At 44.7% G+C, this 72,089-nt stretch overlaps 1 long non-coding RNA gene across 1 annotated transcript; it reads left to right on the forward strand.

Annotated features, from left to right (window-relative positions):
- Positions 1-16,000: 16,000 nt before the first annotated feature.
- LOC144584130 (uncharacterized) lies at positions 16,001-19,143 on the forward strand. Its single transcript, XR_013538205.1, has 2 exons — positions 16,001-16,124; positions 17,343-19,143. It is a non-coding gene; the product is annotated as an uncharacterized LOC144584130 (long non-coding RNA).
- The last annotated feature ends 52,946 nt before the right edge of the window (positions 19,144-72,089 follow it).

The raw sequence follows: 72,089 nt of genomic DNA on the forward strand, positions 1-72,089 counted from the left end.
GTGTGGAACTTGCAAAAGGCCCAACCTGAGGAGGGTCCGTCGGTGGTCACTAACAATTGTTATAGGAATGATCCCCAGCCTTGGGTCCCCAGATGTTCTTGGACTGCAACTCCCAGAAACTCTGGCCAACATAGCTGGTGGTGAAGGCTTCTGGGAACTGTGGTCCACAACCACCTGCATAACCCAAGGTTGGGAACCATTGCTTTAGAAGAAGTACCAAAAACTTTTAATGGTGGCCACCAAGAGTTGCTCAGAGGTCATGAATGGATGGCCGTTGTATCCACCCAGAGATAAACTTTGCATGATACCTAAGTGGAACTTCTGGAAACAGAGGGAGCATACCACTGAGGATCGGACAGGAGGGACACTCAACGGGGGACACCATCCCATCTATGCTTCCTCTTATGAGTTCCCCAGAAGGCATTAGGTTTGGAAATGGACTTTCGATTAAAGCACTTCTTTAGTCTGTGTCTTTTCAGTCTGGCCAGCCAGAATGGAAGGGACTTAATTTCTTCGCCAGTTGGAAAATAACTTGAAACTCTTTTAAACACATTTAAAGGGATTAGTTATCTCCAGACTCTCACTCTCTTGATATACCCACTGATAAGTTCTAATTCAAATACTCAATTGAGGCACTATCAGCTGTAGCTGTATTTCTATTATTCCTTTAGATAAAATATTACCGTTGAATACCTAAATTCCTACTCTGAATGGACTGTATTCTAAGTCCTTGTTAGGGATGGATAGGAATTACATTTCTATATTGTTCTTTGAGGCCCGGTTGCTCCACGTTTCTTTCCTCCCAGATTCATATTTCATGATGGAAACTTCTAAAATAAACCCCAGATGTGGCACACACACACAGCTTGCTGGGGTTCTCGGTTCTTTGAGTCCACTGGCTGGAATGCTTCTTAAAGTAGTATTTTGCCAACGCACATGGGTCATGTAGAGCTGGTATCTGTGGTATATGGTAGGCACACAATGCTCTGTGCATAGTTCAGGAACAACCCAGTGAAAACTGGGCTAGTAGCTCAGAAAGACTGTCTTTAGAAATTAAATGCAAGCTCAGCATCTTGTATCCCCTAAGAGCTGATAGTGTGGTTTGTCCTCTAATGGTGAGAAAATCACCAAGGCGAGGACTACGACACTTTACAAATTCAACCCATTTATCAGATGTGCAAACGAAGCCTGGGCTTACCTTCTCATAACTGACCGGAACACAAAGAAAGTTCATTGACAAAAGGCAGCCGAGGAGAAGGGCCTGTGACAAACCCAGACCTACTGGGATATGCCACACGTTAACTAAGCTGCCACCAACCATTCCCTGTAAGAAGTCACACAGACCAGGGATGGATTTTTAAACAAATAAAAGAATAAGGTTTATTTAAATACACACAGGGAAAAATAAAACGATCAGGTGAATAAGATAAAGTAACGTGGCTTATTCTCACTCATACATACACACAGTTTGGTTCACACAGAACCCTTAACTTGAAGCACAGACCCTGAACCTATCAGTTCTGGCTAACCAACAGACACCTGAACCTATCAGGTTGGTACTCTGACACACAGTAGTACCCTGTCTGACACACAGACTCCCACACCAGCTTCTTCTTCCCAGCTGCTGCTTCTTCACATCCCAGCGTCTCCCAACTTCTCCACACACGCTTCACCTATATATACAGTACAGCCCCTCCTCCTGATGTCCCGCCTTCCACTCCCCATAGGATGGAACTTTCCCTCCAAACCCATGACAGACAGGTAACATCAGTGCTGTATGTAACACCTCCCCTCTTTATAAGTTGTTTTGTAGGGGGAAAGCTAAGGTGCTTTTTCCCAAAAAACAACCTGGATAAAACACACAACAACAGTTATACATACCATATCATACTTACTTATACTTACATTCTAAGTTAACCATATCAATTAGGCATTTAAACATTTACTATATACATTACATCAATTTACCTTTATTCATACAAACCAAGTTCAAAAAACAGGTACATTTAACTTTTTGTCATCAATATATATACATAGTCCATGTTTCTTTCGCCGTCTTCATTCTTCAGGTCTTCTTGACAAGGCGTCAGCAACACAGTTCACTGACCCTCTGACCACCTTCACTTCAAAGTCATAGTCCTGTAGGTTTAAAGCCCACCTCATAAGTTTGCTATTGTGGGTTTTCATTGTCTTTAACCATTGCAGTGGTGAATGGTCAGTGCACAGAACAAAATGTCTTCCCCAGATGTAAGGCTTGGCCTTCTGGAACGCGTAGACTATGGCCAAACACTCCTTCTCCACGGTTGCCAAATGTCTCTCACCTTTTTGGAGTTTCCTACTCAGGTAGGACACTGGATGCTGGTCACCATTCTCATCCTCCTGGCACAGAACTGCTCCTACCCCGCTGTTAGACGCATCGGTGTAGATGATGAACTCCCGGTCGAAGTCTGGAGCACGCAGGACTGGATGGTGGACGAGCGCCTCCTTCAACCTCTGGAACGCCGCCTCACAGTCGCTGGTCCACGGGATGCGGTCATCAGCCTTCTTCCTCGTCAGATTGGTCAGCGGAGCCGCAATCTCGCTAAACCTCGGGATGAACTTTCTGTAGTAGCCCACCAACCCAAGAAATGATTTGACTTTTTTCTTGGTGTTGGGCCTGGGCCAATCACGAACAGCTTCTATTTTGGCCTCTAGGAGTTTTATCACTCCTCCCCCTACTATATGACCCAAGTCTTTTATTTCTGGGCTACCCAGCTGCAGTTTGTTCTCTTTGCAAGGCCTAGGCCAAAGCACTTCCTCCCCTGGGTTAAAGTGCCTCTCCCCGGCTCTCTGGACACACCAGGCTTTCTTTCTGACCTTTTGAGCTTGCAGGGTCTCTGTTGCTAGCTCTAGGTTTCTCTTTAGGTCCTTTCTGAAAGAGTCTATGTATGTCACAACGTCTTGTGGGTCATCCTGGGTGATCTGCTCCCAATTTTGTTTGATCAAATCAAGGGGCCCTTTCACCCTTCTCCCAAATAAAAGTTCAAATGGACTGAACCCGGTACTGGCTTGTGGCACTGATCGATAAGCAAACAAAAGGGATTGCAGCTTCTGGTCCCAATTGTTTGGATTCTCTGCCAAGTAAGCCCTAATCATGCGCATTAGAGTCCCATTGAACTTCTCAGTTAACCCATTACTTTCAGGATGATAGGCAGTAGTTTCCTTGTGCTTAATTCCACAGATTTGCCATAAGCGTTTCATGAGCTTTGATGTGAACGATGCGCCCAAATCTGTGATTATTTCTGAGGCAAATCCCATCCTGGACATATACCCCACCAAGGCATCTGCCACTGTGTTAGTTTCAATGTTAGTCAAGGGTATGGCTTCAGGGTACCTCGTGGCATGGTCCACAATGGTGAGAATGAACCTGTTCCCCCTCTTTGTGGCCTTGGGCAAAGGTCCCACAATATCCACCCCTATGCATTTGAACGGAGTGTCAATCACAGGCAAAGGGCACAACTTTGCTTTGGTCCTGTCGCGGCTATTCCCCTGCCTTTGACACACATCACATTGTTTACAGAACTCCCTGATCTGCTTCCCTATGTCAGGCCAGTAGAAATTCTGTGTGATTCTCTGCTGTGTTTTGTTCACCCCTAAGTGTGCAGCAAACATGTCAGAGTGCCCCCTTTGTAAGATCATGGGGCGATACTTTTCAGGTACCACCAGCTGACTTCTGATCCCATCTCCCCCTTTTGAGATATTCCTCAGGGTCTCTCTATATAAAATCCCCTTTTTCTCCAGAAATCTCACTGGGGTTTCAGGTGTTAGCTGGGCGTCAGTCACCTGTTCAAAACACTTTTGGAGAGTGGCGTCTGCCTTTTGCTCTTGTCCAAATCTGCTGTCTGTGGTTAAGGTTTCCACCACAGCTTCTGAACTCCCCCCACCTGCTTCCGTCTCTGGCTCATCATTACCCCCCTGAACTGTCCCCGTGGTGGCTTGTGAGCGTGTAATCACTAGCACCCGTTTCACATGTTCAGCCAGGTCATTTCCCACGAGCACGGCTGCTGGCAGAGTCGATGAAATCGCTAGCCGCCAAACTCCCCTCCAGCCTTGAAAGTTGACAGGTACCTCCGCGACTGGCAGCGAGATTATCTGCCCCTCAATCCCTGCCACCTTCATGCTCTCATTTGGGATTACATATTCCCTAGGAATAATATCTGGATGGCACAGGGTCACCTGAGAACAAGTGTCCCGCAGCCCCCGATACTGACGGTCAAGTATTCCTACGTCCACCCCTGCTGTCTCAAACAACTGGGAATCTGTCCTCACCAACAGGCAGCGCCTGACCTCTACAAGAGGACCATTTTCCTCAGCCTGATCAGCAAATGTAGCTGTTCCAGATTGAGTAGCCATGGCAACAGGCTCCCTCAGTGACAATGAGTCTTGCTCTTTCTGGACACAGAACACAGCTTTTGGCTTGGTTCCACTAGAATCCTGAGGCACCATTCCTTTTAGCTGCTTTAATTTCTCACACTCTGAGATTAGATGACCCTTTCCCTGACAGAAATAACATTTTCTGGTGTATTTTGATTCTCTCTCATCTTGTTTTAGTTTTCCCTCCAAAATCTGAGGTCTTAGTTTCATGTCTGAGGGCTTCCCTTCACCATGGGCCCCTCCCCCTTGCTGGCTTTTCCCTGGTCCCTGAGAGTACTTGCTGTAGGTTTCTTTGGGTTTTCCTACAGATTTCTCCTCACCTAAGGGCTTTCTTATCTGGTGAATAAAATCTGCAATCTCGGCGGCTTCTGCCACAGATTTTGGTTTCCTTTCCCTCACCTGGAATTTCAATTCCCCATGCAGGACTGAATAGAACTGTTCCAGCGCTATCAAATCTTTAAGCTGCTGAAAGGTCTCTGTCCCCTCCTGCGATAGCCATTTCTCAAGCAGCCTCACCAATTGGGCCCCCACTTGGGTAAAAGTCTGCTCTGGCTTTTTGGTGATTGACCTAAATCTTTGCCTCAGCTGTTCCGCATTTATCCCATGTCTTGCAAACACCAGTTTTTTAAACTCTGCAAAATCTTTCATCAGTTCCTCAGGCATCTCGGCATAGACCTCAGCCAGGCTACCACTGATTAAAGATCGCATGATGGTCATCTTCTCAGTTTCCCTCACTGAGAAGTCCACGAACGCTCTTTCCACTAGGGAAAAGAACACCTCAGGACAATCTCCCTTGTGGTACACAGGGAATTTCTTCAGGTCAGCCTTAGACAATTGGCCTCCCTCAGAATCCCTATTGTTATTATTGTTCTGGTTCATCAGTTCCAATTTTCTTAATTCAAACGCCATTTTCTCTCTCTGCAATTCCCTCTCCATTTCCATTCTCTCTCTCTCTAATCTTTCTTCTTTTTCCAATTGCCTCATCCTCAGTTCATGCTGTTGGGCTATGAGCAATTTTCTGAGCTCTGGGTTCTGCTCTCCCGTGCTGTCACCTTGCACTGAGCCAAATTCATCCTCAGAACCTTGGTCAACCTGGGGGTCTTTCACTTCACCCATTTCTGCCACTTGGCTTCGAGTCAAGGGCATAATCCCACCTCAGAACAGGCTGCTTTAAAAAGTCAAGCCTCAAAATAAAACGACCACTTTTTTCTCTTTTCCTTTTGCCTCAGAACCAGCTTTCTATAGATTGCTGCTGTTCTTCAGCACTTAACTTGCAACAGTTGCGAGCCAGAGACTACCCCCCTCTGCTGGGCCTCTCAGCAGGCAGGCTAGATCACTGTTACTATACAGTTTTGCCTCAGCTTTTTTCCCGCCAAAACCAGGCTGCCTCAGAGCACCCTAATCTAGTCTCCCCAGTTGGCACGTTCTTCTACTAGCGCACCTCCCCGTGAGGTACACCTAGAAGATTACCTACGCACCTCAGATTGTCCCTGACTAGACCCCCCTTGCTCTGGGCACACTTGCCAAGGCTTTGCTGGACCGCTGGACAACTGGACCAGTCGTATCCCACACGCTGGACACCAATCAATGTGACAAACCCAGACCTACTGGGATATGCCACACGTTAACTAAGCTGCCACCAACCATTCCCTGTAAGAAGTCACACAGACCAGGGATGGATTTTTAAACAAATAAAAGAATAAGGTTTATTTAAATACACACAGGGAAAAATAAAACGATCAGGTGAATAAGATAAAGTAACGTGGCTTATTCTCACTCATACATACACACAGTTTGGTTCACACAGAACCCTTAACTTGAAGCACAGACCCTGAACCTATCAGTTCTGGCTAACCAACAGACACCTGAACCTATCAGGTTGGTACTCTGACACACAGTAGTACCCTGTCTGACACACAGACTCCCACACCAGCTTCTTCTTCCCAGCTGCTGCTTCTTCACATCCCAGCGTCTCCCAACTTCTCCACACACGCTTCACCTATATATACAGTACAGCCCCTCCTCCTGATGTCCCGCCTTCCACTCCCCATAGGATGGAACTTTCCCTCCAAACCCATGACAGACAGGTAACATCAGTGCTGTATGTAACAGGGCCATCAGTGAGGGAAGACTGAGGTCTTTCTTTGCTTGGAGGAGTTCTTTGAAATACAGCACGGAGTCTCTCTCTTATGTAGTTTGACCCTAGAACGGTTTAAGGTGGAGAAGAGAGCTGGAGCCGAAGGCCCTTCATGCCGGAGCTGTGAAGACTAGTGGAAAGAGCAGCAGTCCGTGGTATGACAGAGCTGTTGAGTCCCCTCACTATTTCTCTGGGGCAAGTCAGACAGAAAGGGGGTCTGTAACATTCCCCTCCCTAATTTCTAACTTCTACGCATCTTCCTTTGCTCATGCTGTTGAGGGTCCACTTTTTCCATGCTACCAAAAGCCAGTCCAGACACACCGAAACCCACAGCCGGTTCACCCACAACTTATCTGAAGCTCTCTCCCCTTTCAGATTGCTTCCATTCCCCCCTCCCCGCCAAAAATCTGCTTACTCCAACTAAGAAAGCTTTTCATTTTAAGATTCATTTCCTTTGTTGTTTTTTAAAAAAATATCTTGGCACTATATCCAACACATAGCTTTCAATAATGCTGTGGTATAAACATGTGCGGGCTGCCATAGTGATTAGCCTCCTCAACCATTAAAAAGAAATAGTTTTTTTTAAAAAAAAAAAACCCACCCCAAACACAACACACAGAGTAGCTTGTGCATCCCCTGCAATTTCTGGATCCAATCCTCCCTTTATTTACTTGGGTCACTGCTTTCATCTCACTGCAGTTTGGTTAATACTTTGATTGGCCGAGCCCCATGTTTTCTGCAGAAGCTTGGGAGTCCATGTAAACATTGACAGTAGTACAAAGGGAAGGGGAATCGGCCACACGCCATGACTAACATCAGTTTGGGGGCTTGTGCCAGGTCATAGGGGTGTTGATACACGCGCTGCATAATCGGCTAGTTGGCTAGCTCTGTTCAAGGGAGGTCCTGGAAGCCCAATATGAAGAAGGTAAAAACTAGACTTGAAAGTAAAGGCTTAGCAACAAAATGATGCAAACAATGGTGTTTTCTGATCTCCTGAGGAGAGTGGGAGGAAGGGAGTGCCTGAATTTTTGCCCCAGGTAACACCATGCCTTTCGGGCGCACTTAAAAAGGGTGGTTTTGCATGGAAGAGGGGGCAGTCCAGTGCCCCATGGACCAAAAACCCTTAGCCGACTGCCGGCACGCCTTCCCTTCTGAATTGCACCAACAGCAACTGGTGAGACCCTGAGTTTTCTAAAATTCATTGGATGGAATGCGATTGAGTGGCTACATGTGTGTAACCCAACATCACGCAAGCGGTAGCTCTGACCACACCAAGGCAGAAGTGCGATTCACAAAGTACTTCTGCAAGGGGATCGTGCAAATGGTTGTGACAGGAACTGTCTAGCCGATTGTGCAACTGGCTTTGGAAATCTGTGGGCCATTTGGTGGAAAGAGTGATTCCATGGCCCCATCAGTGGTTTGAGCATAACCATACTTTGAAGTTCCACCTTAGATATCATGGGGACTCATGGAACCAAGGCAATAATAGTTGGGTCTCTCTCTCTCTCTCTCTCTCTCTCTCTCTCTCTCTCTCTCTCTCTCTCTCTCACACACACACACACACACACACACACACACACACACACACACACACACACACACACACACACACACACACACACACACACACACACACAAAACAGAAGGGGGGAAAGGACAAAGACATTGTGGTACCTTAAAGACTAACGGTGTATTTTAATATGAGTTTTCATGGAACAAGTCCCCTTCTTCAGACAGAACTGCGAGAGTACAGAGACCACCTGGCAAAATATCCATACATGGCTCTAAGACAGTCATTCTCAACCTGGAATAACCCAGGTGTACTTGGACCACAACTCTCAGAAACCCCAGGCAGCACAGCTGATGGTGAAGGCTTCTGGGAATTGCCATCCAAGAACGCATGGGTTGTCCAAGGTTGGGAACCACTGCTCTAAGAAAAAGAGACACAAGTGGCTGGTAGATTCAAGTTGTAAATTGTGTGAGTCAATGAGGTATTTCATATCTAGTAGTGATTCAAGAACCCTGTTTGGTATTCCGTTCATTGCCTTTGAAGCTTTGTACTGTCAACAGCAACAATGATTAGCAGCTAAAGGAACTCCAGGCTATAGAAACAACAGCAGAAATAACATATGGTAATGAGTTAATCCCCTTCACGGATTGCTGCCTTGTCATGGTGACGGGGCTTGAGTAACTCAGTGAAGCTATGGGCTATGCCGTACAGGGACACCCAAGATGGACAGGTCATAATGGGGAGTTCTGACTAAATGCAATCCACCTGGAGCAGGAACTAGCAAGCCCCTCCAGTATCTTTGCCAAGAAAACTCCATGAACAGGAACAAAAGACTAAAAGATATGACACTGGAAGATGAGCCTCTCAGGTCGGAAGGCGTCCAACATGCTACTGAGGAAGAGTGGAGGACAAGTACAAGTAGCTCCAGAGCTAATGAAGTGGTCGTGCCAAAGCCGAAAGCATGCTCAGCTGCGGACACACCTGGAAGTGAAAGGAAAGTCCGATGCTGCAAAAAAAGAAAATACTGCATAGGAACCTGGTATGTAAGATCTATGAACCCTGGTAAGCTGGATGTGGTCAAACAGGAGATGGCAAGAATAAACATTGACATCCTGAGCGTCAGTGAACTGAAATGGACAGGAATGGGCGAATTCAATTCAGACAATTATCATAACTCCAGGAGGCAGTGGAAGACAGGAGGGCCTGACGTGCTCTGATCCATGGGGTCACGAAGAGTTGGACACGACTTAATGACTAAACAACAAAAATTAGTTAAGAAGCACTGGCTATACCTTTGAAGCTTGTTCGGTATGGGCGGTTGTGGCTGGCAAGGAACCTGGCTATGGAAAAAGACAGCCAATAACAACATAATTACTATAGATTTGGTAGTGGTCTAAGATTCTCCAAGCAAAAATGCCCCAAGCAAAGGTATCGTTTCAAAGGGAAAAGAATGCTTGCTCATCGACTAAATGTCTATAAGGTAGGCTGATATATTTTTGGATGCTGCGTACCCGACAGCCACATTCATTTGTACTCCAGAGTAACTGGATGTTCCTGGACAGCCAAGAAAGAGGACCACTCGGCGGGGATTAAGATGGAACCCCTCAGTGATCACCTGGCACATTTTTAGCACTTTGAAGATGGGTCAAGGAATTGGGCTGAATTTAAATGAATGGAAATGGGCTGAAGAGAGAAGCAAGAGCGACAGACGCTTAGGGGGCAAGTTCTGGAATGTTCCACGGAGCAGTAGGTCTCACACACAGTCTGCTGCTTTCTCATCAGCTTGTCAAATGGAACATGGCGCTCCCCATATTACTATGACAAACTTGCTCTCCGTGGTGTGACTCCAGCAAATGAACTGAAAATGGATTTGAAATGGTTTTGTCAGGAAAGGCAGAAGCTTCAGATGCAAATGAACCCTCCCCACCCCCCCCTCTGGTCTCTGTTTTATTACCAACTAAGAGAGTTGAACGAACCTTTTTCTCTGGTACTTCATCGTCCTCACACCTCATGACAATATCAGCTCAAGCCCGTTCATTAAGCACCTTAGACGGGCCAATGAAAGGAGGCCTTGCCACATTGGCGGGAGAGAGTGGCCGTGTGTGTAGAAAATATCCACAGCAGGCAATGAAACATGGAGTTGATTTAAATTTAAAGCCATTCTTGTTTGTACTGTAGAAGTAATCTTGCCTTCTCATGCCTTACTGCCTGTGTTCACACAAACCTTCGCTTCTGCTTCATAAACAAGCTTCAGATCCCTCATGACAGCCTTATTTATCCAGATGTTTCATGTATACACATGGCTAGAGCATGGTGTGTTTGTGGGGCCATGCCATTGGGGTTGCGCTGTAGAAAGGAAGCTCTCTGTGGGTTAGTTGAAGGACATGGGCTTTGCAGAGAACAGAGTGGCCAACTTCCAGAATGGCCTGGGTGTATTTATTCATTTATGGAATGTATATATACATTCAAAGAATTGTAGAGCTAGCATGGACCTTAGGGGCAATTTAATTTAAGCCCCCGACTCACCCCACTGATGTAGAAAATCCACAGCTCAAGCAGCTCTGGGTAAAGGCCATCACTTGTAATCTGTGGAAAAGCTGCTTCTGAAGGAAAATCCATCATCTTCCAAGGTAGCCCATCCCACAACTCTTGTCCAGGCTAAACACACCCAACTCCTTCAACTGCTCCTCACAGAACATTGTTTTCTGGACCTTTTGCCATCGTGACCACCCTCCGCTGGACCTGTTACAGCATATAGTTATCCTTCGGTATTTCATAGAAATGGGACTCAAGCAGGCTCACAAGACCGAGAGAAACAATGCAGATAAAAACGATCAAAAAGCTGTATTGTTAAAAGGTCATGCTGCTTCTGACTCTTTGGGACCTCCCTGGGTCTTCCAGTCTCCATTTGAAACCAGGTCTCCTGAACTGAAGTCTGACGCTCTTGCTGGCCACACCACACCATCTCCCTAAAGCACAGTTGACGAAGTTAAAATATTAAAACACAATCGGGTTAAAAGGCATTCGGATGCACCTCAGCTGCTGAAAAGCCCACTTTCACAGGCCTGTAGAAGGTCAACAGGGAGAACACCAGTGATGGAGAAGGACCCAGATGTTTTGCCATGTGAAGTGAAGGACGACAGATGTGCACTGCATGCATTCCATGTTTAAAAGCCAGTTGGATCTGCAGCTGAATTTATACACTGTTCCGTTCCCCGTTGCAGCAGAGGAGAGCAAGCTAAATTAGTCCATCCTGGAACAGAATTTATGGCATATTCACCTGCTATCCAACAGCTTGTCATTGAATTCTCGAAGGCTTTCACGGCTGGGATCTGATGGTTGTTGTGTGTTTTTTCGGGCTCTTTGGCCGTGTTCTGAAGGTTGTTCTTCCTGACGTTTCTCCAGTCTCTGTGGTCGGCATCTTCAGAGGACTGGAGAAGGAACACAGAGCATGGACAGAGTTCCTTCTCCAGTCCTCTGAAGATGCCGGCCACAGAGGCTGGCGAAACATAAGAAAGAACAACCTTCAGAACATGGCCAAAGAGCCCAAAAACCCCACAACAACCAACTTGTCATTGAACTCAGCCGTTTTGCCAGTTGATGTACAGGATAGTTTGGCACTTCCACTGGCTTCATATGCTGAACCCAACGAGCCCCAGAGTGACACCTCATTACACCTGCAGTGATGGAACAGTGCCCTCCCTCACACTGAACTGCATGAGGCTAAATTAGTGGGCAGTGGACAGAGCAAACCTCCTCCATAGCCCCATCCACCAAGATCTTGCTGTCCGTCACCATAGCCCGGTGTCTGTGACCTGAAGCAACCGCCTCACTCTGCTTAACGTTAGAGTTGGCCCTTTCCTCTTCAGCCAAGCCGCGGTTGCTAGGTGATGATGACTTGGGTTTTCTATCAAGTGTGTAGTATAATCTATTTAGTGATGAGAGAGGGAGCTGAGAAGCAGATTCTTCCCTTATTCCTTCAGGTCGTTCTGCCTTTCCCATGCCTCCTGTCCCTGTTATGGCGACCCATGTACGGGTCTTTGAGGGGCTACTGCTTTGTTTCTCATCCTTTGCTTATGATGAATTGCTGCCTCTTGATATCAGTTTGATGAAATAAGCAAAGCCCTCACTGTCAAAACAAGCCTCGTTCTGTTACCTCTCTGTCTCTCTTTCTATTTTTTAAAATAAAGAATTACTTGAATAGAAAGACTTTAAAAGCTCACTCTGTTGATGAATCCAGGAACATTTGTGACTGTAAATCCGACTCCCTCCAGCCTGTTATTCCTTTCTCCTTGTATGCACGCTAAAATTGAAAGGAAACATGGCCAAACATTTATGCATTTTTAATTTAATGCCACTCAGCAGAAGGTGGCAGGATACAAAGCAAGCCTATCGCCCTGTGCATGATGTCACTGCCTCATACAAAGTCCCTGGGGGGAAAAAAACTGACAATAGGAGAAACAGATTATTTTCAAAGTAGCTGCAGGATCTCTTTCTTGTCTCCCTGTCTGTCTCAGCTGGAACCATATTCTCCTGCTTGGCCATTGTCTCTCCTGCTGAGAGAAGATCTGTCCTGGAAGGTGAGATGAAAGATGTGCCACTTCTTACCAACCAGAGAGGGCCAATGTGTCAAAAAAATTCCATTGCTTGGAGTTTCATTTAAGAAAAGGGCTTGTCCCTGCTTGAGGTTCTACTGCTGTGGGATATTTTCAGGGCCTCCTGGAAGCACAGAAAGGCAGCAAAGTATCAACCTCTAGGGTCAGGCCCTGTGTCGCCTTGGAATGGGATCTTTCTTCATGATCCTGAGCGCCACCAGGCTCCCCAACCCTACGGACAGGAAAAAATTCCACAAGTGAGAGCCGGCGGCATTCTTAGAAGCCCCCAGGAACAATGATTCATCTTTTAAATAGGTCGCTGATCTCTCCTCTGGTGTTCAGCATCGCAACATGTGAGCAAAGAAGCAAATAAACCAATACAGACAAACTTTTTGAAAATCAAGAAATGGATGTTTGGCCATTCCTGGCTTTGCTTTTTTCCTGTGTTTTATTTTTTTGTTTTGTTTTGTTTTGGAGGGAGGTCCTGTTAAAGAAAACTTTTTTGCATCATTGAAGGCCCGTAGGCCCCTTGGAGGGTGCTGTCCCACCTCTTCCAAGGGGTCCATAGAGGAAGAGGAGGAGAAAGGATCGGAACCCTAGATTGCACTAAAACTCGGAGCAATGGATTGTTTACCTGGGCCGATCTGATTTTTGTCCCAGGTAGTACAGACAGGCAGAAATGAAGAGGGCTGATTTCTCAGTACCAATGTAAGCTCTATTGATTTCAATGGGTCTGTTTTAGATGGGATTAAAACTGGATCTAGCCCACTTAGATACAGCCCAGCTGGATGCGCCTGAACAAATAGGTTTAACGATTCACTTTAGATCACGTGTTTTGAGAACTCCTCTCCTCCCTCTTGCCCTGTCACAAGCTCAGCTCTTTCAAGAATACCCTTGTGATTTGGTGGCCTGTTTGGGACTTCAAAGCTTCATGGACACATTTCATCATGGACGCTCTCTGCGAGAAAAGATGTTCAACTCTTACTTCGAAGAGGTGCTCTCTTCAGTGGTAGCAGACATCTGCTTGTCCTAGCAGGGGCTTTTCCTCACCTTGTTATCCTGTATTTCTGGCTGTCCTGTTTTGTGATTGGTCATTGGAAGGTAAACACAGACTTAATCTGCAAGCGCGATTGCCGAGTCATGTAGCTCAGACGAAATCCCATTGGTGAAGGAGAAAAAAGTGCTAATAGTAGGAAAATATACAACCTGTTCAACATTTGGTGTGATTTTGTTATAGGCATGAAACCTGACCAGCTTTCTGAAAGTAGACTAATCCTTTCTGCTTGGGGGCAAGGAACTGGTGTTTTTCGTTGCCATAGGGCTCCTCTGTTGGAATAATAGTTTTTTCCCCCACAAATCAGATTTTTAAAAAGAATGTTGTTTTAAAAGTGGCCTTTTCCCTCCCTGAAGCTACAGCACAGACCTTCCTCTCCCCTACCACGCTCAGTTTATAATTAATTTTATTCATACAGGATGAATTGCAGCATTCCAAGAAGAACTAAAGGCAGGTACGTGAAAAGAGAGAGAAAACGGTAGGAGAGGAAGGCAGGGGAGGCAGCATATAAACCCAAAGCCAGGGGAGATAAAAGGAAGAGAGGGAGATGAGATTTCCAAAGGCACTATCATCAGTGTGTGATCAGGCATGATGAGAAGAGAGAAAAAGGGAGAAGGAGGGTGCAAGAGAGAGTAGGGGGTGGGATGTGCCAAGGAGGGAGGCTAGACTGCCAGGAAAAAAAAATCAAAAGCAAGTTTTGAAAAGAGAAGAAAAGAAGCAACTGGTGCAGAATGATGGCTTGTTGTGCATAACTGGGGGAGATTTTGAGGTTCCTGTGCTGCCCAAGAGTCGAAGGTTCTCCTTCCCAGCCTAACATTTATAGTTTGCAACAGGCCAGCCCATAGATACCAGTTGGCTGAGGGATTTGGTAGAGGAGATGATAACTCTGGCCCTGATTGGCTGCACTGCTCTGATGTCAAAGAAGGATAGAGGAAGTGGAAGACTCTCCTTGGTGGAGCCTGACTGGTTGTAGAAAGAAAGAGTTGGGGGCAGGCCGAGGAGGAAGGTTGGTGGGAGAGGGGATGACTCAAGAGGCCAAGATGGCCCCAGGAAGGCAAGGATAAGATGATAGTGAGGTGACAGGAGAAGAGAAACATGGCTAGCAAGCCTGCTTTCATGCAACCTTCAGCATCATTTAAAAAAAAAACCTCTGGCACAAGCAGGATTCCCTTTCCTTGTATCCTGCTTCATGGACAGAAGAGAGAAAAGAGGATGGGCCCATCTTATTTGAGTGTTGGTTCCAGCTGCTTTCAACTTTGGTTCAAAAACACCCTGCTAAAAACAGTACAGCGTGTCCATTCATCTGGATTTTAAGTGACAAGGAAAAATGGCATCACCCTTTGTTTTTATTTCAGTAAATCTGGTTCTCAATAAATTGGGTATTTAAGACCCGGGAAAGTTTTCCAGAGAAAGGAGCTCTGATTTGCAGACGAAGAACATTTCCCATGAAACAGGGAGTTGGGTGTGCAGACAAGCAAAGTCTCGCATAAACAGATGTTGCGGCAGGTCTACAGCAGCAAAACAATAGGAGAAGAAAGGAGTTTTGCCGAGAACAGGTGTTCCGCTTTGCAGACAGTCAATGGCTTCTTCAAACTGTTAGCATATCAACTCATGCATCAAATGAAAAAAAAGAGAGACTGCTAATAACATTCATGATAAAAGCCACAATGTTTTGGATCTCTCAGACAGCTAATGAAACATTTTTAAGACCCCAGTTGTAAGTTGTGGCTTACTTGCTACAGCCATGACTTGCGTCTCATACACAACAAATTATCCACCAGAGAATTCGGACCTTGGCAGAACAAAGTTTTCCCCAACCCTGAGATGGATGGATCAAATTTCTAACATGAGACGAGGCACCTTCTGAAATCTGACTCAAACCTGCGTTTCATTGCTTTTGTATTTCTACAGAAGGCACTGCTTCCCGTTTTCTCCTATTCATTTAAGAAAATAAATAAATAAAGCGAAAGTCCACGGAAGAGCTGCTGTTTACATATTATTATCCGTGAAGTTTATTCTGCTGATCTTCCCAGTTCCTGGGCTTTTAAGCACCGTCCAGCACAGAATGGAATGTACATTTGTGTGTATATATAAGTGAATTCTGTATATCCATATAACATGGCAATGTAAACCGCTTGGTGTCCTTTTGCTGTACCTCACATTTTCAACTTAATAATTTTTCAGCTGCAGAGAGATTTCCCACCAGCTGCAGGAAGAGACCGTCCTCAAAACTATCCTGGTTGGGGTCACCAATAAGGCTACATCTTTGGAATACAAGTCTCGGAATCCTCCAGGCAGCGCAGCTAGGTTGAGGAATTTACAGGGTTATTAGCCCTCCGATATCTGGAGGACCACAGTTGATCACTCCTGCAGTACGTGACTTGTTCTGTGCTGTCAAGTCCCTTCCAAATGCTGGTGAGTGATCCAAACAGGGTTTTGGGATAACATGACATGTTCAAGGAATTGTTTTACCTCCATGAGTCTCTATGGCCAAGTATTGATGTCAATCTAGGTCTTCAGAGTCGTAGTCCAACATTGTATCCACCACACCATGCCGGCTGTTATGCTGTGAGTTAATGTTAGGAATCTGATTTTCAGAGATACATCAGTAGAACAGTTGACTCTGAGAGTGTTCTCCAAGCCATACAGTTCACTTTGATTTCAACAAGAACAGAGACTATTACACACAGACAGAATTTTTGTCACCCATCATCATGGTGAACTTCATTGCTCCTTCGCGTTTCTCCAAGTCTTTGTTGACTCCGTTGTTCCACCTTGGGCAAGGTCTACCTCTTGGTCTAATCCTTGATGGATTGCTTTTTGTAAGCAGCCCTTCTGTTCCCTTATAATATATCACACTTGCTATATATATGTTTGGATTTTATGATCTTAGAAATCAATGGAAACTTTATGGATTTCTTGCTTAGTGCTTCAGTGCATTATCTCTTCTACAACTGCGTAGCAAGCCTTTTGATAAGCCCAAAGATGTTGGACGACTTCACATCCCAAACCCATTAATCTCCTCCCACTTTCTCTGTAAAAATCCACTTTCTACTATCTAAAAGACTGGGTCTGATGATAATGGGACCATTCGCTAGCTTCATCTTCCTTATTAGCAGTTTGGAAAGTGTAAAACTTTGAACAGAAACGGAGCTGGTTGCCAACAAGGAGGCAACACAAAAACAATTAAAAATGAATGTTATAGTCATAATTCATGACCATAAAGCTACCTCTTTATGACTAAAGGAGCTTGTGTAACCATAGCCGTTTATCCTATGTGGCTAGTTTATGTTATAGCACAGAGGTGAAGGCCAGTTGACTTAAGAAAAATGAATTGCACCCCCCCTTTAAAAAAACTTATATGGCTACATGGTCAGTTCAAATAAGGACACAATGTGGAAATCGTTAATCTATGTTTTTCACATGGCTTTAGCCAGTGCTTTTTGCAGTTGGCTTAAACGGCTTTTCCCTTTGATTGCTGCTGTTAGAATGCACTGTTGTGTGTTTGTGTTTTGACCGGATATTGGCTGTCTTCAATGCTCTGGTATCTTTTTTCTGTGTTGTGAGCTGCAGTCCGAAGAATGGGTTTGAGGTGCTAATTTTATCAGCTTTCTATTCCCATTCCTCCACCAGATTTATTGGCCGCCATGCCATCCAGAGCCAAAATCTGCTGGATGCAGATGATGGGAGCTGCAGTTTGACTCACTGGGAGGGCACCCTAGTTGAAGAAGATGGTGTGAAATCACCGCCACTGTCAGAGGTGCTTCTGCCTGCCGTCTTCCAAACACAAGGCTCTGTAGACAAGAAGGGAAGCATCTCTCTGCTTCTTAGGAGGCATGTTGCAAACAAGGGGACCGCTCAGCATCTCTCGTCCCAGAGCATGACATCATTTTTAAGCTCATGTGACTTCAACAATTAAATTCTAGAAGCTAAGTAAGTATGAATAAAAATATTGTCAGTGAGAAGACGGCATGACCCACAAATGCATCAAGGCGTGGCATTGTGCCAAAGTGGTACTTAACGTCTTGGTTGTGTTGAGAGGACTCACACACACACACACACACACACACAGACAGAGAGAGAGAGAGAAAGAGAGAGAGAGAGTGCATGTTTACTCTGCTGAAAAATCTGAATTTACCAGGGTCACAGTTTGCTAAATTCTTCTAGACTCGTTCTTAAGTAAATGGAACTTGGAGAAGAAAAGTAATTGGAAGTCCCCCTTTTTATAAGAAAATTATTTTGTAAAGATGTACAAACGTCAGATAGAGCCAATTTTATTCTGTTTTCACATCTGACTCATCCCTTTTTCCCCTTAGTGGAAAGCTTTGTGTAACAAATTACTGTTAATGTGAAAAAAAAAATCACCATTAATAAGAACATAACGTGGGCTTCTTTCCACATGACAGTTTCTAAGGTATAAGGTTTACAAAACAGACATTCATGAAAGTGTATTTATTTATCTGGAACTGGAATTCCGTTACTGAGGGGAGCCAGGCTCAGCCTGTTTCTCATGAGTGAAATGGCCCATAAAGAACAGAAATGTAATCGATAATATCCCCTATTTAATAATCCGTACTGAAGATGCCCAATTGCAATAAGATTCTAAACGATCAATTCAAAGTCGGGCTGCGGGATTCTTAAGCAAATTGACTGGAACGTGTTTGGTTGCAAAACTTCCATTTTTTAAAAGAAAAAATTAAAAGCAAATGCCGTTTTTAATCAGCATGTCATTTGTAGTGGCTCTTTGCCAAAATCAAAGAGAACAGTTGTTTTGGAAAGTTGAAAGCAAACGTTTTGTCCCAGAGAACGGACATCTTAAATTATGCAACTCCAGTTTTGGAAAGATCATACAACAATAAGAATGTGATCATCGTTCAGAAAGACAGAGTTGACAGAGTTTATAACTGAAAACTGCTGGGGACAGGGATGCTGCAGAAATGTTTGTAAAGGTTATATAAAATACCAACATATCGATCTTATTATTGTTCGGTTTCCTCGTGATGTCACTAGAAGGAACATTGTATTGGACCAAAGGATGTTTCGTCGGGAAGGGTACCAATGTATTGAGAAACGGGTCGCTTCCAACATTTTCGAGGGATGGAAAGTCATGTCCAAGGTAGGGAATGGACAGCTACAAGGTAGAAAGAAACTCACATGGCTGTGGAGAGATCTTGTGCTGCTAATCAACCACGTCAGAAATATATTTTTTTTAAAAAAAGATTTTAAAAGGCTTCCTTCCAGCACCAAATTAAGATTAACAAAGCTATTGATGCCTAATTAAAAGATCAGAACATTCACTGGGAAAAAGAATTAATACAATACAGGAATCTACTCATCTGTCACTAGCTTGATTTCTGTGTGCTCATGGAGTATTCATCAGTAGGAAATAAACACGAATAAAGAGAAATGTTCTATTCTGCAAACAAAAGAAAAAGCCACACTGGATGGCAGCTCAGCCTAGTGTCTTCAGCATTTCCTCACATCCATCTTCCATGTTGCTAGATCAGCGATGTATTAGTGTTGTGCTAGATGTTTATCTGGGCCGCAACACAATGAAAAACATTGTCTTCAGCCATGGGTGTCAGCAGGAGTAAGAGCCCAGAGATTGAGAGAGATTGAGAGAGAGAGAGAGAGAGAGAGCTTAATTAACTTTTGCATTGGGTGTTCGCTCAATTTCCTTCCATTTTGTTTTTGGCCTGTCTTCCTCTATAATGCTGGGGCACAAGCTGGCTTACAGAATGATTAAAAAGCCCAATACAACTGCAAAACCCAATAAGCTGTGATATTAAAAGACAGTTAAACATACGGACCACTACAGTAAATCATCTTAAGACCATATCAGGAGACAGTAAAGTGTGCCGTTTCTCCCAGTAAAAACTGTAAGGGGTGAAAATACAGATTAAAAAGCTGAAAAGAATATAAAATGTTTTTCAAAATTAACGACACCCAAAAGCATTGCTGAACCAGGTCTTCCTGAGATATTTTGTTGTACTCTTGACACCAGAAGATGCTGAGACCCAGAGTGTCTTCTGAAGCATCGGACTCACACGGGGCTGGGAAAAGACAGCCGCTTGCCACCTCCTCCATGGAGGAAAATCTCCCCCTTCAGTTTCCTCTGCCTTTGCCTGTTCCATTCAAGCAGGCCTCTGCTTTCTCTAAAGCATAGCTGGTTTTTAAATCAGGAACGCCAGGGACATCGCATCTCTCCAGCCAGGCTGAATCGCCTCTTGCCGTTCCCATAGCAACCGGAAGGCGCTCTCCACCACCGTAGGCCCTTGCGTTGGCTGGGTTTGAAACACACCTTAGTAACATCATGTTACAGAGACCGGCCAAAGCTGGCCTTTAAAATAACATGGCATGGATGAAGTGGACGCTGCTCGACCTGTACTGGCTTCCCAACATTTTGAAAGATTTTAGGTCTTACTTATTTGCTGTTGCAAATCTTGTCTGCAGCAGAAACAGAACCGGTCTCCTCTTACATCTGCCTCTGGATGTCCAAAATATTTGTCTGTTTCCCATCTAATTCTTACTCTCAGAAGCCATGACTGATTCTTCCCTTCTTGTTATTCCCCTTGTTATTAAGAAACATCGGGCTCGTACTGCTGAAGAAAATTACAAGAAATTAAAAAAGAGTTGTTACCTGTATCAAGTCAAAACTGGCTTGTAGCAACTCAACTAAGCATCCAATGTGAGTTTCCATGATTGAGCAGGGATTTGAACTCAAGTCTCCTGAGACCCTAGTCCATCACTCTGGGTCAATGTTGGTACGTCCCCAAAGCTCCTTTTTGAATGTTGTTCCCAGCCTCGCCACAGGCTTTCGTTTTGATTTCAGACAATACCTGATGCTGGGCACGGCATGAAATTACTACGATGGATCTGCAACCAGGCGCCTGCCACTCATCCACGGGTAACTCCAGTTTCATGGGGGCAGTGAATCCACTCCATGCTTTCGTCTGTACTTATCAGGAGCTTTCCAAGGTGCTGAAGCATTTCTGCCAAAGAGTTCATCCCTAGGATGGCTCTGGCAGAAGAGCAACAGTAAATGCTTCTTCAATTTGCCTCATGTTTTGCCTTACCCTTTCCTCTCTTTCCTCTTTTTCCCAAGACTTTGCTTGTCTTGTTTGGAAGGAGCGACATCTATCACCGTGATAGACATTAAGAAGCCTCACTAAAGGCGTTACAATCACAACATGAGCTAATTTTCCAACTGCTTTTCATTCGTTCACCTTCTCAGTCTCCTTTTATTGCAAGATCAGTGATACGCTCAGCATTTATTTTGGAAGCGGTGCTTTTTTCGAGAAGTACATCTCTGCTTTTGTGTCATGTGACTTTTATCACCCACGTATCTCACATTTAGCGTGCTTTGTCTTGTGGCTGGCCTTTGCAAAGCTCAACATGGGAAGGAAAAAATGAGTTAATGCCAAGGGATACACATTCTCCTGGACATCAGGTTTGACCCATAGACAGCTTGGGAAGAAATGAAGACTCCAAAATTATGCTTCAGGCTGGCCTGGGGCAAAAAATTTTACTTTGAGAGGAAGAATCAGAGGCTGAATTTCTGAGGAACCTCATGTTCAAAAGAAGAATCTCATGGGGGAAGAAATTTTTCTCATGTCTGCTCAGGCTCTCATAGCATGAAAAAATATGACAAGTTTGTATCCTTATGTACCACACCACAGTTAGGGGGCTGTAATTGGAGATTTGACCCAAGATGCTGAAATTTAGAGGGAAGGGTGCAAACCTGTGTGTTGGTAGGTGCTGATGGAAGGGCACAAATCAACCTGACCTGAATCCATGTACTGCTACCAGACTCACTTTCTTGGGGAGAAGAAAACATGAAATGGGGGGGGGCTCAGTGTGGGATCAGCACCACTGTCATACCCTGGGATCCATGCAGTGTTCCCCGTTTGTTCATGCCTAGACTCATGTGTGTCAGCCCTAACCAAGAGAGCAGCAAAGATCTAGATACCAGAACTGATAATCGTAGCTATGCCTGTGTATAGCCACTCCCCTGAATATAGCATGGAGTAGTGCCTGTTCAGCTCGGCTGCTCCCAGACCTGCATTTTCTTCAGCTAGCTAGGGAAGTCTATAACGTCCAAGTCACAAAACAGCAGAGCCACAGAAAAGCCAGACCATGTGGACCAATTGGGAGCAGAGCAAAATCCAACTTGCCAAGGTGAGTGGCTTTCTCGAAGACGCCGAAAAGCTCTTTCCCCTCCCCATGTAATTAAGAAATAATGCTGCCAATAAATGACGTTGCATCCATCACTTTAATGCGAAGGGTTGGGAAGTTGGAGAGGAGCCCAGATTTTTATGGGTCTTCAACAAAATGTCAAAAAGCAGACAATGGCACTTTTACAGAGAGAGCGATGCTCCCTTAACAGGTAAGAAATGTGGCCCTGGAGAATTTGCAGTGGTCTGGATTATACAATGATGAATTTCGGTAAGCAGCCACAGCTGGTTCTATATAGGCCACCCTAATCTGAGAAGAACATTCAGCTCAGCTCGTGGTTCAGTGCCCAGGTGTGGTGATGACATTCAACAAGATCTTTGAAGAGGTTATCCAAACGGCCCTGAGATAGGCTGGCAGGCTGAGGGTGACTTTCTTAAGCCCAGGGTCCAGAGGCCTGACCTGTTTCTGATGACTGGAGTCGGGCTAGTTTTGATGAGCAGCCAAGGTCCCATTTTCCCTTTCCCTTTCGCTTTGGACTGCAGCTCTCCAGATTGGTCCTGTTGACTGCGAGAATTCTGGGAGTTACAATCTTAGAACTGCATAGCTGGAAGGGACCCTCTGGATCATGGTCCAACCGCTGTCAAGGAGGCCCAGTGGGGAAATTGAACTCCCAACTTCTGGCTCCACGTACAGGCAGATGCCTTAAACCATGGAGCTACCCAGCAGACCAGTCCCCTCCCTGAAAGGGCCACGGTTTCTAAGGTTTGTAGAAACCCTTCCATGGGAATGGATCTGAAGGACCAACCTGGGGGGAGCTTTCCTTGTTCCCAACAGTATCCCCCATAAATGCCTTGCTTTAGCCTTTTCCCCAAGACTGAGGTCTCTAAAGCAATAAAGCCTCCCTCTGCCTAATTTAATCTCTCTTTCTCTCTCTCTCCTTTTTCTTTCCTCCCTCTTTTAATGGCAGTTCCAGGCCATTATCAGCCACACAGAACGCCTGATCTCTTTTCATTCTGTGAACTGTTGTTATTTCTACTTTGCCCGTTTATTGTGTTAAAGAAATTAAACGCTGCAAACAAGTCCGATTGGAATGGGAGACGGCCATGCATGGGAGTGAACAATTCAGTGTTTTTAAGAAGCGTGATTTGCTTCTCATAGGGGAAAAATGGAAGCAATTATGCACCTCCTCTCCCCCCCCAAAAAAGATAAATGAAAGAAATTGCTAATCAGACGTGAAGTGCGCACCTCATCACTTCAACGGTACAGGTGACGATGGAATAAAATTGCCCTTCGCACACATGGTTCAGAGTTGAAAGTAATAAAAAGGGGAGGAAGGGGGAGGATCCGTTTGGGGCATGGTGAAAACCAGTGTTCCAGCTTGTGCCACAGACCCATGGCCTGATGGGGTAAGTAGTTTTGCCTGGTTTGAGGAGCATGCCCAAATCAGCAGCCTGACCCAGGTTGGGACCCATGATCTAACTGGAGGGAGGACTACTTTCTCTGGCCTTGTGCCATGGCGTTAGTCTATGGCAGCTAAATTCAACCGTTCTTTCCATGTGCAAGATGCTGGAGTGGGGTTTAGAATACACAGAATGAGATTCTTGGTTCCTTATCATGTCCTCTGGCTGGGGACTGGATCCTTATGGGACCGGAATCTGTCCGTATCTTCCACATAGCCTGTGTTCACTTAGCCATCTTTCTACACTCCACTTCTACCACTAGCATTGTCCATGAAAGAAATGTCATAGTGTTTTTCTATTTCAATACATATGCAGAAAGAATTGCACTGGCTGGATAGCTCACTGAGTTGGGATTTTGATTCCCCACACTGCCTTCTGTGAGAACAGCCAGCCTGTGTGGCCTGGGGCAAGCTGCATGGTAGTCCCAGGTCCCCCCCCCCCGGAGAAGGGACTAAAAAAACCCCACTTCTGAGTACACTCTGGTTTCCCTGAAAGGGTCACCATTAGTCAGAATTGAGTTGATAGCATGCATTTATGTATTCGGCAGAAAGAATTGAGGGTGGTGTTTACAGGCACCCTGGTGAACTGGATGTATTCTACTATTCTGGAAGAGAGATTCTTCCTGCTGTTGTACATAAAGGCAGGTTGTAGACCTCTCACGCATGATTCCCGACTGCCCTTTCTGTAGTTCTTTGAGATCTCAGCCAGAAGGAATTATAGGAGAAGAGCTGTTGGAAAAAATGTTTGCTATGGAAATATATGCATCAGATAGTCATGTAAACTATAAAGGACTTGTGCTTTTTACTTGCAGCAGTCTGTGCTTGAAGCAAGCTTCAACAGGAGAGTTTACCGTATTTTTCCGTGTATAAGATGCCCCCATGTATAAGACGCCCCCACTTTTCTAATCCAAAATTAAGAAATCTAAGTGGGGCTTAGCAAGTGTAGGGGGAAAGGGATCAAAGTGCTGCAGGATTGCTTTGATCCCTGCTTTGCCCTCCACTTGCTTTTGTTCTCTCCTCAGCTTACTTCTGTGTATAAGACGACCCTCAATTTGTACTCTAAAGATTGTAGACAAAAGTATAGTCTTATACATGGAAAAATATGGTACTCATCAGGATGGTTCTGCCTTGTATCCAGTGTCTGGATACTGTTGCTTTGTAAAATAATGCAGTTCTGTCTTTTCTCTGTACTTTGGGCTTAGCGATGATCCAAAGTGGAATTCAATCCAGTGTAGTGGGTAGAGAAGGGTTGTATTAGGACTCAGGAGATCTGGGTTCAAATTTCTGCTCAGCGGAGAACGGGGCAGGGGCATAGCAATGATCAACCACTCCATGAACATCTCATGTAGCTCAAAAACTTTACCAGTGTATGTTAGAAGGAACACAACAGCACAGAGCAGCACCAACAGGGTGGTCTAAGGACTAGACAAATATAAACTAAACTGAAGGCATGGACGGCAGGTTTGGTTTCTCTTGAAAAAACCTGGATCAGAGGAATCCTTTAGGATGGCTTATCATATTCAATATGTATTTCACAGAACATGTCACTGGTGGGGTTTTGACATCCTTTGGATGTCAAAATGGAGTCTTCACTAGTTCTGTCCTCTGTCGGTAAGGTAGATCCCCATCTGTCTTGCCTCCCATCCCATCTGTCCTTGGGTCTGAACTAGAGATGGGCATGAAGTGGTTCGTCCCAGTTCGTAAGTGCCAGCACAGGTGCTGTTGCTCTCCTCCCTGCCTTCTCTGGCTCAACCAGCCACTCACCAGGCCCAGCTTGCTTGCTTTCCCCACCCCCTCAGCTAATCTCCCAGTCATGAGCAAGAGCACAGACTTCTCTGCCCCCGCCCTTTTCTCTGAGTGGCAGGTCAGTCAAGAGGGGCAGGGCAGAGAAGCCTAAACTGCTGCCAGGACTGGGAGATCAGTTGAGGAGGTCGAAGAACAGCAAGTGCATTGGGCCTGGCGAGGGGCTGGTTGAGCCAGCGGAGGCAGGAGAGGGGAGCAGCAGCACCTGTGCTGCCACCTTTACAAACTGGGATGAACTGGAATGAACTGGTTTGTGCCCATCTCTAGTCTGAAAACACTGCTCGAATCACCTGGATGGTATTGCTGCAGTACAGGAAAACAGCATGGTTGAAGTTTGACATGCGGGTTTCGACTAATCATATAAAAGTCTGACAGTCCTTATCTTGTATACCGAAATGTCTGGAGGGGCCTATTTCTGTTTTTTTTTTCTTCTTCTTGCAATGAGCAGTTCTGAGCTAAACTAAGGAGACATTCTTCTTCCTGATGTCTGGGGGCTTCCCGAATCACAGAAGCTCTGCAGGGGAGACTATAATAAGAAAAAAGGCTTGCTGGCATCACCCGCATCGTTCAAGTAGAATCACAAGAAATTAAAAAATAGATTCTGATGCGTAATATAAAACATGTAGAAACCCTAATTCAACAGGAGCATCAGATGTGTATTAAAAAACAACAACACCTAACTGCTCAAAGGCTGTTTTGAAAGGGACCGTAATACTTGGATACCAGCAAATGTTCATTCTGAGAAACTCCTGCAGTGCATCCTTTTCTTAAATACCTTCATTTCTTTGCTTCACTCAGGGCTCATTTAGCAAACCCTCTGACGGTCTGATTATTCATCTCTGCTTGCGTGCCGCATTTCGGGCTGACAAAGACACAATCTGCACATGTCGTATTTCGGAGACAAATATGTTGCCACAGCATTAAGAAGTCAAGCTTCAGAACAGAACCCTGAGAAGCTTGGGTGCGCCTCTGATTGCCGTGATCTTCAGGAAAAGAAGATGGTGAAGGTGGGAGATCCTTTCCACAGGAACTCGCCCGTGATTTATGAGCATCTTCAGAGGTTCTGTAATCTGTTCAACCTCTTGGAGAAGCTGTTTTTCCAGAGTTGTCACCCTTTCTGATCAATGCTGTTCTGATGGAGGATGAGGTTGCCTCTCTTGTTACTTTGGGTTAAGTGGGTGCTATAAGTCACCTTTAAAAAAGAATGGGAAACATAAGCTTAACAAAAGTCACGTTGGTGCAGTTAAAGTGTTGTTATTGTGCTCTGTCATAATCTGAGCCCCATTTCTTAGTTTTCTCATCTCCTTTCTTTGGATCTCATTATTTTTGTCTCTGTTTTAGCTTCTCTCTCTCGCTCTCTCTCTCGCTCTCCACACACACACACACACACACACACACAAACACACACACACACACACACACACACACACACACACACACACACACACATGCATATTTTATACAACAGGGGCTAAGCGCACTTACTTGAGTAAGCCCTTGCTAATCCTGCTGTTCAACATTATGCTTCTGTGAGAAAGTCATCCATATAAACAGATTAGCTGGCATACTGAATACATTTCAATAATGTGAAGCTGAACACACTTCTAATCCAATCCTGCAGAAATATAGATATGTATTTGATCAGGTTTTCTGTGCATGTAGCAGGAGAGGGGAAGAACCCCACCCAATCTTAAGAAAAAAATAAAATTAAAACCAAAGGGCACCTCTTTAATCAAAGTCATCTGTGGTTGTTCCAGGAGGCTAAAGTCGTAATGCACTATCGCAGCAACTGGTAAATTGTTTATCTGTGATTCATGACGAAGGTTCAGAACAGAAGTGGAGGGCAGGAGAAAGGCGTGCCCGAATCAATAGCCATCATGGCAGCCAACTCTGGAAGAAGATTTCATAGCAGAGGGTGCAGAAGACAGAAGCTTTCTGAGAAAGAGAAGTCAAGGCATCTTCTCCATGGATTTTGAGGGTGGCAAAGCACTCATTGGTTGAAGAAACCAAGGAAGAGCTGGAGCAAAAGAGGACTGGGGTGTTTTCAGTCTGTAGTTAAAGCAGAAGGTTTTAGGTTTAGATTTTTGGCCAACCATTTTGCTTCTTAGTACAAATGTTGTCATGTTGCCTAAATTGACTAGATTTGTGAAGCTAAATGGTGTCAGGCCTGGTTAGCAACTTCATGGGAGACCACCATGAATTTTACGGATTTCCAGGTATGGTTAACAGAAGGAATCATACTTCAAACCACCTAGAGTTGCTGCTGCCAGTCCAAGACGTCAATACAGAGTTAGATAGACCAAGACTCTGGTACAGGAGAAGACTGCTTCTTCTGGTCTTAGATTTTATTTTATTTTGAATGTAGAAGTTACAGAACTCACCTTGGAGGCTCATTCCACTTTCTCTGAACTTCTGAAATGAGACTGCATTTGTTTTTGTTTTTGTTTTTAATTTTGGCAGCTTACCAGTTTTTATGAAACTCTCTCTGAATGCTGTGAGCTACAACCAAACCACCCAACCGATATTACTGTCTCATATGTAAGTCAGTTCTGTTCGCTATATCTCGTAAATGATTTATGTAGCTATTATGTCGATACACACTTCAGGCCATAAATGGGCTTTTTCTTTTTCATTTGGTAAAATGCTTCAGTGCTTAATATTCTCCCAAACAGGAGCCATTGGCAAAGGTCTTAGACAGAACCTTTGGCCAGAATGAGCCTTCCAAGTATACCTGTAGGAACATTCAGATCTGACAACGATCACCGGCAATTTGAAATGTGCTTTCCACTTCTGCGCCAGCAGCTGCTTCCATAAGGTCGGTGCCACAGTGTAGAAGGCCCTGCTTCTTGTGGATAACTTCCAGGTTTTCCCTGGGGTAGCTATGCAGAGGAGCCTAGTCTGGGAAGATCTGATGGATCGGGCAGATGACACTGGGGAGAAACACTCCAACAAGTAGCATATTTAACCCTGCCTGAAGCTAGACAAGGGCACACAGACAGAAAGAGAATGTGATGAAGTGGTTAGCGTGTTCTACTACACTGCAGGAAGCCCGATGCCAATCCAATTTGGCCATAAAAACATTGTGACCTTGGCCTCATCAACTTCTTTCAACCTCACATACTTCATGGAAATGTTGTAAAGATAAACACAAGGGGGATTAAAATGGTACAAACTACCCTAAAATTCTTAGAGGAAGGCTTGGATATAAATGTGATAATTGCATCTCAGTGAATGAGGGTGGTAGTTCAGAGTGGAAAAATGTTTTATTGTTGTTTTTCCTTCCTATGTGTGCTAACGCAAAGTCTGCAATTATAAATTTTTATGTCTGAAAATATAATGAGCCCCCAGTTGAAAACTCAGTCTTTCTAGTGTTCTGAAACTCGTCAAAGCTGCATTTTCAACTTAGTTAAATGTTTGAAATTACTATGTTTGTTAGCAACCCACTGTTACAGACAGCACTGATGTTACCTGTCTGTCATGGGTTTGGAGGGAAAGTTCCATCCTATGGGGAGTGGAAGGCGGGACATCAGGAGGAGGGGCTGTACTGTATAAATATGTGATGCCTGTGTGGTGAAGACACACACTAGAAGGAGACTCTGGGTGAAGAAGCAGCAGCTGGGAAGAAGAAGCTGTTGTGGGAGTCTGTGTGTCAGACAGGGTACTACTGTGTGTCAGAGTACCAACCTGATAGGTTCAGGTGTCTGTTGGTTAGCCAGAACTGATAGGTTCAGGGTCTGTGCTTTAAGTTAAGGTTCTGTGTGAACCAAACTGTATGCTTGTATGAGTGAGAATAAGCCACGTTACTTTATTTATTCACCTGATTGTTTTATTTACCCTGTTTGTATTTAAAATAAACCTTATTCTCTTTATTGTTTAAAAATCCATCCCTGGTCTGTGTGACTTCTTACAGGGAATGGTTGGTGGCAGCTTAGTGTAACTGTGTGACATATCCCGGTAGGTCTGGGTTTGTCGCATTGATTGGTGTCCAGCGGGTGGGATACGACTGGTCCAGTTGTCCAGCGGTCCAGCAAAGCCTTGGCAGGTGTGCCCAGAGCAAGGGGGGTCTAGTCAGGGACAGTTTGAGGCGCGTAGGTAATCTTCTAGGTGTACCTCACGGGGAGGTGCGCTAGTAGAAGAACGTGCCAACTGGGGAGACTTAGATTAAGGTGCTCTGAGGCAGCCTAGTTTTGGCGGGAAAAAGCTGAGGCAAAACTGCATAGCAACAGTGAGCTAGCTTGCCAGCTGAGAGGCCCAGCAGAGGGGGGTAGGCTCTGACTCGATACTGTTGCAAGTTAGTGCTGAAGAACAGCAGCAATCTCTAGGGAAAACTGGTTCTGAGGCAAGAAGGAAAAAAGTGGTCGTTTTATTTTGAGGCTTGACTTTTTAAAGCAGCCTGTTCTGAGGGGGGATTATGCCCTTGACTCGAAGCCAGATGGCCGAAATGAGTGAAGTGAAAGACCCCCAGATTGACCAAGGTTCTGAGGATGAATTTGGCTCAGTGCAAGGTGACAGCACAGGAGAGCAGAACCCAGAACTTAGAAAATTGATCCTAGCCCAACAGCATGAACTGAGGGTGAGGGAAATGGAAATCAGAAGAAAAGAAAGAGCTGAAATCAGTCAGGCAGAGGCAGATGCCAAGACAAGGGGAATGGACATGAGGATCAAACAGATGGAACTGAAACTCCAAATTAGAATGGTACAATTAGAATTGAAGTTCCTAAATAAGTTCATTAACAATTTATCAGTGGAAGAAATGTCAAAGAAAGAAAAGTATGAGGCTCAGGCCAGACAAAGGGAGCAAGATCTTGAAAAATATAATCAGCAAAAAGACATTAAATTAAAAGAAATCAGAGATAAGACGGAAGAAAAAGTAAAAGAGATAAAAGCTAGGGCTGAGGAAGAAATTTTACAGATCAGGGCTGAGTTTGAGGCCAAGCAAAAGGAGCTGGATTTGAGAATAAAAGGAAAAAGCCAGCAAGGGGGAGGGGCCCATGGTGAAGGGAAGCCCTCAGACATGAAACTAAGACCTCAGATTTTGGAGGGAAAACCAAAACAAGATGAGAGAGAATCAAAATACACCAGAAAATGCTATTTCTGTCAGGGAAAGGGTCATCTAATCTCAGAGTGTGAGAAATTAAAGCAGCTAAAAGGAATGGTGCCTCAGAATTCTAGTGGGACCAAGCCAAAAGCTGTGTTCTGTGTCCAGAAAGAGCAAAGCTCAGTGTCACAGAGGGAGCCTGTTGCCATGACTACTCAGTCTGGAACAGCTACCTCTGCTGATCAGGCTGAGGAAAATGGTCCTCTTGTGGAGGTAAAGCGCTGCTTGCTGATAAAAACAGATTCTCAGTTGTTTGAGACAGCCGGGGTGGACGTAGGAATACTTGACCGTCAGTATAGGGGGCTGCGGGACACTTGTTCCCAGGTAACCCTGTGCCATCCAGATATTATTCCTCGGGAGTTTATAATCCCAAATGAGAGCATAAAGGTGGCAGGGATTGAGGGGCAGGTAATCTCTCTGCCAGTAGCAGGGGTACCTGTCCACTTTCAAGGCTGGAGGGGAGATTGGCGGCTAGCGATTTCATCGACTCTGCCAGCAGCCGTGCTCGTGGGAAATGACCTGGCTGAACATGTGAAACGGGTGCTAGTGATTACACGCTCACAAGCCACCACAGGGACAGTTCAGGGGGGTAATGATGAGCCAGAGACGGAAGCAGAGGGGAGTTCAGAAGCTGTGGTGGAAACCTTAACCACAGAGAGCAGATTTGGACAGGAGCAAAAGGCAGACGCCACTCTCCAAAAGTGTTTTGAACAGGTGACTGACGCCCAGCTAACACCTGAAACCCCAGTGAGATTTCTGGAGGAAAAGGGGATTTTATATAGAGAAACCCTGAGGAATATCTCAAAAGGGGGAGATGGGATCAGAAGTCAGCTGGTGGTACCTGAAAAGTATCGCCCCATGATCTTACAAAGGGGGCACTCTGACATGTTTGCTGCACACTTAGGGGTGAAAGGGCCCCTTGATTTGATCAAACAAAATTGGGAGCAGATCACCCAGGATGACCCACAAGACGTTGTGACTTACATAGACACCTTGATGAATGACCTAAGGAGAAATCTAGAGCTGGCAGCAGAAAACCTGCAAGCTCAGAAGGTCAGACAGAAAACATGGTATGACCACAAAGCTAGAGAGAGGCACTTTGACCCAGGGGAGGAAGTGCTTTGGCTTAGGCCCTGCAGAGAGAACAAACTGCAGCTCAAATGGGCAGGACCATATAGGGTCATTTCCAAGATGTCAGACCTGAACTACCTAATAGAGCAGGAGGAGAACCAAGCAAGGAGGGTGGTTCATGTGAATGCCCTAAAACCCTACTACAGAGGGGAACAGAGGGTTTTATTCGCGATAAAAGCAGCTGAGAGTGAGGAAGCTGAGTTACCCTTCTGGGAGGGTAGAGGGGAAGTAAAATACAACCCAGAGGAGGTAAAGATCAGTCCTGCACTCACCCAAGACCAGCAGCAAGAACTAAAAATGCTGCTTGGTAAATATCAGCAGGTGTTTTCCAACAAGCCGGGGATAGTGAAGGGAGTGATGCATCGGATCCACACAGGGGATGCACCCCCGCAGGCAGTATCCCCATACCGAGTAACGGGACCCTATAGGGACAAGGTGCGGAAGGAGCTGGACGAAATGCTGAGGGAGAACATAATCGTCCCCTCTTCTAGTCCTTGGTCCTCGCCGATAGTCCTTGTAGACAAGCCTGATGGGAGCATTAGGTTTTGTGTCGATTACAGGAAATTAAACCGTGTAACCACTCCTGATGCCTACCCAATGCCCAGGCTAGACAACCTGATTGAAACCATAGGGGGTTGTCGGTTCATCTCATCATTGGACCTGGTAAAGGGATATTGGCAATTAAGAATTGATCCCAGGGATCAAGAAAAGACTGCCTTTTGCAGCCCTTTTGGTCTCTATGAGTTTCGAGTCCTGAGCTTTGGTCTCAGAAATGCACCAGCCACATTCCAAAGGCTGATGGACCAGACCTTGGCAGGGCTCAGTGACTTTACAGTGGCCTACATTGACGACATAGGGATCTTCAGTAATACCTGGGAAGATCACCTGATACACCTGGAGTTAGTGCTGCAGAGGTTAAGTGCAGCAGGGCTAACAGTAAAGGCCGGCAAGTGTCAGCTGGGTAGCCCAGAAATAAAATACTTGGGTCACATGGTAGGGGGAGGAATGATAAAACCCCTGGAGGCCAAAATAGAAGCTGTTCGTGATTGGCCTAGACCCAACACCAAGAAAAAAGTCAAATCATTTCTTGGGTTGGTGGGCTACTACAGAAAATTCATCCCGAGGTTTAGCGAGATTGCGGCTCCGCTGACCGATCTGACGAGGAAGAAGGCTGATGACCGCATCCCGTGGACCAGCGACTGTGAGGCGGCGTTCCAGAGGTTGAAGGAGGCGTTAATCAACTATCCAGTCCTGCGGGCTCCAGACTTCGACCGGGAGTTCATAATCTACACCGATGCGTCTAACAGCGGGGTAGGAGCAGTTCTGTGCCAGGAGGATGAGAATGGTGACCAGCATCCAGTGTCCTACCTGAGTAGGAAACTTCAAAAAGGTGAGAGACATTTGGCAACCGTGGAGAAGGAGTGTTTGGCCATAGTCTACGCGATCCAGAAGGCCAAGCCTTACATCTGGGGAAGACATTTTATTCTGTGTACTGACCATTCACCACTGCAATGGTTAAAGACAATGAAAACCCACAATAGCAAACTTATGAGGTGGGCTTTAAACCTACAGGACTATGACTTTGAAGTGAAGGTGGTCAGAGGGTCAGTGAACTGTGTTGCTGACGCCTTATCAAGAAGACCTGAAGAATGAAGACGGCGAAAGAACATGGACTATGTGTATATAATGCTGATAAAAAGTAAAATGTACCTGGTTTTGAATTTGGTTTGTATTAATAAAGGTAAATTGATGTACTGTATATGGTAAAATGTTTAAATGCATATTTGCTATGGTTAACTTGGAGTGTAAGTATGAGTAAGTATAATATGGTATGTATAACTGTTTTGTGTATTTTATTCAGGTTGTTTTTTGGTGAAAAGCACTTTTAGCTTTCCCCCTACAAAACAACTTATAAAGAGGGGAGGTGTTACAGACAGCACTGATGTTACCTGTCTGTCATGGGTTTGGAGGGAAAGTTCCATCCTATGGGGAGTGGAAGGCGGGACATCAGGAGGAGGGGCTGTACTGTATAAATATGTGATGCCTGTGTGGTGAAGACACACACTAGAAGGAGACTCTGGGTGAAGAAGCAGCAGCTGGGAAGAAGAAGCTGTTGTGGGAGTCTGTGTGTCAGACAGGGTACTACTGTGTGTCAGAGTACCAACCTGATAGGTTCAGGTGTCTGTTGGTTAGCCAGAACTGATAGGTTCAGGGTCTGTGCTTTAAGTTAAGGTTCTGTGTGAACCAAACTGTATGCTTGTATGAGTGAGAATAAGCCACGTTACTTTATTTATTCACCTGATTGTTTTATTTACCCTGTTTGTATTTAAAATAAACCTTATTCTCTTTATTGTTTAAAAATCCATCCCTGGTCTGTGTGACTTCTTACAGGGAATGGTTGGTGGCAGCTTAGTGTAACTGTGTGACATATCCCGGTAGGTCTGGGTTTGTCGCACCCACCTCCTTTCTTTCTGTGTTAGAATACATTGCGTTGACCCAGTTGGCTCTCCATGGGACTGGAAGACGTTGCTAGCTGTTACTAAGGAAACAAACGGGAGGCGAGGAGAGAGAGACAAAGCCAAAGCTTAGCTGTGAGGAGATGCCATTTTCCTGTATATGTTTTCTCGTCAATTGTAAACACCCAGAGATTTGGTGTAATGGATCTGGACAAGTATCTTTATTGAACCGTAAACAAAACCAAGGATTTGGTATTCCCCTTGTTGAAACTGATGAAAAAAAGCCTTTGTTCCAAACTTTATCTCACTCTCCTAACAGAGTGCTTTCTCAACAGTTTGGGTTTGACAGCCATGGCTGGGATGGAAATCATCGTCCCAGCTTTCCTCATCTTTGAGATGCATTAAACATTGCATCTTCCCTAATGAGATGTAATGAAAAGGCCAGAATGAATGCAAATGATTTCCATTTCACACATTCCAAGAGGATTAGAATATATTAAGGGCAGTATTAAATATTTAAACAATAGGTACACAAAATAATTTTTAGAAGGCTCTGGATTTCATCTGGATGGCTCACTGTGGCTGTACTAAACTAATGATGAATTGTGAGTTTTCATACCATGTGGAACAGGGTGTGGCAAGTCATAAGGGAGCTGTCTGGAGAGAGCAAACCCCAAGGTCCTTTGCCAGAACGGACAGAGGGGATGAGGTGGGTCTATGTGACTGTGGAAGACACGCCAGATTGGGAAGAGCATGACCCATGACCCAGACCATGAGCTGCAGACTAGACTCTGGCTCAGAGAGGCCAAAGAAGCCATCTATACCAGGCGCAGTATGGTATGAGAAACAGAGGTGCTCATTCTGAGCCCAGGTCCCAATGTCATACTGGAAAGAGAGTCCATAACCCAGGATCCTTTTGAACAACAGAACTATCAATGGGAGTCCTCCAGGAGAACCTTCTCTGTACCAGGTGTTCTTGATAAACTGGACTTCTTTATAGCCAGAGCCTCACAAGCACTTGCTCACGAGCAGGAGCTGGATAGTGGCAGAGAGGAAACCAGGGAGAAGGTTCCAGTTAAAAGAGTTTCCCTTTAAGACATTCTATCGTTCAGCAAGAAGGTGGAGTCGGGGAGGAGTGGGATAAAATGCCTCAGTTGCATTCTCTGTCTTGTAGGAAGTGGTTTGCCTGGAGCTCTCCAAGGTTCTGAAAGCCAGCCTCATCCTGCATATTGCCTGGTTTGCTAATCACATACATCAAGAGTTTGCTTAAGGGTGCCACAACCTCTCCCATCACCTCAAAGACACCCTCCAGGGGGTGCTTGGTGGCAAGGAAACAATTCCAGACTGTAAGAAGTCCAAATCTATCAAATTAGCCCTAAGGAGGACTGTTTGCTTTTTCTTGCGACTGCTAATGCAACTGCTAGTCCTAGCTAGAGTAGGCCCATTGAATCAATGGGCTTTACCAAAGGCTTGTCAGCAGTTGATTCAATGGGGATAGCAACTGGAAATGGGCCTTTAACTGCTGGCCATTAGTGTATGATGAGACTGTTGGTTCGTAATATGTGGAAGAGCTGATTATGGAAAGGCCTTTATAGGAAGCAGACAATTAGGCTGGGAGGTTGATAGAAAAAGCCACGGGGGAGACAGAAACTCATTTACATGGGCCAGCTGATGCCATATTAGCAATTTGTTACAGTAAATGAAGCTGTTTCTAAATTTCTTTTAAAACGAAATTAATTCCAGCACTGTCGGCGAAGATGATGGGGTTGCATTTCCAAACAGCATTCCTGCTTTCTCTCTGGAGGCCAGGAGACTAGAGATGACTTCAATACTCACAGCAAGAACCTCCATTGTGAGGCTTCTGCTGTTCATTACTGCTGTGACACTTGTCTAGTGAGGTAAGAATGAGTATTGTGAACAGGGAAAAAGAGGTTTGCTTCCCAGTGTTTATTGGTGGTTTGAGCTACAAGAAGGATTGGAATGGCTTTCCTCTTGTTTTCCAAAACCTTAAGTATCTTCCTCTATCAGTTTCAAGGTTTTTCTTTGACAGGATCTTGTAATGTCAGAAGCAAAACCCATAGAGTTCAATGGGGCTTTATTTCAGGTAAGGGTGCTCTCAGATAAGTAAGGATAAGATTGTAATCTATGGCCTCATTCCTGTGTTTAAGAGAAAGCTAACTAGAATGCATAAGGAAAGGGAGAAGACACATCCCATTCCATCTGTCCGTACCCTCCCCAAGTGGAAACCACTATTTTGACAATAACAGCACAGTATCTCTGCACAGCTGGAAATGTGAATTTTGCAGGATCAGACAGAAAGTCTCTCTGGGTGAAGAGAGTGATGAGGAAAGGAGCAGAATTATCCTCTTGTCTCATGTATCAAGATCAACTCTGTCTTGTATAATAGACAAATACACCCACACTCACACCCAGTGAACACTTGTCTGTCTCATCCTCACATGTGAAAACAAGAAACTTCAAGCTTTCTCTTCTCATCTGCCAGAGGGTGAGATAATGATCAGCTGAGAAGTTTGCCTTCCTGAGAGCATTGATATAAAGTAGGAGAGCTACTGATTTTTTGCATGGACTTATACAAATCAGAAGCACTGGACAGGGTGTGAGTGTCTTTTCGAACCCGAGCCAGCTGTTCTTTGCTCGCTGTGCATGTACTTAATTTCAGATCAAGAAAAGACACTCGTTTTGTGCAGGGCCGTTTTGTGCAAATTGCAGAGAAGGAGGGTGACACAGTGCTCCTGGTCTCATTCTTGCACTGCAGACAAGGAAACTCACAGAGCTTGGAGACTTCATTTCAAGGTAGCTTGCTGCGTCAAGGCATTTTGTCATAAAACTGGGTGCAAGGCCCACCCGAAAGCCCCTGACACCAAAGGAAAATGGAAGTGGACTTTCAGCCACATTCAGTTTTGATTTTTCATATTGTTTGCTCATGTTCAGGGGTAGTTTGGCCCCTTGTGGCTCCCCCAGGGTGGAGGACTGACCCCTGGACTTGGGTAGAGCAATCTAACACTCTAGATATGTAGTCAGAGGAAGCCAAGAAAAAAATTCCATCTGATTTGCAGAGGCTGGCTTCTCAGATCCATCCCCCAAACAGCTGGAGTTGAGTTAGTTATTTAAAATAGGACATGCACAATTAAACAGGAGCTTTGAAGTTTTCTTCTTCTTTTTTCTTTTCAGCTTGAGAAATTCATTTTTAAATACGCTGCTCTCCTCACCAGTGGTGTTATAGCTCAGGGAACCAAATCAAGGGAGCCTTTTACTCAATTTTAAAAATCATTAATTAGTTTTAGCAAAGAGAAAAAGGTATACAATCTGTGGTCAAACTTTTCTCCCTTCCCAAGAGTATAAGCTATCTGGTATGGAATAGGCTTTTTAGAAAATAAATTGCCCGCAACAGTTCTGTAAGTATCAAGGAAATGATGGGTTGAGCAAAGCAAAGCAAATTAACCTAGGAATTAGCAAGAGGAAACAATGAGCCACATGAAACGTTTTGCAATCCAGTTTGCCTGGACCAAATTGACAGGACATGAATGCAGCTGATGTAAACTGAGGTAGCCTTTTAGCATATTAAAAAAGTGTACAGCATCTCATCTCTAGACCTTGGCAAGGATAACAATTTGCTCATTGTTCTACACTTACAGTTCCTTCTTCAGTAATAATGTCAAGTCAAGTCAACAAAAATGCCTTTCACTGTAACTGCAGAGATTCTGGTTTCAGTGAGCCTTGGGAAATATTGGGTATCAGCGAGAGCAGTGGTTCCCCAGATGTTCTTGGACTTCAACTCCGAGAAATCTTGACCAGCAGAGGTGGTGGTGAAGCCTTCTGGGAGTTGTAGTCCAAGAACATCTGGGGGGGGCAAGGTTGGTGACCACTGAGCTAGAGGAGCCTAGTGGTTAAATGGCAGTACTGCAGTCAAGACTCTGCTCATGACCTCTGTTCAGGTTGCCAACTTGACTCAGCCTTCCCTCCTTCCAAGGTGAGTAAACTGAGTACACACCTTGCTGCTTGGGCCATATCCAAGGCATCTTGAAGTACAGGCTGGTTGTATTGAGGAGTCCTTCAACCCGACAAGCCAGTCTGATCCTCTGAGCGACACCTGAGTGTCATCTGTGAGACAAAGGTTGAGATGGATATTGCTCGGGGCTTCCCCTTGTAAATATTTTAATGAAATTGTTTTTTTTTTAAAAAAAAAACACTAGAAACATTTCTGGGCAGATTTGCAGAAATTAATAAAACCTGGAAGAAGCATCCCAAGGTCCAAAAAAATGTGGTGCTGTGCCCATGGCCGATTTCTATTGATAATTCAGGGGTTTCGGTCTCTGGCTGAGGAGCCAGAGGTTGGGAGTTCGATTCCCCCACGGGGCTTCCTTGATGGGGGCTGGACTTGATGATCTAGAGGGTCCCTTCCAGCTCTACAATTCTAAGATTATTCTAGAAGTCTGGCTTCACTCAAAGATGTGAGGACATAAGAAAACATTCTGACATTTATCAACAAAGAAATAAGAGGTTGATTTTTTTTAATTTTTTGCAAGCTAGATTTTGCCCCAATGATTCCCTGCGGAAATAGCGTGGCTCCATGAAGAAGTCCCCGAGACCTGTTAACATCGGCCCTCCTGCCCCGTGGATAGAGAAGGATTTAACAGATGCAGCATTATCCGAGGCTTGCTGATCTTGCCGTGGGTGTCTTTCCGTACTTGGCAACTGCAGACAAAGTGATTGTGTGTGAGAACACCTGCTAGTAAGTCACTGGGATGAAAAAAAAATCAAAGACGGATTCTCTGGAGGTGTACATCGTAGATGCCTGTGGAGCAAAATGGATCCATGCTGGTTTCACTCCAGCTGCGGTGCTCGCTTAAAAGCGAAGCTGCCTTTTTTTAAAAAACCCATCTTAAAACACTTCACTAGTCATCACCAGAACATAGTAGATTGATTTTTAAGTAGCCTGGTAGTTTTCATGACCATTTAAAGTGTGTGCTATAGAACTTAGTAAAAAAAGAGGAATGCAAATCCTTACTCGTCTCCCTTTCAAACAAGGTACCATATTTTTCTCTTCACCTGGCAGAAGGTGAGATAATTTTGACTGCAGTTTTTGCATTGATGAGAATGATATTTGGTGAATAATGGCTCAAAACTATAACAACTACTGCCGTTTTGTATGGACTTTTCAAAAGGAGAAGCATCAAATGGGTTGTTTGCATACTCTAAACCAATCAGCCAGCTTTCTCTGTTCGCTATGTGCCTGAGCTCAGTTTTATACAGGAAAAGGTGACCATTTTGCCCAGAGACATTCCACAGAGGTTTCGGAAACCTTCAAGGTGAAAAGTACTCATGGTCTCATTCTCGTGCTGGAGGTGGCATCTCACTTTGGCCCTTTACCAGGCAGAAGGGCCCAGCAGACAATTCTAGTGAGGCAAAATTTTCCCATTGCAGAGGGAATTTATTGCAATTCTTGGATCTTTTCCTATTTCCCTTTTATAGCACAAAAGACTAGAACAGACCAATCTGCTACTGAAATCAATTAATTGCTAATTTCAACATCGTCTTTTTCTTTTTTTTCTTTTTGGAAAATATAAAGGTTATTTCAATCAGTTTCCTGTAATTTGGGGAGCTATTAGCTGACCGGGGCATGATATAATTATACATACAACATATTAACAGCCCGGCATATAAATCTCACTACTGTCTTAATGAGGAGCAAAGCTGGATCCCAGCTTTGAAAAGTCAGTCTGGAATGATTGCCAGAGCTTCATCGGTTAATTGATTAATGAGGAGTTAGCCTTGGAGAGCTGATATAACGGCCTAATAAAAATCACTGGAATTCTTAAATATGTAAAAACTTGGAGGGGTTTCCGGTGAACTGATGGTGTTACCTCTTTCCTGGAAGTGAGGGAGAAGGACTAAAGGGTTTGTTGGCAGAAGGAGAACTAGAAGATGATGGAATGAGTGCACGATTAATATAGGCATGAGACTGAGTGGACTGTTCAACAATGAAAGCATACATCTTATCCCCAAATGAACTCTCTGTGATATAAATCCAAATTAAGTGCCTGCCACCACGCAGGCCTAAGGATGGAGGAGAATTTAAGTTCAGTTCGTTTTTCACAAGAATTTCCTTTAAACTTGCAAATGTCTTCATCATCAGGGGGGAAACAACCCAGCAGTAAAGAAGCTTGAACGTAGGAGAAACCAAAGCTAGCAAATCTGTCCATCCAGGCCCAGGACTCTTAAACAACAACAACAACAACAACAACAACAACAACAACAACAACAACAACAACAACAACAACAACAACAACAACAACAACAACAACTGGCTTTGGATCCTTGCGCATTCCACCATGTAACTGGTGGATTCGAGCTGCCATCTGGTGCTTTGACACCCAGTGTCAGAATAGACGTGGTGACTTCCAACTTCCAGGAGGACAAGACAACTCCAGATTGGAAGAAATTTTTGGCTGAGTTTGTTTTTGAAGAATTTATCCAAAATTCGCAAATTGCATTTTGCCGTTAATAGGAGGGAGAGGATAGGTTTGTTTACAGCTGGTAATCATGATGGGTGTATGAGTCAATCTTCAGCATGCCTCTTTAAACTGGGAAAATGTGACTGCATTTCTATTCAGCTTGTAGGCTTCCATCAGCATCAAGTTGACTTCTGTGGGAATGGGATTCTTGGCTACCTCAGCCTTTGGTTTGATTCAGCAGAGCAATTCTTATGTTTTAATTAGGACTTTTCCATCCTTCTCTGTTTTTTCTTTCTGTTACAAATGCCCCTATTTTTGGGAACACAGTGTCACTGTGAATGGAGACTCGTTCCCAAGAGTCTCCTGGAAGATGGTTTCCTCCTAAGTGCACGAGATGTGAACGGCTTCGCTCTGCCCCCTCAAAAGCTGGAGAGTGGGCTGTCATTCCACATGGATGATAACAAGATAGACCAAAAAAAAAGCATGAAATAAGTAGTCCTACAGAAGAGGGTCAGAATCTGTTATTGATCATCCCATATTGCAGGACACATCATCATAGGCTCAAGTTACAGGAAGCCAGATTTAGGCTGAACATCAGGACAAATTCCCTAACTGTTAGAGCAGTACGACGACAATGAAATCAAAGACCTTGGGAGGTGGTGAGCGCTACTACACTGTGGAGGCATTCAAGAGAAAACTGCATGGATTTGGATTCCTGCCTTGAGCAGGGGGTTGAACTCGATAGTTTTGTAAGGTTTCCTTTGTAGACTATCCATTGCCCATGCTGACTGGGGGACTATAGATGGGATCTCTCTCTCTCTCTCTCTCTCTCTCTGTGTGTGTGTGTGTGTGTGTGAGAGAGAGAGAGAGAGAGAGAGATTCAGGGAAATTTCAATTGGAGCAAACCATCTGGCCTAGGAAATGCCAAGTGTCCCTCAACTACAAGACCTGCCTCTCTCTCTAGGGCTCTCTTCTCTCTGAAATGGCCTAGTTGTGAAGTGCAGGTAAAGCAGCTAAATTTCACAGCATTCCCATTGATACAAATGCTGTGCAATCACTTGAGGTCTGGGGAGCAGATGCTTCTCCACCTTCCTGCAACTCCAGAGATGGGTTTGCAGCCCACGTCCTCCTGCGATGGGCTCTTGCTGCCTTCTCGTCACGCCAAGCCCTCTTGAGCGTAGCCTGTTAGAGAGGCCACTCCATTAAGTCAAGTAGGTTTGTTGCCACGTTCCTGCACTGGTGGATTTCACTGACAAACAGAAAAGTGTGTGTTAGGTGCATGTGTGTGTTTGCAAGAGAAAGTTCTCAGAGGTCCCCTTTTCAGGATGGAAAGAGAATGGCAGAGGAAGGTCTGCAAATGGGTAGCCAATCCTTCTAAAATAGGGTGGGGCAAAGTGCAACCTATGAATTCCCCATGAACCTCTTTCCATTTTCCCTTTTTTGGGGGGTGGGTGGGTGTCCTCCATGGGTCCATCTGGCAATCAGGACTCTGGCAAAACTGCCCCCAAAGGGTCTAGAGGGCCTGAAACCCCTTTTAAAAAGTGACAGAATTCAGGTAATGGGGGTGTTTGTGGGCCACCCTCCAAAGTCTAGAGGTGCAACATACAGCCCTGGGACCTTTGAGAGTGGTCCTCCTCATTGTAGAAATAAAATTAATTCTCTGCTCACCAAGATCATCACAAGATGCTCACAAGCCTTTCAGGAGCAGAATGGGCAACCCAGTCCCCATCTTCAGCTGGAAACCCCAGAGTTTCCCCTAGACAGCCCACTGTTGCCCAGGGAACAAGGAATGTCGGGGCTCCCTCTGTATGTGTCATCTTCACTGAGCTAATTTATGAGGTTAGGCGGGTGCTCTTTCCATTCCTATTTTTATCTTGTGTCTTCATTCTGCACATACTGGCATTCCCTGATGCCATGTTGGTGCCTTCCTTTTGATCTTCAGTCAACCACTAGGGTGCCACATCTGTTGGCCTCAAGGTGCTGAGTGGCTGCCAACCCAACGAGGAGCTCTTTGGAATTGGAGATTCATCTATTTTCCCTTTATAAGGCACTGCTGTTTCTCAGGTGTAAGCAGACCTGAGAACCCTTCCCGTAGCCAATGCCTTTATTAGGTGTGAGTGGTTGCCCAGTTCATCCCTTTTGGGGTGCTTGGGGACCCCCTTGCCCCTTGACCAAGGATCACAGGTTGCAGAACAAATAAACCCATCAGCCACACATGCCCCAGAGGATCTCAGCTGGCCCCTCTCTTCTGGGAGACACAGTACGAGTTTAAACTCCTGATCCTTCTTTCCAGGTGCTGTGTAACCCACGGAGCTGTGCTGGCTTGTAGTGGCTGGGCGGCTGAGAAGGCTATATTCCCTGTCCAAATTCTTGCTTGTTTATTAGGCTTTGTTGCTTCTGATGCGAATTAGTTTTTGCTTTGGATTTAAGATACACACACACACAAAGAGAGAGAGGGAGAGGGAGAGAGCAACCAAACAAAACCCCCAGGATGTTTCTGCATCTGCCTTGCCTTTGCTTTGATCCGTGGGTTCAATCCAGCCAGCCCAGCTGTCCTACAACCTCTGTTCAAGAAGAGCAGTGATAAATTGAAAGGGCTTGCGGCTGATTTGTTCAAGCTTGTGTAGGCTCTTTAAAAGAAGAAGAAGAAGAAGAGGCAAGAACATCAAAAATCCAATTTTGCTTTCAAGGCTATGAAAGCGTCAAATGCAAAAATCAAACTTTAACACAAATGTCATTACCGGGTCAGCAAGCAGACTTGGCTCCATCCCTCTGCCCTCAAGCTCCCCATAGCAACTGCTGCTATTTATTTACAGGGGTTTTTGATGCATGCTCCCTTAAAGGAACTCTGGCTAGTGGAGAATAAAGACAAGTATATTGCTGGGGCATGTAATTATGAAGGGACTCTTCATTTAATGCCGAAAAGGGGATGATCTGCAGCTACACAGCTCATCCCGAGAAGAGGAACTGCCATGTTGGTCACGATTCCCAGGACGTCTCATAAAGACATCAGAAGGGACCTCCTGCATTCGTGTTGCTCAGCATTCTGCTTTCTAGAGAAGCCACAATGGAAAGCCTACCAGAAAGGGGTGAGAATCATGTTCCAGCAGGGCTTCTTGGGGCCAGCTCTGCCAATCTGTAGATTGGGACATCCACGGTAGAAGGCAGATCTGGAAGGGGGTGGCAGCTACCCCTATGGTTCCCACTTGAGTCCCCTAAGATAGCCACCATGTCCTGTACCCCTAAATTACCCTGCTGGAAGGGAGGATGCTGTACCATAAGAGAAGAGGACCTCTGGTCTTTATAGAGAGGCCCTTCCCCTCCTTATGTCCCTCCCCTTTGGAGAATTCCCTGCTCCTTTCTTGTCTTTCCCACTGGGAAGGCGAGGGGTGCAGGGAAGCAAAGACCTCATCATTAGGGGAGACAGCCAGCTCTTGAAGCAATTCAGACTGAAAAATCCTTGGAGCTGTCGTTCGAAACAGGAACTTCTCCAAGCTTTGCAGAAAATGCAAGGATTTGCTGCTTGACCTCTGCCAACACTAACCATGGGAGTTAGGCTCCACTCTCAACCTTGGTGAGTTTTGAATCATGAGCCACACTTGCCAACTTCTTCCTCTTCTCAGGTGGCAAAGAGGTCTTGGCCTGAAGCATCTTCCCGTGTGAAACTGGCCACCAGGAAGGCCCTTTGGGCCACCACCAATGGGCAAAAATAAGACCAATGGCAATGCTCTAGTGAAGAACAGGCATGCAATTGGAAGGATTGCTAGTTATTTTTCTCTGGCAGGACTTGTCGGGTTTTTAATAGCACCAGAACACCCTTCCTCACCTCAGGTCTCTGATGTCTGTCGTTGGCAGAGGAGTCTTGGCAGAGGAAAAAAAAATATGTGGCAGCTTCCTGCTCACCTATGTAGAACCCAAGCCTTTGAACAAGGCTTGGCTGTCCTGATGACCCAAAGGGGATCCGTGGAGTAAGACCTGATGCTCACAGTTCCAGATGCCTTTGGTAGAGATCGCCTGCATCCCCCTGGGGTGACCTGGATGCAGGAAGGCGAGGCTGCCTTGTTCCCTAGCAGCTCACATCAAGAAGAAGACTCCTTTTGAGCCTAGAAGTTCTATTCGGCTGTTACAGCGAATGGTGTAGAGTGGACCTAGCCTTCATCAATGGGTCTAACTCTTTTTAAAAAAAAGAAAAGAAAGAAAAAGGAATCATCCTCATGATTTGTAGGGGTCAAATTCACAAGTTAATGGTTATTAGCAGGGTCAGAGTTCATGGTGGCCTGACACTGCCGAGGCGCCTGATGAGTGCGTGTCTGCGCCTCTGTGATTTCCTCTTTTATAAGCCCTCTAATGAAACCGAAATTGCACTCACTCTGCCTGGTGTCCTTTGAAAACTAATCTTGGGTTTAGCTAATAAAAATGTCATTTCTTTGCCCAGTCATCTTATCTCCTTCCCTAACTCACTCCTGTACTCTGAAGCCTGTATGGAAATGAAAGGAGCAACCCTGATTAATGGAGGAAATCCTTGTCCCCCTATACCTCACCCCACAAGTCCCTAGTCATACAAGACTCAACATTTTGACTCCCTTGTGTTCTCATCGGGCAGGCCACCCTAACCTGACCCGGGAAAGACTTCTGTATGAGAAATTTGCTCCCAGTTGGGTGCCTGATGGGCCAAAAAACAACACACCCATACTAAATTTTGTAGTTTAATTATTTTATGTATAATTTATTTTGTTTTTAATTCTATGTTTTATTTATTTTCCTTATTTAAAACATTTTACCCCCACCTTTCTCCTTGAAAAGGATCGAAGGCAGACTGCGACATTGAAAGACAATATTCAAAGTTGAAAACAATGAGTATACAACGGGGGTAAACCATATTAAAAGACAGCATTTACAGCGAAGAACAATGAGTATAAAGAGGCATCGTACATCATTAAAGGGCAAGATTAAAGCGAAGAACAATAAGTATACAAATATATATATATATTTAAAAAAGACAAATGCCACTCTGAGAAATGGAAAACACACAACAAAGGGGAAACATCAAGCAGTACTAAAAATCCAGTAGTACTCAGTTGGATGCGGATATTGGGAGAAAGGTGGCTTATAAATGAGACAAACAAATACATAGTAAAATGAATAGCAAGCCATCTTTCTATCTTTATACATCTCAAGAGAGGGCCCGTGCTTCAGCCACCCGCTTTGCGTACAGGAAAAAACCATGTTCGGTCCTGAGTATCTCCATCTGGGGCTGCCGGTCAGGGGGCCGTGAGGGGCCGGAAGCAGCTCCTGTCCGATCCCTGGAGAACCATTTCTACCACTCAGTGTCAACTTCATTGGGTTCACCGGACCAGTGGTCTGAATCCGTCTAAGATAGCTCCCTCTGTTCCTGAGATGATGAAGTTCCCGGGAGATTCTGGAAAGCTCGAAGAAGTGCTGAAGACCAGCAGAAAGCAGAGGCATAATCTAGCCGACAGCTGTCCAGCGAGAGTCCTGGAAGGCTTTCCAATTTAATTCTTCCCCACATCTGCCAAGGAAAGAAAAACAATTCTCTTGCCCTCTGAGGCTTGGAGTACAGTAAACATGAGATGATCCGTGTTGCTTCTAAGTTCTCCCACTCAAAACCACGGCATATTTTTGTTCTCCCCTGCCTCGCTCAGGCTCCCGCCTTCCATCCCTCCCTCCCTGTCTTGAAAAGCACCAGAGCTTCTCTGTCACACTTGAGTTCATAAGCTGTCAGAGCCTGGGTCAAGAGGGCAGCATGTGGCCGAATGTCGGTGGTGGTTGCACTTTTCGGTCCTTTCATCTGGAAGTACAATTCTGTTTTCCCTTTCTGTGAGCCTGTAATCAATACTAGGCTTGAATATCTTGTCTACTCCGTGGTTGGGAAAGGCACCCGAGTAAACAAACCATCAATACCTATGGGGAGAAGACCAGGAAAACTGACTAATATGGAATCAGATTAAAAGCCCAGCTGATTTAATATTAGAGATGGGATTTGTGGATTTTTTTGTACTTCCAATCCCATAATTCTCTATGACAGACAGATACCTTACAGATACCCATATGTGGCTCCTCTGGGAGAAAGGCCTAAACTGGAAGGCTTTGAGGCTTAGCTAGGCCTAGCTCTGCCCATACTTCCTGTTCCTGCCCCAGTGCAAGCTGGGAGCCTTTGAACTGAACAAGAAGCTTGGGCACAGCTAGGCCTAGCTAAGCCTCAAAGGCTTCCAGTTTAAGCCTTTCGGCAGGCGAGCCATATTTAGACACTTGCAAAGTGGCAGGTAGAACTCAAAGAGTAGAAAATTGTGGGCTTCATAGTCAACCCCACGTCCACCTTGATAGGTTACAGGAACAAAGGAGATAGCCTTCTCCCAAAGCCAGCCCTTGCTCCATCTAGCCTAGTGTTGCGAACTCTGACTGGCAGCAAAGATTCTCCAAGGGTTTAGGTAAAGTTCTTTCCTAGACTCATCTGGAGTTTCTTGGCATTCCTTGCATATCCTTCCATATCAGTAGTAACTGGGCCTGACTCTGCTTAGCTTCTAGAAGACAACAGGATCAAGTGCATGCAGGATGCTCTGTTGGCTACCAAGTGCCAGATAAAAGTCTTTCCCAGAGCTGAGATAAGGTGCCTGTTTCGGACAACAGGATTCAGAATTCACTTTTCCCGGTTCTAAATCAGTATCCTAAGGACCAAGTCTGGTATTGACTGCAGATGGACGAGGTCTTCTTCCATGGAGTGAAGGGCTTTTCTAGATGATGGTCCTAAATACAGCCTCTCTGGGCAGAAAATGCAAGCGGACTTTAATGAGTGCAGAAGTTGCAATTATGATTTCTGCCTGACTGTCCATTTGGCTTCTCCTTTCTTTGCAATGCATGGCTTGGAATAGCACGACCCTTTCCCCCATTCTGATCAGATATGTTGAAAAATAGAGAAGGAGATGATGATGGTTTATATTAGCCAAGGCTATGTAATATTGATTGATTGGGTTGATGGCTATGAAGGTTCCAGTGACAAGACCTCTCTGGGTTGATTGATCCTATCTTGACGGTATTTAGTCCATGTTCTTTCCAATGTAACGGTGACCTTTTATTTTATTTAAATTCATAAATAATGGATTAAAGAAACTAATAAGCAGAACCCTGTCAGAATCCTTGACGTGGCTCTAACGAGCAGATTTCTTACTTGAGGCTTTCAAGCCCCAAAGTAGCGTTTCATCAATCATGCCTCAAATTTATCTACCCTGACATGCCAAATATTCCTGGGAGAGACCCAGATATGAAGCTTTGAGCCTTCTTTTTGGTGGGGAGCAGAAACAGATCGATCAGCAGGATACCCATTTCTTTTATTTATTTAAAATATTTTTACCCCACTTTCCTCAGACCGAAACCTCGAACAATACTTCCTTGGATGGCGACAGCCCTAATCCTTCATTCCAAATGATGGTTTTTATCTCTCCAGGCAATTGATGAAGCATTTTAAGGCAAATCCCCCCCCTTCACCAAAATTTCAACAACAGCGAGATGTCTCCACGCCTCTGCTCCTCAAGTGTAAGCCACTAGGTGTGTCCTAGAGAATATGGTCCTAACTGGGTGCTTTCCCTGTATATTCTTGATGAGTTAATGATGGTTCTCTTGATAAACAGGAGGAGGAAAACCGCACACACATACATATCCAGGTGCTTGTTGGTGTATCGTTGACTATTAGGCAATTACAGAGAGAGCAACATGGACGGTTTGTTGAACAGAAACACCCCAGCCAGGCTGACAGTATTGCCTAATGAGCACCTTTCAGGGAAGTCTTCAAAGGGGAGACATACAAATTGAGCACTTACGGAAGAAGCACTCCCTTCTTGCACCTGTTCCTCGGTCTGCGGGGATAATATGACAAACAGTTCTAGGCAGGTAATTGCAGTCTAGTTGTTTTCCTTGGTTTAGATATATATACAGATAGATATATAAAGACTGTGCAGAACATGTCCATCACATCACAGACTCAACTCTATGTATATTTCTATCTACAAAATGCTACCTTTTGTTTTCCTTTTCTCCTGTTCACTATGAGTTAAGCTTCTCATTGATCATCCTTCACGACCACAGGATCCCTTTCTTGGTGGCTCCGTGCTTGTGGATATTCCATTATACATCCATCGAGACCACTGGTGGATATTACATGGACATTCATTGAACCTGGCTGGGTATAAGCTCTAGAACCCTTTCGAAATCAACCAAAAGTGAGTACACCCTAGATGTAATGGGGTCTTAACCGGAAGGGGCTGTTCTCAGCCAGTTGACCCTTTGCCAGACTACCTGGATTTAATGAATGGATTAAATGGATCTGCATTTAATGAAATATTGCAGTTCTATCGGAAGCCCTAGGTTGTTAATCCAAAATCCAAAGTGGGAAAGGGACGGCTCATCTTTCATCCGGCAGGAATATCTTGAATGTGTTTTGGCAAATAACAATGACTTATGGCATACAAAAAAAAACCACTCATGGAGATGAGGCCTTCGGCACCTCATGTCTGTCTGCTGCTAGATGGAATTTCTCCCCCTCTTCAATCTCGGGAGAGTTCAGAAGTTCATTTCAGTGCTAGCCAAAACATGATGGGTTTATCACAATCCACCTTGGCTCCGTTCCTTGGGTTATTTCTCAGTCACTCAAAGTTTATTGCACATGGCCAGGGGCCCTTGGAAGAATTCAAACACATTGCAAAGTATATGGAACCAGAAAAAGAAAAAAAGGATGAGGAAAGGATGAAGAAAAGAAAAAAGGGGGGTGGGAGAAATCACATTTGTTGAACTTGTTTGCTAGAAAATGATATGGCTGTAAAACATATAAAACATCCAGGGTCCCGAACATCGATCTTTGTTCAGCAAAAGGGAGAAGCAACACAAGAGGGAAGCGTAATTCTGATACTCCTGGCAAGTTCACAAATTATTGTTGTTTGTGGTTGCTGGACGGAGCTCTTTTCCACTAGGCCATAGAAACTGTGGAACAGAACACATTTGTGCAAATTTGGACGAATCCCACTGGAGAAGGACCATAGCTTGTGGCGGGGAGAAGCACATGGTGCTTTGCACGTGGGAGGTTGAATCCCAGGTATTTCCTCCTTTAAAAACCATGGCAGGCAGCAAAGGTTGGAGAAATATCTTCTTTGCTGGTGAGCAAGACATGGGGAAATTACTTCGTTGAGCGAAATCGCCAAGATACTCCCCACCAGGCTACTCCAAAAGGGAGGAAAAAAACCTGCTTATAGCTCAGGGCACCTGAGGCACCCGGCTGCAGAGCCAGAGGTTGGGTGTTCGATTCCCCCACGGCGCCTCTTTGTCAAGGGCTGGGCTGGATGATCCAGAGGGTCCCTTCCAGCTCTGCCGTTCCAAGATGATTATTCATTTCCATCCTTTGCCTGACGCTCTGGGGGCATTTCTGGCCACATGAGACAACTTTGCCCTTGACGTAAGTCGGCCTAAGGCGGATTCAGCAGGCAATGCAGTCATCATCATCACTAGCTCCTCCATATTCAGAGGCCCTCTTCCTCTGAACGGCAGATGAACGGACAAATGAAACAGGAGGGCTGTTATTTCTATGTGTCAAATTATGCCTTAAGTGAAATGTGTATTCCCTCTTATGGCAACATTTTACCTCCAGGTAAGAAATGCTTTCACAGCTCTCCGACTGAACAATTAGCCTTGCAAATGAAGCCTGTGTGCAACTCCCATTGGCCAATTACAAAACAGAAGCTATGGGAATCAGCAGCATGTGCTGGCAGGAAAGTGCCTCCTAGAATAAACAGATGTCTTCTGCCTGTCATGGAAATTCTGCTTCTAATAAAGCACTAACTATAACTTCTTGTTTGGCCGTTCAGGTCTCTCAGCATCACTGCCGGAAACAGAATACTAGGATCCTTCGAATCTTTGCCCGCCTGCAACTAGATGTTTCTCGTTTTGTGAAGGAGTAGTCGGGCTTGGTGTGGTAAATTCATCAATAAAGCCTCCCCACAATCACTTGCAATCTGTGATTTTTAATTGCATTAGGAAGGCGCAGTCTCCAGACCCTGCTGAACGAATTCACATCGTGAAAGGTCTGCCTGTCTGGGCTCTGTAGGTTCTACTGTGGCTCTAGCCAAGACAAAAGGCTTTTAATAATCTCTAATAGTGGCAGCCAGCCGTCAATGAATGCTCTTGTCATACAAATTACTTGACTTGCAGCTCTTTATAGCAGCTCCCATGTGGGTTCTCTCTCCCCTCCCCCAGACCCATTTTCTTTCTCTTCTTGGATCTTTGTGATGAAGTTGAACAAATGACTGGTCTGCATTTTTTTTTTTTTTTTGCACAGAACAGAATGCGCTTTTTTGCATCTTCAAACGGCAACATGTGCTTCAAACATGCCTGAACCCTGCCCCCCCCAAAATACTACAACTTTTTCAGCAGTCCTACGGTGACTGAAATCATAAAGGCCCTGTCCACCTCAGATGCTTGGAATATTCTGGTTTGTACTGATGTTTCCCTGTGGCTAAAATGAGATATGATAATAGCAAATTTGGGGAAGCTCCTTGAAGGCTAACAAATTGATCTGGCAGACCATTTTACGGACTGCAAACTTTTTGCTGTTTGCAAACAGGTTGCAATCCAGCGAACAAATGTTGTTAGTCCCTAAGGTACTGCTAACCTCCCCAAAGGAAACCAAGACTTCACTTCTAAAGATCTCCAAACTCTGGTTTTGAGCCTCTGGATTATGAACCACAAGGCTTCACATTATTGTTTTTAACTATAGGAAATTCCAAATAATTTAACCATTATAGACCAGATCTCATTTCTGTAGGTCACAGCCCAATTCATCTTTATGTGTGCTTGGCTGGGTGGAAATCTCCAGCGTCTTGCTCTTTCAAAACATTTCCAGACTGAGCTTCTCTTCCACTTTCGAAGACTGGTATGAACTGCTTAGGTAAAGGTAAAGGTTCCCCTTGACAATTTTTGTCCAGTTGTGTTCGACTCTAGGGGGCAGTGCTCATCCCCGTTTCCAAGCCATAGAGCCAGCATTTGTCCGAAGACAATCTTCCGTGGTCTCATGGCCAGTGCGACTTAGACACGGAATGCTGTTACCTTCCCACCGAGGTGGTCCCTATTTATCTGCTTGCATTTGCATGCTTTCGAACCGCTAGGTTGGCGGGAGCTGGGACAAGTGATGGGCGCTCACTCCGTCACGTGGATTCGATCTTACGACTGCTTGGTCTTCTGACCCTGCAGCACACAAAGGCTTCTGCGGTTTAGCCCACAGTGCCACCACGTCCCATTATGAACTGCTTAAGCCCATAGTTATTTTTCCCCTCCCAAAAAGAGAGAGAACCTACCATCAAAATGTTCACCCCACACTTCCTTACTAGATCCTGGATGCCATCAAACAAATTCCACCCTGGCAGCGCCTGCATGAACAAAAAGTGTCTTCCACCGCCAGAAACATCTGCCTGCTTCAAGAAGTAGCTTTCTGGTATCAAACAGAATAGATTAGGCATTGTGATTGCATCTTCTTCCCTCCAGAACCAGAGAAGAGGGGTGAAGGGGTGAAGTTTGGCTTTCAAACTAGGTCCTTCTCTTCGCTTTTGCTTTGAGAGTTGGTGGTTCCTGGAAAGGAGAGCAAGTCCATTTAAAGAGAAAAAAGGGCAGCTTTCAAGCACTCACAGCTGAGATCCTTCTGGAGAATGAAGTGCCAGCATTGCTTCTTAATGCAGAATGGCTGTTGACGAGTGGACTTGAATGCTTTCGATCTGTTGGTGGTCTCTATTAGCACCACAAAGTAGGCAAGAGAAGATCGGGAAAGAGGAAACCGGCTTTTCTCCTATGCCTGGCCCAGAAAATGAGCTCCTTTTTGTCTTGCATTGGCTCATTAGCATTGCAACAATACGAGGACATAGGCCCGTTCCATTAGAGCGAGGCCCATTTGGCTACAAAATGGGTATCGAAACCATGGAGCGCACCACCTCCAGGTCATTTATCTCACTTTCGGTGGTGGGCCAGAGAGGCTGTTTCATCCCCAGCAGAGGAGAAAAAAACCCATCTGGGGCCAAACGGAGCTTCCAGAGTCTCTTAAGAGCTGACGGTCTCGCTGGCAGCCAGGCGAGGGAGGGTCGGAGGTGGAGTTCATCACCTTTAAAGAAGAAGAAGAAGAAGAAATTAATGGAAGTGGGGCTGGGAAGCCGAGATGGAAACTGCTCATCGTTTGAACACAGATGAGTCAAGGGTTTTGTATGTAAAGCAGGTTGGGGAGGACCCAATTTTCAAGTCACATTAGGAAATCAGCCAGTGGGGGGAAGAGAGGGCAGCCAAGGCCTTTATGCACATTGACGAGTTTAATAATGTGATTCAGCCCCCAATCCAAGGCTTCCGAATAAATCACAAGGGCTTCAAAGTTTGAGCCAGCCTGGTGGGTTGAGGGAAGCAGTGGTCCTTAGAAAATTCTAAATCTGGAGAGACTAGAGAAACAGGGGCCACCATGATAAAACCTTTACCAAAATTACCATCGGTGGGCGTCGGGCCTTTCTCCCCTCAGAGAAATGAACAGAAGGCAGCGATCGGTCTGCAATAGTGGATGAAGCATGGCGGTCATAGCTTATATTCTTCCCCACAGTGTGTACATTCTCTGGACGCTTTACAATACGTTAAATCACATATAATGAATGATTATACCATATATACTGTATGGTATATACGATTACAGTGGTACCCTGCTTGACTATGACCCCGCTTGATGACGAAATTGCTTAACGATGAGTTTTTTGTGATCACTATAGCGATCGCAAAACGATGATTCAATGGTTTTTTTTTCATTTCATGACGATTCAGGAACTGATTTCTTGCTTAACAATGATTTAAAAACAGCTGATCAGCAGTTCACAAAATGGCTCCCCACTGTTTTGCTGACATATTTTCGCTATACAGGCATCGGAAAATGGCCGCCCTATGGAGGATCTTCGCAGTACGATCAGGTATTTCCCCCTTTGGAATGCATTGACTGGTTTTCAATGCATTCCAATGGGTTTTTTCTTTCACTTGACGACAGTTTTGCTGTACAGCAATTTTGCTGGAAGACATTATCGTCATCAAGCGGGGCACCACTGTATATTAAAATACCATACAACAAGCACCATAAACTAGAGAAAACCCTGCCACTAGCTAAAACCTATCTTCAAATGGAATTAAACAAAGTAAAACAGGTTGGAACATCTCAGGTAGTAAAAGCGCTACAAGAAGGCAGCTTTAAACAATACTGTTTTTACAAATCTCTTAAAGACTGAGGGGGGAAACACCTGACAAACTTATTTTGGAAGCTTTTTCCAAAGGGAAGGGGCCATGATGGAAAACCAGTTCCTTTTTGGCCTCCTTAGGTGCGGCCATTTTTAATGTCATGCGGTGGCTCCGGGACTGATAAAGGCAAAGCACAGATGGACATTGACTGGGCTCATTAAGTTCTGCGGTTTGATGTGATTCAGGTACCGCAGATCCAAAAGAACTGTTCCTTGGCTCCCCTTTTGCTCTCCAGGGATCGGTCTAATGCAAGCCGGATCTGTTTGAAAACAAATGCATTCTGGTTCCATTGCATCCATCTTACAGACATTATTGGGAAAATCTGTTGTGCTTTCTTACCTCCCCTTGCCACATTAAAGCTAATAATATTCCTTGAAGCAAAGAAAAGGGTGTTTTTAATGGGAGGTGCTCAACAGATGGGATTTGAATGGCTCTGGTTGAACTAATTACGCTTCAGCGTCTGCTGCAGCGCCATGACATATACCTCGCAGTCTTACATATTTCTTGTAAATTTCATGCTTTTATGGCTCTGAGAAATGAAAGAGTAGCAGTAATTAGTTTGGAAAGCCTCCCACCTCACCAGGCCACACTTAAGGAAAGCTGCAAGAAACAGAGGTGTCAGGTCTGTAGAGAAAATGGCTGGGGATGGGCACAAATTACCGGTTCGTCAGTTCGTGCTGGTTCGTTTCTCAGCCAAACGGGTGTTCAATGCTTCAAGTCCCACCTTCCAGAAGGTCAACTGGAAGGTCAGCTGGAAGCCATTGTGCTGCAGGAAGTCTGAGAGGAAAGTTTTTATGGCAGCTATAGAGTTAGAGTGCCTGTTTCTTGTTATAGCATCTTACTATACAACGTAAGGCAAGGCCTGGTAGAACTATTTTGCGTTCTGTCTTAAAAGGTGATTCTTATCCCTTCCACCTTGGCCAAACAGATGCCTCCGGGTAGCCAGAGCTGGGGAAAGTTTCTGTTTTTGACTACAGCTCCCAGAACGCACTGCCAGCAGAGAGCTTGGAAACGTTTCTTATCTGGGACTGCTACGTATTGCAGAGTCTCCCAGTCAGTGTGAGAAATGGCTGTGAGACTCAATGTGATATTGAGTTAGTATGTTAGGTTAGGACTTGAGAGAGATCTGAGTTCAAATCTCTGCTTGGTTGAAAAGCTCACTGGTTGACCTTGGGCCAGTCACACACTGCCAGCCTCCTCTGCCTCAGGATTGTCAAAGATGAAGTGAGGAGGACAGCCATGTCAGCATATCAATGCAAGAAATTATGTTTCAGAGGTACACTGCTGTTGGATGTGGAAGATCCATTGACCGAACTGGGCTTCTAGCTATGTAGAAAGCAGGTATATACAACTGATTTATATATACAAACCTATTCATCCTTTGTGTGTGCTCAGTAACCTTCTTGCTAACATGCATTGCATGCAATGAGGATCATGAAAAATTTAAGATACTTCATTGTGTTGACCCTTCAGAATAGCTCAGCTATAGCTGAGACCGACAATTCTGCATTACCTCCAGAATACTCAATTCACAGCCACAATAAAGGTATGTGTCTGCTCGACTGTTGCCTGCTTAAAAGGACCATTTTGACAGGATGGTGGTGGAGGAGGGGCCCATGGATGCTGTGGCAATAACATTTGTGTGCATAATGCTTGATGACCCAATTACCCTTCCTAAGTACGAAAGCGGGAGGATTTAATCAATGCCACTTTGCCCAGCTGAACCTGGTGACCTTCTCTCATATATCTGTGAGCTGCTGGCTGCCTTGAGATCAACAGAAAGAGAGAAAGAGTGAGAGAGAAGACAGTAGGAGCTGAGGGGTGGCCTCATCATAGACAATGGGTCTCCTAATGAGCTTGGAGAACTTACTTTTTTAAAATTACAACTGACCGATCACATTGGCTGTGGGATTCATGCAAGTGTCATCTAGAGAAGAAAATTTTCCTAGCCCTGATCCTAAAACCCAGAGCATCTTCTTATTTTTCAGGAATTCGGGTACAAATTAGATGGGTTGTCAGCTTCAAAATTAGGAAGGGATCCTTTGATCCTGTCGGCCCCTAGGGGTGAAACAGAGGTATATTCGATCCACACCCTTTCTTGTGCTAAAGTACAAAGCCTTCTCTTTCTGTGGTTGGTTCTCCCTTTCACCAAAAGCCATCAAGGACCTGTTAGTCATGTCAAGTGGAAGGGAAGAGGTCACTTCTGAAAGCAAGCAGCTCTGTGGTCACCAATATTAGGTTTACAGCTCACTTGAAGCCTCCTACCTCAGTGTAGCTCTGTGGCAGGTGTCAGTTGTGGGCAAACCGTCTGCTTCTCATGACACCACCGCCATCTTCAGCTCTCGCCTCCCTTGCCCAGGCAGTGCAGCGACGCAGAAATGAAACGTTGACGGGGCATTCTAATCATGCCTCGTTAATCCTTCAAGCTCCTCCAATCCTGTGTGGCTCATTTGGCGTGGTTTTTTTTATCGATTTGGAGCCGATTAAACTATTTTGGGACCCAGTTTAGTTTGTGCGTCTCCCTCGGCCCCCCCAAAAATAGGAGATGCCAAGCCAGCTCTCCCAAATTGATTCATTTCTCCTTCGGTCATGACAGTGACATGCTGCGAAACCGTATCTTGTGAGGGGGAAAAATGGTGGGCCCTCTTGACAACTGACATGATGGAGAAAATGGCCATGTCACCTCTCATCAGAGGAAATTGTTTTCACCCCATGTAGAGAGGGATGCAGAGAGGGATTCTGTTGTGGGTGGTCCCAGAGAGGCTGTGATTCACCTGGCATCTGGGTAGTGCAGGTTATGTGAGCGAAATCGATTTTGCCAGCTACAGTCTGCAATGGGAGAATGTGCTGTCTTTTCCAGACACTTCAGTTGGATGTGCTTCTCCTTTGCTCTTTAACAAAACAATCCTTTTCCTACAGAAAAGCCAGTGATGCCTTTCCCAACTTCGCAAACAAGAGTTGATTAGACCAGGGAATATCTCAGATTCTCACATCTTAGGTCCCAGTAATCCCACTACAAAACAACATGAATCCCATCACGAGAGAAAGAAAATATCTCGTTTTTCTGAAAAAAAGATATTTGCGAATTTGCAAGCATTCTTTTACTATGAGTTATATTTTATGCTAAGTGAATATGTCACCTCTGCATCTCAGAGTTATGGCTCAACAAACATGAGGTACGATTTGTTTTTTTGCTTCCAATATATTGTAGTGGATGGTACAAAAACAAAAAGGAAAAAAAGGGGGGGGGGAGAAAAGAAATTACCCCAATGGTAAATGTGACAGATCTATTGGGTCAATTTTTTCAGGAGGATCCTGTACAGGAGAGATGACATCCTGCACAGTAATCATTACAGTCCTAGGGGGTTTGGAGTTTCTGCTGCTGCTTTTGGGTGGATCCTACACAGGAACGACTCTGTTCCATGCAGGAATTGTCACAATCCTGTTTAGCTCAGTATTTCTTCCAAGGGAAATAATAATGAAACTTCCAAGAAGTCCCACAAGATTTCCCACAAAATTTGCTATGACTTTTTGGGAGTGGGGACATCACACAGACATCTCACTACAAGGAGAAAGGACTGATTCCCCCATCCCCAGTTTACTCTCTGACAGCAAGAGGCTGCAGGTTCTACATCTTTACTCCAAAATGTTCCCTCTACCTGTTTGGGATTAAGAAACATCTCATGCTTCTAATCCATTTGTGACATCAGTATGACTGAAGCATGACTGCTCAGCGTTTGCATTAATCTACTTATGGCATGATTTTTCATAATAGTTTTAAAGGTTGCACCTCCTCAAATGAATTATTTTCAGCTGAAAGGGGAAAAAAAGTCTTCCCTTCCATAAATGGGTTTTTATGCAGAAGGTCCCTTCTGGGAGGTGATTAATTCCATCTAGTCCTGCTCCTGGATTCCATTTTTTAAAAAAGAGAAACATATCAAATTGATGCTTGATCATGAAATTGCTGCATTAGACTTTGTTTCATTTCAACGTGACGCACCGTGTCAAAATAGCATGTTTCATTCCAAAATGTTGATTAGAAAACAATGCGTTCCCCCTTTGTGGAAAAAAAATGCTGACGGATAGCATTTAGGAGAGCAAAAGAACCCCCTTTTTTGAAATACATTTTGAATATTTTATATACATTTTATGCCAAACTGTGAATGTGAAACAGTGTTTTTCACTCTTACAAAGGGCATTCTTTCTTTTCCTTTCTTTGCATGTGGGGGGGGGGAGGAGTCTCTGCTTTGAGAAATGCTGGCAAGGCATATGTTTGTCGAGCAGCATTTATTTACTGTTACTAATAAATATCAATGTCATACGTTGATCCCAAAGATATGCATGCAAAAGGTGAGATTTATTTATTTATATTTCAAGTGCATATATCCTCCTCCTCTTCCTCCTCCTCCTCCTTTTCGCAATAGTTTGGGATTGAGTCTTGTCCAGACACAAAGGTCTGAAAAATCCGGTGGGTTGCCTAGGGGGGTGGAGGCAGGGTACGCATTTTAGCCCTGGAAAACATTTATCTTGAAGTCAACGTACCTTGCCCTACAGTTCAACAGAACCCAAGACTGAGGTTCCTCCTGGAGACAGGAAGGATTCTTACAAAACCACATGTTGACGAAGCAGGCTGGTGAGATTTCTGTAGTTTGCTCAAGATGTTATTATGCCATTTTTGGCGCTCTCCTCTTTCATCCTCATTACAAGGTTCTTTAAATCCTCCTCACTTTCTGCCATCAGAGTGGTATCATCTGCATATCTGAGGTTGTTGATATTTCATCCGGCAATCTTAATTCCGGTTTGGGATTCCTCCAGTCCTGCCTTCCGCACGACGTATTCTGCATATAAGTTAAATAAGTCGGGGGACAATATACAGCCTTGTTGTACTCCTTTCCCAATTTTTAACCAATCAGTTGTTCCATATCCAGTTCTAACTCTTGCTTCCTGTCCCACATATAGATTTCTCAGGAGTTAGATAAGGTGGCCAGGCACTCCCATTTCTTTAAGGACTTGCCATAGTTTGCTGTGGTCCACACAGTCAAAGGCTTTTGTGTAGTCAATGAAGCAGAAGTAGATGTTTTTCTGGAACTCTCTGGCTTTCTCCATAATCTAGCTCTACTTGGACTCTACTGAGAGAAGTACTATGGGCCAAAAGGCCAGCTGTCTCTGTGTTTGTTCCTTAGACCTTCATAATCTAATCCCCTTCCAGATTGTATTCTCTGTGGCTTCACTCAGTTCTCCAATGATAATCTGGAGAATTAGAGAGAGGGGCTCCACGGGGAGCTTTCCCCCACTCCTCTTTCTGTGCACACCAAGAGGTCACTGCAAGAGGAACATTTGTTCTGTAAACCGCAGTCACAAACCTTTTATATTTTCTTGAAAGCCAGTATTTGGTGAGAAGCACCTTCTGGCAATGAAATGTCACTAAGCAGAGAGGATAACTGTCCCTCATTTGCTTTTTTATTTTTTTATTTCTATTTTGGCAGAGATCCATTTCCCCAGTTTTGAGAAAGGAAATGACAAACCAAGCTGATGGAAGGCAGGGATATGCAGTGTGAGTCCCTTGGGCAAGGAGAACAGGGACTCTAGGCCGTCTTATCTATAACCAGAATGGTGAATGCACCCACGCTCCTTCACACGGGCATTAGCAAACAGCGTACTCTCTGGAGACAACCGAGTCACCTGGAGAAGTTCAGAGGACACTAATGAACATCTGGGCACCAAGATGGCAGGCGGTGCAGTGCAGTACAGTAGGAACTGTTTAAGCCTCATCTACAGTCCTGTGTCCAGTTCTGGGCACCACATTTTAAGAAGGATGCCCACATCTCAAGTCCTGTGTCCAGTTGTGGACACCACACTTTAAGGATCCCAAGAAACTGGAGCAAGTTCAGAGAAGAGCAAACAAGGATGACCCGGTGGCTGGAAACCAAGCCTTTTGAGGAAAGGCTGAAAGCCTCGTGGCGCAGTGGTTAAAACGCTGTACTGCAGCTAAAACTGTGCTCACGACCTGGGGTTCAAATCCCAGGTAGCCGGCTCAAGGTTGACTCAGCCTTCCATCCTTCCGAGGTCGGTAAAATGAGTACCCAGCTTGCTGGGGGGGCAATGTGTAGCCTTTATAATTAAAATTGTAAACCGCCCGGAGAGTGCTTGTAGCGCTATGGGGCGGTATATAAATCCAATAAATAAATAAATAAATAAACTGGGCATGTTTAGCCTTGAGAAATGAAGACGGAGGGGAGATGGGAGAGCACTTTTCAAATACTAGAAAGGTAATCCTACAAAAGAGGGGCAGGGTCTGCTCTTGGTCATCCCAGAATGCAGGACACGCAGTGATAGGCTCAAAGTACAGGAAGCCAGATTTAGTCTGAATATTAGGAAAAATTTCTCAACTGTTAGAACAGTACGACAATGGAACCAATGACCTTGGGAGATGATGAGCATTCCAGTGCTGGAGGCACTCAAGAGAAAACAGGATGACCGTCCATCAGGTCTGCTTTGATTTTGATTTCTGCATTGAGCAGGGGGTTGGACTTGATGACCTTAGAGGCCCCTTCCGACTCTATTATTTTATGATTCTGTGATTCCAAAAGGTAAATCGAAATTTTATGACCCAGGACATTATCACAGAGCACCCACCTCTTACTCTCTTATGCCCTTAACTTTCTCTTTTGTTTTGCCAGGCCGTGCTGTGCTTGGACAAGCTTTTGAGAATCATGGCATTATGATCCCTAACAATTGCTCCCAGTGCTCCTGATTTTACTGCTAAATACCCATGTGGACAAACACTCTCTCACACATGGACACACGCCAGCAGTTCAACCTCTGAAAAGATTAAGGGACTGATCATCGACACATTAGGATAGCATCCATCCTAAAGAGGAAATTGATTTTTTTTCCAAGCGGGCGAAGCTGAGGCTGATAAGTATTGGACACCCAGCTGTCAGTGATGGTCCTGAAATTAGCTCCTTAGAAATTCAAATTGCTCAGTCAGACTGTTATTTGCATAGAAAGTGTTCTAATTCTAGGTGGGAAATTGCAAACTCCTTTGAATACAAGCCAATTCGGCAAACGCAGCAGCCTGAAAGACTTTAATAGGTGCCCATTGACTGGTTTCTTTGCACAGATCGGGCACTGAAAAGCTGTTGAACCATAAGTAGATTTTCACCCAGAACTCTATCAGTATGATTGAAGGCACAGTTCAGCCCTCTGAATGTTTAAAGGAACTGTCCAAGGTGCTATACTGTGTCTCCAAAAGTGGTGTTGCATGTTGGGCAGCTCCTGTAAAGTTTGGACTCAAACTCAGAGTGTCCAACATCATAAGCAACCGGTCTCCACTAATCAGCACCATAATTTTAGCCTCCGTCATCTGTACAAGACTGTGACTCAGGCACTTACAAGGCAAGCAAGCTTAAATGGAGTCAGACTCATCCATATTTGGTTTGACAACTGCTGGCCTTCTAGACATCACCAGAAAGGGAGGTGGTGGAGAATACATGAATTAATGTCCAAGCTAGGAAGAGGTCTGGCAGAACCTGGGAGAACCTGGAACACCAGGAGAAAATCACGGACAGATGTAGGGAGGCTGCCACTGCGTGGGAACTGGCAGGAGGTCAGTACTAGGAGATCAAGCCAAGAGTAGTGGTTGGAGAAATTACTTCTTGGGATGCCTCCAGTCCTGATGGCTGGGGGATTGGGGACCAACAGCTCGACTGTCGGAGCTGTCAGTCCCAAAAGGTAACATTTGCATGCGAGGAAAGCCTTACTCGCATCACTGAGACCAACTCCTAGGATTTATTGGGAGCTTCAACATAACTTCCTGCTGGAGCAAACCAGGGAAAGCCTAACGGAATGAGCTGACCCATAGTCTTGCACAACGGAATGAAGATCAAATCATGGTGCTGAACGAGGTTGAAAGGAAAAATCTACGCATGGCTCCGCTGGCTCTTAATATGTGATCTGTGCCAATGGAATCAGTTAATATGTGCCAATGGCCAGCCTGGAGGAGCAGACCCATTCTAGGCTCAGATAGGGATGTACATGTTGACTTGTTTTCATCCCGTAAGTCAAAATGGAAAAGTTCAGAATTTAACTCCCCATGGACAAGAGTATAAGAGCTTTGGGCACATTCTTGTCTAACATTCAGGGAAGCCTTTCTAAATATTTGGTAGAGAAAACCTTGTATTTTGGGTTTCCAAGATTTTCATGGGAAAACCCAGGATTTAATGGTGGGGGTAACGGAACTGCTGATCAAGAAATTACTCATCTTTTCACACTTGATATAAGAAACAAAAATATCACAATGCATGTCTTTTTGCTTGACGGGTCTCTCAGTACACCAACACACCCGGAAAATGTGTCAGTATTCATAATATCCTGGACGTCCACATATACTTTGCAAGCAACCAACTGCCCTGGCTCAGTTTTTTCTTAGCTGGTGACCTTAAACTCTTATAACTGTTTGGTTATATTGCTTATTTTTATGTTTATCTGTATGATTTTTGTTATAATATATTATTTTCTGTTTATTATATTGTAAATTACCCAGAGTGATTTCCACTAGATGGGCAGTATAAAAATCAAATAGACAGACAGACAGGGTCTTTTGTGCTTCAGTGGACCTGTGTCATGTTTTATCCAGCCGTGTTTCCTCATCTCTTTCTCTTTCCCTCATATCCCCTCTTTTTCTTTCCCTCATCTTTAGTTCCAACGTTGCTTGAGTTGTGTGATTGTAGAGTCCAGAGGAAAACATTTGTCATTTTAAAAGCTCTGCTGACGGTGCCTAAAAGGCAAATTTTATGTCTCTTTTCCAAAACAAGGTTCAACAAAATATCCAGAAAGCTCTCTGAGGAGAGTTATGAAGATGGGAAGTGGGAAGGACTAGCCAGCCTCAAAGGAAGGATAAAGAGATGTTGATCTTTTCCCCCCAAATATGTAACAGGCTTCTGGAAGGAAGCTGAGGGGAAACCATTCTTCCTACCCATTATGATGCAGCATGTATATAAAAGTCAGTGGTTTAAGCATCTGGCTGCTAAGCCAGTGGTTGGGAATTCAATTCCCCACTGGCCATCCCAGAAGAGCCAGCCTGGGTGGCCTTGAGCGAGCTGAATGATATTTTATTTTATTTATTTATTTTATTTATATCCCGCCTATCTGGTCGGGTCAGGACCACCCAGTTGAACCCCCAGAAGAAGGGAATGGGAAACCACTTCTGAGTCTTCTCCACCTGGAAAACCCTGGAAAGGGTCACTGTAAGTCAGAATGGACTTGACGGCATACAATTATACGTATATGGGGGTCATTCAGGGAAATAGGTTCATAAGTGGGTCCCAATGGCGTAGTCTCAGGGTACATGGCATGACGACACTCCGGCCTTTATGATCTGGAATGGGAGACATCTGGAAGAACCTTGGGCAACCCACCTTGAACTCTGGATGGGCCATGAACATTAATAAATAAATGAAATGCCCCTGCTGTCAGAATAGGTCAACCACCAAGCAGGTCAATTGTAACGTTTTTTGAGACTTGAATCCAACTGAATCCAAATCCAACTGCTGATTGGATCTGGACCCATTGAATCAATGGGATTTATATAAGCATTAATTCACATTCAGCAGGTGATTCAATAGACTAACTCTAGTTGGGATTATGGGATGGATTTAGGCCCAAGAAGCAACAGAATCCCTCAGAAATACAGTAAAATGTATACCCAACACTCTATAGTTCTGACCACGTCATCTCCAAGAGGACAGAGTAGATCAGGAAAAGGTACAGAGACCAAAAAAGATCTTAGATGATGAAGAGGATAGAACACTTGAAGGAAAGGTGGCCATGGTTCTAGGGGGTGGCTTGAAAAGGAACCAAGTATTGGGGAAGTTACAATATTGTACGAAATGTTTTTGGGTGTCAAGAAATTGGAGAAGGAAAATACACTTTTTCCTTTCTCATAATATGGGTCACTAAGAAAGTTGAATGGTGAAGAGTCTAGACAGACACAAGGAAGTATTTTTCCCCCTCCACAGAGCTTAGTTACTCTATAGAAGTTGCTTCTACAAGATGTAGTGGCAACTCCCAAGATGGACTAAGCATCTTCTTGAAAGATAAGGCTATCCATGACTACCGGTTCTGAGGGTCACATGTTACCTTATTTCTCACAGGTTGTGCTATGCTCCTGATCAGCCACTGTTGGAGCACATGAGTGGGACCACATGGTAAGCTTCCCCTTGGAAGCATCTGTTTGGCCACGGTGGAAACAGAATGCAATTATGGCAAAATTCTCTCCTCTTGATGTCTTCATGCCAAGGCTGAGTAGGAGCATGTGCAGAATGCTGTAGGATGTTGATATTTTGCTCCAGCAAGCAGTCTGGAAACAATGGCTCACGGAATCCTTCTCAACTTCATTGTGAGCTTAGAAGGGGTGCGAAGTAACAATTTGGGCTCACTGTGCTGCAAGTTTTTAAAATTTATGTAATTTTTTTTAAATGACAAGCAACAACCGTGTTACTTTTAAAGTGTTACCTCTATGCTTTGTGCCCTAAGTCAACAGTGCGACTTGAGAGGAAGCACATGCAGGAGTTGGGACACCACATTGTAATGGTCCCCTAGGTCTCTGACTTGAAGAATCAGCGTTCTCCTTGGTGCATTGCACCTGACTTGATTCCCATCATTATGCCATCATTTACAAGGACTTGATTACCATGGCAGCACATTGACATTGTTAAGGTTAATAACCGCGAATTGCAAAACAATTCAATTGACTACAGTAACTGCTCCATTGAACCGGAGGAACAAACATTAGTGCGTCATTTGTTGACATTCTCGAGTACCATATTGGTCATTGGGCCAATGAGATTTGTCTGCACATCTTCTGGCTTTCTTCTTATCTACTGTGAAAACCCAAACTAGAGTAATAAAGTAGGATGCATACATTTCACGCTGACCAAAAAAGGTGTGAGTGACGAAGCTGATGCTTGAGGTCTGTGCACCCAAGTGAGGACGTGTTGTTCTTTCATGCGTTTTAGACTTTTAAAAAATATTGTCGCATTTTACATTTTTTTTTAATATTCCTAATTTAAATGGCTAAACTCTATATTGTGTTTGTTTTTAACCTGCTTTATCATGGGACAGCAGCCTGAAAAGGTGTTGTTATAGCACCTCTCAAGAACCCGAACTTTGTTATTTCAGTAACAACAACAAAAGGTCTAAGGATCCAGTCCTCATGGTTTGGGGGAAAGTGGGCTACACCAGAGAAAGCCAGTGAGGCAGCCAGCTTTAACATTGGGATCCCTCCAATTTCTAACAAGGATTGCTATCCTGTACTGTGTATCTTGGTCCATACTATCTATATTTAACATAACCCCAATAAGTAGTTGCATTCGTCTGTATCAGCACGTTGATGAAACTAAAAATTAGAGAGAGAGAGAGAGAGAGAGAGATAATGAAGGGCAGGACATGGTTGTGCTTTAAACACTAACTGATGTATTTTGGTGTTCTTCAACCCAAGGAGCACATTTATATACTCCCATGAACAGGTGAGAATACAGATAAGAGACGATGTGGCAATGGCTCATTAAAACAGGAATGAAACTTATCAAGCTGATGATTTCTTGAATTAGTAGGCCCCAACTAATTGAGGAGCTGTATGTTAGGTATTGTTGCAACAATACTCAGGGCTGTTTTTAGTACAGAGGTCAGAGTATATAATTCCATTTTGTAACTACAAGGTATTCTAGAAAACTTGTTCATTAATATAACAAGTGTGCTAAAAAGCCCTGATCTTTGTGTAGACCCTTAGAGATGCACTGGAGCTGGTTTATGTAGCTAGTTTCCACTGTGTTCCTCTCATGTTTTCCCTTTGTAATTCCATTTTTCTACAAGATTCTCCCTCTCTCTCTCCTTATCCCTCTCTCCTTGGTTTTTTTTTTTTGCCTGAATTTTCAACATGGAAGGAGTTAGAAGTTCAGTTGGACTTTGAGGTCATTAAGTCCCAAGTACAGAGCATCTCCAAACCCATACCCCTTCTTCTGTCTGCTCTCTCCTGGGAAGGAGGGGATCTATCTATCTTCCTCTATCTATCTTCCTTGAACATCAAGATCTTGAAAGCAAGATGAATAATGGAGAGTAAGTAAATCTAACATACATAAGCAGGGAGAGCCATCTGCCTTTCTGTCTGTTCTCATTTAAATATTCTGAAAGTGCTCAACCAACGTGAACCAGCAGGGTGTCACTTGGAAAACACGTGGAGTGTAGGCACTATTTTTGGTGCTTAATTTCGGGAAATGGTTTGCATGGTCCTTAGAACGCCAGTGCTCTGCCTGTCTCCAGCCTCCATCTGTAACTCACCAAATTGCTTCTCTTTTCAGCATCCCTTTCAGGAAGGTTAGAAGTTCGAGGATGTCTTAGAGGAATGCAGCTACTTCCAATACCTGTGTTACTCCTGGTAGCTTGTGGTCAGAACAGCGGGAAACAGAGAAATGTATGACCTTTTCCCGCTGCTTTAAGGTTGGGCTGGCTGAGAGCATCACCCTGTAAGGGAGTCTGGGGGCAAGAGGAGTGTGTGAAGGAAATGGATCATGGACAATCAGTTTCCTTCCTGGTGATTCTGGTCTTCTGATGATGATGGGAGAATCCATGGGGAGGAAGTAACACCAGGGGAAAGTGCCTTATGATGTCAGCAACGACAGGCGATGAAGCCACAGGTTGACCCACCAAAGATCTATTTCACCTATATAGTGTGGTTTATCTGCATTTGATGTTTTGAGCAGCCAAGAAACTTCTCATAGATCGCCACGTACTGTTTGTCTTTACTTCTGAGGAGAAGCGTCCTTCTAGGCCTGCTGCTCTTTACTGATGTGGACAAAAGACCATCCATTTATCAATCTCTCCTTCAAAAAACAAAAACAAAAAACTCCCACAAAACTCCTTTGGCACTTTACACATTAACAGTTAACTTTCCTCTTCATCTTATTCACAAATAGGGCTTAGCTGGACACTGCTCATGGTGAGGACATCTGTCACGTGAGATCCTTTTGCTTTTTCTCTTCCATCCTCATTTAAACCCCTTGTTTTCACTGATTTAGGCTGCTTCAAACTAATGAGGGACCTTGATAAAGAATTAATAAAGCTCAGCAAGATTCTTTGCATCCAACCAAGAAAGAGATAAGGAGTATTTTTCAGGGTTTCAGTAATCTCTCTCTCTCTCTCTCTCTCTCTCTCTGTCTATCTGTCTGTCTATCTCTCTATTTCTGTGCAAGACATAGTTGCATAAAACTACCATCCTTTTCTTTCAAAGATGGAATTGTTTGCTAACCCTGTCTGGTGTTCAGATGAGTCATGGCGCCTCCTTCTCTTGAGGGTGGAACTTTGAGGGTCTAGACCAGTGCTTCCCCACCTTGGGTCTCCAGATGTTCTTGGACTACAACTCCCAGAAATCCTGGCCAGCTGGTGGTGAAGGCTTCTGGGAGTTGAAGTCCAAGAACATGTCGGGACCCAAGATTGGGAACCACTGGCTCCAGGCTGAAAACAAAACATACTTCTTGCTGCAGGCTGCTACCTACATCTGCAAAGATTCAGTGGCGTTGTTGTCCTTCTTCCTCACAAGAAAGCCTCTCAGTATCAGGTTTGGGTCAAACAATAAATTTGGCATTAGCACACATAAAATAAAACTGGCTGCAGCATCCCCTACAGAATTTTCCTCGTGCCAGACCGGATGGGAAGGTAATTTATCTGAAGAATAATGACTTTGCGTAGAGCCATTTGGTCATGATCCAACTTGGGCTGAAGTACATTTGGACTGGGAACAAATGCTGGAAAGAACATTGAGGTATTTTAAGCAGGGGCCGGACGTGAGAAAGATGCGGGGAGAAGTATTCTTGAGACCATTCAATGTCCCCCTAAATTAGGCCATAAAATGTAAGTGCTTTTAAAAAGCCATTTTGAGCGGCAGGAGCCGAATTGCCAAAACTTGATGCTGATTTAGGGCAGCGGCCTGGCCTTGAGGAGCTTGAGATTAGAACAGCACACGGAGTCCCAACTAAACCAGGAAATGCTTCCCCTTCTGACATTTTATGGGTGACATTGGGGACAGGCCTGTAACCGCCAAGTCCACATGACAAGGATTTCAGCCTGCTGAGCCTTTGTGCCGATTTGGTGCAGAGCTTAGAAAGGTGGCTCTGGACAACAACTCCCAGAATCCCCCCCACCGGCATGGCTCACAGGGGGGATTCCGAGGGCTGCCCTCCAAGCAGGAGTTTTTCCGAGCCTTCAATGGGCAACGCCAAAGGGTTCTGCTCAACCAGACGCGGGATGCGTTCGGTTGCTGTGCAACAGCCTGTCTGTGATGGTTTTTTCAATGTCTCAGACTCAATTCATGACTCAGAAACCACCCATTTGCTCCCTTTATTTCTGGGGGTGGGGGTGGAGCTTGTTTTAAAGAGGGACTCGGACTTAGGGTTCAGGAGTTGGGACTTGGACTTGGGACTCATCCCTAGCAGGAAGAAACAAGTCCTAGTAGGAATGAAGCCATGTTTGGGACAGAAACAAAGGCTACTTACATGCCTCCCTCTCAGTGCAGAAAACTGACGGAAGAAGGTCGGAGGAATGTCAGCCTCCTCTCCCTGAAAGCTGTGTGGCTTTTCAGAGTGGACAGACATCTGTCCTTTTTTACAGAGAGAGAAAGGGGGAAAATGTCTTCTTGTATCCGAATTTACAGGATGTGTTCCGTGTCATCCGTGACAATGGATGTGTTCCGTGTCATCCGTGACAACGCATAATCCTTTATTGAATCCCACTAAGCTCATGGGCGGGAAGACTCCTGTGCCGAAGAGCAGCTCTTGGCTGACCATTATTGAAGGCACTCGCGGATCTGTTAGCAGTGCAGTCGCAGTGATTACCAAAGGATGCTTCCATAACCTGTGGAGGAACGAAGGAGACGTCTCTTGTTTTCCCCAGCAGGAAATTAAGAGCATCAGCCAAGCTTTCTCCTGTCCTGCCTCTGTTCCTATTCCTACCGCACCATCCCGCATCCTGGTGGGATGTGTGTCTGTGTGAACTGTGTTTGCAAAACAACATTTATTATATACAGTATATCACAGAAGTGAGGACACTTCATAAATATTTTAGTATATCTTTTCATGTGACAACACTGAAGAAATGACACTCGGCTACAATGTAAAACAGTGAGTATACAGCTTGTATAGCAGTGTCAATGTGCTGTCCCCTCAAAATAACGCAACACAGAGCCATTAATGTCTAAACCGCTGGCAAAAGAAGTGAGTACACCCTTAAATGACAATGCCCACTTCTCATGATCAGCTAGAAGGGAGGTCAGGTCTGGATAAAGTTCATTATATGCTGATGGTCAAGATGACTGACACTGTGGAAAGAGTTGCAATCGTATCCTTGATACTATTTTTAGGAGACGAATCGTTGTTCCTTTAAGGATGTCTAACACTTTTCTGCCCTCTTGATGCCTATATATGTCGTTAACTAACAAACCACCGGGACTGTGTCCAATTTTTACTTATGCCAATCAAGGTTTTATCTATCTATCTTGTAGTCAAGTGTCATTTCTTCAGTGTTGTCTCATGATAGGAACAGAGGCAGGACAGGATATTTTAAAATATTTATGAAATCGGGGGTGGTGGTGGTTTGTACTCGCTTCTGTGATATACTGGAACACTGGGAGGAAAAAGAATATTGCCTCTGAACCTAAAGATCTGGATGGCATCTGGGTGAATATCACTCAAGATTGCTCCAGTGGGTGCAGTGGTGTGAGCACAGGGGTTAAGTTGCCGAGATGATATAGAGTGGACACGGCTTCTAACGGTTCAATGTCACTTGAATCACATTGCTTGGGCCAGTTACCCTCTCAGCCTGATCTACCCCACAGTGCTGTTGCCACAATAAAGTAGAGGAGGAGAGAACCAAGGAAGATGCAGTGAGTTTGTGGGACAAAATATCTGTTAACAGTATAAACAGAGCTAATAAACCAAGCCTGAGCTACTTCTGGTGGCAAAGATGATGGGGCTGTCCTGGAGAGCCTGGGTCTTGCTCTGTGAGCTGTTTAAGGTGGTATATCCAGGTTGTGGCTAGTTAGGGAACCCGGGTCTTCTCTATCTCATTGACATTCAAGGGATCAGAGGACTTCTGAGGCAACAGTAGGATGATGACCAAGCAATGGAGCTCAGCCCCAAGGTCCAGAGATGAGATCTCATATAGAAGTCACACAAAACAAATTCTCATCTCAAATCCTGATTTTGGTTGAATCAGCTGCTCCTCCCTGCTCAATTTCATTCCTGAAGAGATTGAACAAATATCTCAAAGTCCTCTTTCCACACATTGCTTCAGCCCCTAAACTCCTCTGATGAATTTCTAGGAAACAAAACTCATTTTCTGTCCCAGGACCGACGGGGGAATGACATATTTCTGTGACGTCTAGAAAACTCCAGTCTTCTCTGCTCAGAGCTGGGAAACAAGTCAACGGAGTGTGTGAGAGAGGGCGGGAAAAGGTGTTTGCTCAAGTACTTCCTGCCTGCTACGGAATCATCTCAGCCTGTTCAGTACAAGAGCAGAGATAAAATGGGACATCTAAGTGGACTTGATGGAAGCCCATAAAACCCAATGAAGTGGCAGCCGCCAACTGCGATATGTTTTTTGCTCCATAAACTCCGCATAAGCCCTGATCACTTCCTTGGAAATGAATATTCTTGGACATAGTCAGTCTGAGAAAGATTTTTTTTAAAAAAAAGAGAGAATAGATGATGACATTGTTGCCTAAGGCTGCTTTATAAGTTCTGCAGATGCCGGATTTCTCTTGGGCCAATGAGCTATACTCTGATGGGAGAAATGATTTTTGGGGTTGCAAGTCATGAGTGCATGCAAGAAAAAGGACGTCTGGAAATCACGGATCCCCTCCTCCCCTGCCGTGTGCTCAGGCCTGGATGAACTATGAGCTTAAATGTACAGTAGCAGAGAGACTTCGTGGAGTAGCACCTCGGAAAGCAAGGTTTGTGTTGTATTGTGAGAAAGGTTGCAAGTCTTCCAGCCACACACCCGCATGCAAGGTAGCTTTCGTCACTGAGAGATCAGTAAAGCAGCTCTTCTGCTAACGTTATCCTATGCTCCTGCTCCCAGCCAATTCATGAGTCTGCATTGATCTGCCGAGGCAATGGACATGGATCACGGCGGTTTTCAAGCAGCCCTTCGTCTACTGAGAGAGGAAAATGACTTTAGTTTTCTTCTATGACTCTTCAATCTCCATCTTGCAACTTGCAAGGACGGGTCCTCTGGCCAAGGTTCTGAGCTTCTTCCCACCACCCCTACATGTTGTTCTGGAAAACCTGAAAACTCACCACCTGGGTGACCTTGTAGTGGTCCAATAAAGGTAGCACTCAAGCCTTGAACGTCCTCTTCTGAAAGACAGGTTGCTCATCACCACCACCAGGGGGTGGTTAAAAATCTCTGGGTGAAAGTATGTGCAAAGAGTGTCCTATGAATTAAACATAGAGAAATGGACAGAGGAACAGCATGCATGCTGTTGCAGGCCCAGACGTCTCTACAACACACACACATATGGCTCCCATGGGCAGACTTCTGAATACACGAAACCTTCCTTGTGCTTCGGATGAAACACCAGGAAGAACTTCCAGTTGGCAAAAATTAAAAGTGCATCAAAGGACAGCAGACTCTTCCTCTGCCTTCAAATAAAGGGTAGAGCTAGCTGTCTGTCTGTCTGTCTGTCTGTATATCTATCTATTTAGTTTTAGTGGTCAGGCCATTACTAATACAATTTCCTGATGCATTTGGGGGTGAGGACTAGAAGATCTTTAAGGCTAGAGACTATGGGACTACAGACTTGGAAAACCCTCCTTTTCCAACCCCACGGAAAGGTTCTCCTGTTTATGACAACGTTCATTTCTGGATATCCTGTTTTCTTGTTTTAATGCTGTCTCTCTAAGAGTACGGGAACCTTCCTCTGTTCCCCCAGCCCAGCCTACTACCACCAAGCATATGGGATTGGTTTGTTTATTGTAGCATTTCTGGCATTTTTCTTTTTCATTTTTTTGTCCTCGGGAGATGCCTCTCACTGGCCACATACCATGCTCCCTCTTGCCCCCAGTCTCAACACAGTAAAACAAGCAGGCCTTGTTCCTCAACGTTTATGCCTTCAGTTTGGCCACAAAAGGTTCTAATAGGTTAAGAAAACAATGTAGGGAAGCGCTAGCAGCGAGGAGGTCAGCTCCAGCGTTTCCCACAGCTGCAGTGAAAGGTCCCTTTCATAACTGTTTAATTTGTGGTGCTGGTGGGGGAGCCCAGTTGATCTAAGCACCAGGGAACGGCCTTGTGAAGCCACAGGTCCCTCCTGTTCAGCCAACCCTCCCCACCCCACCCCCTTGGGTTTTGTCTTGTTTTACAAACCGCTCCTCTGAACTCGCAGATCGGGAAGAAACCCCAGTCAGCAGTACGGTGTGGCGTGCGATA

The sequence above is a fragment of the Pogona vitticeps genome, chromosome 8 (assembly GCF_051106095.1).
Source record: "Pogona vitticeps strain Pit_001003342236 chromosome 8, PviZW2.1, whole genome shotgun sequence".
Taxonomy (NCBI): Eukaryota; Metazoa; Chordata; class Lepidosauria; order Squamata; family Agamidae; genus Pogona; species Pogona vitticeps.